The sequence below is a fragment of the Bubalus kerabau genome, chromosome 1 (assembly GCF_029407905.1).
Source record: "Bubalus kerabau isolate K-KA32 ecotype Philippines breed swamp buffalo chromosome 1, PCC_UOA_SB_1v2, whole genome shotgun sequence".
NCBI lineage: Eukaryota > Metazoa > Chordata > Mammalia > Artiodactyla > Bovidae > Bubalus > Bubalus kerabau.
Window position 1 is genome coordinate 126,749,863 of NC_073624.1, and position 72,089 is coordinate 126,821,951.

At 40.2% G+C, this 72,089-nt stretch overlaps 1 long non-coding RNA gene across 1 annotated transcript; it reads left to right on the top strand.

The window, feature by feature from the left end:
- The first annotated feature begins 2,530 nt into the window (after nucleotides 1–2,530).
- Nucleotides 2,531–46,636, top strand: LOC129641801 (uncharacterized). The gene is made up of 3 exons (XR_008709447.1): nucleotides 2,531–2,674; nucleotides 44,743–44,853; nucleotides 46,171–46,636. It is a non-coding gene; the product is annotated as an uncharacterized LOC129641801 (long non-coding RNA).
- The last annotated feature ends 25,453 nt before the right edge of the window (nucleotides 46,637–72,089 follow it).

The window sequence follows — 72,089 nt, forward strand, 5'->3', positions numbered from 1 at the left end:
GTGGGTTGCCATTCCCTCCTCCAGGGGATCTTCCTCACCCAGGGATTGAACCTGCAGCTCCTGCATCTCCTGCATTGGCAGGCAGATTCTTTACCACTGAGCCACCTGGGAAGCCAAAGGTGAATGACTGTAGGAAGGAAGAAATTAACACATCCTCTCTGGAGTCTGGCCAGAACCAGAATTTTACACTGTCCTCACTTACTATACATGAAACCTGAACTCTAACTTAGGGAAGTTAGTTCTTTGAAACATTAATTCATCATACTGTTGGTCTACTGGCTTTCCAAATAAACTCACTGTTATCTCAATTTTTTAGCCTATTATGCAGTGAGCAGAACAGGTTTGGGTTCAGTATCAATTTTAGTTATAGAGTCGAGGACTTTTTCTTCTATATTTAAGAGCAGAGGACATCATTTACCTTTTAGTAATTTTCCAGCCACCATCTTCCCTCTACTGTTTTGCGAATCCTCATTTGTTCCTATTGTGCTGTGAATGGAGTTTTACAGTGGGTATCTTTTAATCTCCATTCTTCCCATGGGGAGAAAAAAAACCAATATTTTATACTGCTTGGGTCATTCACAGGATTTTTTTTAAAGAATGGCCAGCTCTGTGCTACCCAGTCTCCACCGTTTCTTATTGTGATTTTTTTCCGGGCAAATACATACTTTTATTAATATGGTAAATTATTTTAAAAACACATGGTAGGGTTTTGACCTCAAATATTTACCAGGTCTGCTATTGAAATGAACTTACAGCTAAACAACTTATGAATCTTGAAGATATCTAGTCCCTGTCCACTTGAGGGTCCAAATAAGATAGCCCTCTCTTCTCATTATGATTTTGACCAGACCTCCTTCAGAGAAGGCTTGACTTAAGGCTGGAAAACCAACCATATCCCCAAAAGCATTTGACCTGTTCCTTGAATAAGCTCATGATCTAATACTCTTTCCAACATAAAAGTAGCAATTTAATACAGGAACATGTTTATTTTGTTTATTTGGGGAAAGTACAACTTCCTTCACAAAGCTATTTTAAATCTTGGACATTTAATAGTTTTGATATGGTCAATGAACTCACAATCATGACCCTTTCAAGATTTGTTTTCAAGTTATTGTGTGTGTGTGTGTGTGTTTACTGTCAGTAATGGATGTCCCCTTCCATGTCTCACACCCAGGGCTATGTTGTTGTTCAGTCACTAAGTTGTGTCCAACTCTTTGTGACTCCACGGACTGCAGCATGCCAGCCTCCTCTGTCCTTTGTTATCTCTTGGAGTTTGCACAAACTCATGTCCACTGAGTCAGTGATGCTATCTAACCATCTCATCCTCTGCCGTCCCTTTCTCCTTTTGCCTTCAATCTTTACCAGCATCTAGGTCTTTTCCAATGAGTCAGCTCTTCACATCAGGTGGCCAAAGAATTAGAGCTTCAGCATCAGTCCTTCCAGTGAATATTCAGGGTTTAAATCCTAAAGTCAATTCCTTTAGGATTGACTGGTTTGATCTCCTTGCTATCCCAGAGACTCTCAGGAGTCTACTCCAGCACCACAATTCCAAATCGTCAATTCTTTGGTGCTCAGCCTTCTTTAATGGGCCGACTCTCACATCTGTACATGACTACTGGAAAAACCATTGTTTGACTAGATGGACCTTGGTAGGCAAAGTGATGTCTCTGTTTTATAATATGCTGTCTAAGTTTGTCATAGCTTTTCTTCCAAGGAGTAAGTATCTTTTAATTTCTTGGCTGCACTCACCATACACAGTGATTTTAGAGGACAAGAAAATAAAATCTGTCACTGTTTCCACTTTTTCCCCATCTATTTATCATGAAGTTATGAGACTGTTTGCCATGATCTTAGTTATTTGAATTTTTGGATTTTTAGAGTTTTCAGCTAGCTTTCTCACCCTCCTCTTTCACCTTTATCAAGAGGCTCTTTAGTTTCTCTTTTCTTTCTGCCATTAGAGTGATATCCTGAGGTTGTTGATAGTTCTTCCAGCAATCTTGATTCCAACCTGTGATTCATCCAGCCCAGCATTTTGCTTGATTCTCTGCATATAAGTTAAATAAGCTGGATGACAATACACAGCCTTTTTGTACTCCTTTCCCAATTTTGAACCAGTTCATTGTTCCGTGTCTGGTTATAACTATTGTTTCTTGACCTGCATTCAGGCCTCTCAAGAGGCAGATAAGGTGGTCTGGCATTCAAACCTCTTTAATAATTTTCTACAGTTTGTTGTGATCCACAAAGACTTTCACTTAGTCAATGAAGCAGAAGTAGATATTAGTAAAAGAAAACCCAAGTTGTGGAGACAATGAATGAATAAGTACTTGATTCTCTTTTATTCTTTTCTTTCTCCAATGAATATCTGTCTCAAAATTCCATTTGGAGATTGACACTGATCCAATCAACAGCAGCCTGAGGCATATTTTGGAATCCAGTCAAGTATGGCCTTCCGATTGGATGTTTGGAAAGAGGAAAGATGTGGTTAGTAAGGTATATAAAAGCCTCAGGACCAAAGGAGGAATGTAGAATCTTCTAACGCTGAAGTCACCAGCTGTGTACTCCAAGTCAGAAGTCTGAGCTCCTGGTCAACCACTCAAGGCTGATAAGTAACAGATTTCAGCTACAGACACCCTCATGTTACTTACAGTCACAGGTCTTGAATGGTGGCAATCAGGTGGGGATGGAAGAGAGAGATTTTATTCTATCTTTTCAGATGAACAAATTTAAGGTTTTTGTTTCCCACCTAAGTGTAATTTTGTTTTAATCTCAAATTTTTGTTTTGTGCTTTAGTTTATCTCATTTTAAAACATCTGAACCAAAATGAAAAACATAGAACTGTTTAGAACTTTATTTCTTTTTTTTTCTTTTTTTTTAAATTTTATTTTATTTTTAAAGTTTACATAACTGTATTAGTTTTGCCAAATATCAAAATGAATCCGCCACAGGTATACAAGAACTTTATTTCTTTATGTATAAAGTATTTAGCATGCTCATGTGATATTCATTGTAGGACTGTCCCCTTAATCTGTACCATCCAGGGTTACAATGATAACTGAGTGGGGAACCTGTGTGGGTCTACATAACCCTCCTATACCCATGGTTTTAGAGCACTAAGTGATGGTCTGAAGATGTTTCTCATTCAAAACTGGGGTAACTTTCAGGATTATGGTACCCAGTTCTCACTAAGAAATCAAGAAAGTAATGAAGGGAAACAAATGGGCTAGTGGTTGCCTTTCCTCCTCCTTGGTACTTGAGAGATGCTGGTTCTGGAGCCAGTAGGGAAAGAATTATGACTCAGTACCCATTTGAGACTAGAGTGGAGCTGGGCAACCGTGAGGCTCTTCCACCAGTTCCAGGGCAGTTATGCTTTGGGCATTAGTTGGTCACTCTGAATGGTAGGGGGACAGAGGAAGGTGTGCTTATGCTTGGCCTGATAAAGATGCTTTGTTCCGTGGAAGATTCCATAGGGTACCTTTTGGAGCAAAGTCAAGATGAGTGTCTGGAACCCACACAGAGACATGAACCTGATGGGAACCAGACTGCTGAGGGATGAGGCCTTGGTCACTTCTGCTTTGGACAATCTACCCACTGAGCAGTTTCCACCACTGTTCAAGAAGGCTTTTTGTGGATGACAAAGGGAGACCCTGAAGGCCATGGTGCATACTTGGCCCTCTGTTTGCCTGCCTCTGGGTGACCTGATGAAGATACCTCACCAGGGAACCTTACAAGCAGTGCTGAATGGGCTTGATGTCCTGCTTTCCCAGAAAGATGCTGCCCGCCCCTCCCCCCGCCCCCCGCCGCCCAGGTGGGTCATATCTAGGTAGCAGGTTAGCATCCTAGACATCTCAGAAGATACTTCTGAGGTCAGCAAGGATGGATGGCCATGGGATGGACAAGAGGCTTCTGATGATGACAATGAAGAATGGTCTTGGTCATTGGTGAGCTCACTTTAGGAAATGCCTTTGGAAGTGTAGGAGTGCCCAAGATGCAAGGGAGACTGAAAGAGTAAGTCCCAGCCTCCTCCCTGTGATGCTTAAAGATGTAAGAAATAAAGAACCAGCAAGGATGGAAGGGGAAATGGAGCTGGAGGAAAGAGAGGAGGAAAGAGGGCAAAGGAACAGGTGATGTCAGGCTTGTGATGGAAAAGCACAGGTGGTAAATCAGAATGCTGCCTCAATTCTGAGACTCTGGTTTCATTCCATGTGGCTCCTAAATGACCAAACCCAATCTGTTGTTTCTCCACAAGTCCCAGGTGCTTGAAGATCCCATTGCACAACCTCGAAGTAACTCACTGCCAGCTGACAGAATCAGACTTGATCTTTCTGTTTCAGTGTCTGAACATCATGCAGCTACAATGCCTGAATCTGAGTGTCATTGCCCTGACCGAATTTAGTCCTGGGATCCTCCAAGTTCTACTGAAGAAAGTTGCAGCCACCCTCCAGAAACTGCACTTAGAGCAGTGTGGGGTCATGGACTCCCAATTGGAGGCCATCCTGCCTGCCATGAGCCTCTGCTCCAAGCTCAGGGCCTTCAGCCTATGTGGGAACCTCCTCTCCATGGCCATCCTGGAGAAGGTGCTGAGTCACATGGCTGGGTTGACCTGTTTAAAGGAAGAGTTTTATCCTGCCCCTCGGGAGTGTTCCAGCTCTAGTGGAGCCCTTCACTTAGGGAGATTCACCCAGTTTCGGGCTGAGCTAATTGACATTACGAGAGGCTTTGGAGGTCCTAGGGCCATTTGGCTTAGCTCCAGCCCATATCCTTGCTGTGGTGATAAGATACTCTATCATGAGGAGCCCATTCTATACCATTTCTATTTGCCAGCCTACTTGGGTGCATCTATGAAAAACATTTTTCTGAGCAGTTGAAAAGTGACATCTAGGACATAGGTGCATGGTGAAGGGAACAGAAACCCATGGGTCCAGATATCAGCTCAATGTGAATGTGAGAAAGAAAGGTGATCCAGAGGGGTGCAGAATTTCTTTGGAAAATGTTGACTAAGGGAGTTGTTGGTAATTCTGGGGACATGTATTTAGAGTTGAAATATGAATCTAAGTTTCTGGATGGAAATTTGGCCTTGAGATATGTTGCAATATTCCCTGCATCTGCTTCTGCTTCTGCTAAGTCACTTCAGTCGTGTCCAAGTCTGTGCAACCCCATAGATGGCAGCCTACCAGGCTCCTCCATCCTTGGGATTTTCCGGGCAAGAGTACTGGAGTGGGGTGTCATTGCCTTCTCAGACTCCCTGCATGGATGGTTGTAAAGAAATGGTCAGAAGTAAAGAGATCCTCTGCATAAACTGACTGCTGCCATCCGTGATATGTTATCTTGTTGTGTCAGTTTATAGTTCAGGAATCTCTAGCTACTGATTTTTTTAAAAGGCACTGAGTTGTCTGATCTGAAGCACAACCATTCCCACTGGCTTTTTGTTCTCTCTGGGGCATCTCAGCACCCTTGTTTATTTCTGTGTCTGCTCGTGGGTCAGTACACACAAGGGGAACACATTTGGTGTCCAATGAACCACTGGAATGAAGAGCACTTGGCAGGGCCCGGACTGCTGCCACGTCGTGACCATGGTTATGAGCGGTCCTCACGGTTCTCCTGGTGGGTCCCTTGGTCTCAGTTCCTGGCCTTTTGTTGCTAGGAAAGGGCTTCACTACACAAACCAAGGCCCCCAGATCTGGAAGTCATCATCTACACTGCAGATGTACACATTATCAGTCCTCACCAATTCATGTCTTTCATGAGTGTGTAGCCATCCTTCTGGTATAAAACAAGTTGTTCCCAGTAAAATCATCCAAATTCATTTTGGAAAATACTCATATCATACAAACATCTGACATTTAGTATTTCTAAGCCACATTAAAAATATCGTATCCTTTTTGGGGTAGATAATGTCATTACTTTGCCAACAAAGGTCCGTCTAGTCAAGGCTATGGTTTTTCCTGTGATCATGTATGGATGTGAGAGTTGGACTGTGAAGAAGGCTGAGCGCTGAAGAATTGATGCTTTTGAACTGTGGTGTTGGAGAAGACTCTTGAGAGTCCCTTGGACTGCAAGGAGATCCAACCAGTCCATTCTGAAGGAGATCAGCCCTGGGATTTCTTGGGAAGGAATGATGCTAAAGCTGAAACTCCAGTACTTTGGCCACCTCATGCGAAGTGTTGACTCATTGGAAAAGACTCTGATGCTGGGAGGGATTGCGGGCAGGAGGAGAAGGGGACGACAGAGGATGAGGTGGCTGGATGGTATCACTGACTCAATGGATGTGAGTCTGAGTGAACTCTGGGAGTTGGTGATGGACAGGGAGGCCTGGCGTACTGCAATTCATGGGGTTGCAAAGAGTCGGACACGACTGAGCAACTGAACTGAACTGAACTGAACTGAATGTCATTGAGAAATGGACATTTTTGTGTAAAACTTGCTCTTTCTGCTTATTGGGAAAGACTAGTATAGCATGATTTATCACCAATATATCAGGATGTATAACAAAACACCTCTTATATACCACTTAAAACTCAGACTTGTCCATATCCCATGATTCCACCATCTACAGATGGTGTGGTGCTGAATTCATTCTTAAAAAAAAATGTGCATGAAAGTGGACATGGTCAGTTCAGGAACCATCACTCTATAGACATATCTTACAAGTGATTTCTTTTTTAATTAATTTATTTTAATTGGAAGCTAATTACTTTACAATATTGTGGTGGCTTTTGCCATACACTGACATGAATCAGCCACAGGTGTACATGTGACCCCATCCCAAACCCCCCTCCCACCTCCCTCCCTTTCCCATCCCTCTGGGTTGTCCCAGTGCACCAGTTTTGAGTGCCCTGTTTCATACATCGAACTTGGACTGGTGATCTATTTCACATACAGTAATATACATGTTTCAATGCTATTCTCTCAAATAATCCCATCCTTGCCTTCTCCCACAGAGTCCAAAAGTCTATTCTTTATATCTGTGTCTCTTTGCTCTCGCATATAGGGTCGTCATTACCATCTTTTTAAATTTCATATATATATGCTAATATACTGTATTGGTGTTTTTCTTTCTGACTTACTTCCCTCTGTATAATAGGGTCCAGTTTCAACCAGCTCATTAGAACTGATTCAAATGTGTTCTTTTTAATAGATGAGTAATATTCCATTGGGTATATGTACCACAACTTTCTCATCCATTCGTCTGCCAATGGACATCTAGGTTGCTTCCATGTCCTGGCTATTGTAAACAGCACTGCGATGAACATTGGGGTACACATGTCTCTTTCAGTTCTAGTTTCCTCAGTGTGGGATTGCTGGGTCATATGGCAGTTCCATTTTCACTTTTTTAAGGAATCTCCACACTGTTCTCCATAGTACTAGTTTGCATTCCCACCAACAGTGTAAGAGGGTTCCCTTTTCTCCACACCCTCTCCAGTATTTATTGTTTATAGACTTTATGATAGCAGCCATTCTGACCAGTGTGAGATGGTACCTCATTGTGGTTTTGATTTGCATTTCTTTGATAATAAGTGATGTTGAGCACCTTTTCATGTGTTTGATAGCCATCTGTATGTCTTCTTTGGAGAAATGTATGTTTAGTTCTTTAGCCCATTTTTGATTGGATCATTTTTTGGGGGGTGTGGTATTGAGGTAAATGAGCTGCTTGTTTGAGATTAATTCTTTGTCGGTTGCTTCATTTGCTTTAATTTTCTCCCATTCTGAAGGCTGTCTTTTCACCTTGCTTATAGTTTTCTTCATTGTGCTAAAGCTTTTAATTAGGTTTAATTTAGGTTTAATTAGGTTAAACTTAGGTTTAAAAAGTTTAATTAGGTCCCATTTGTTTACTTTTGCTTTTATTTCCCATACTCATAGAGGATCTTGCTGTGATTTAAATCAGAGATTATTTTGCCTGTGTTTTCCTCTAGTTTTATAGTTTCTGGTCCTACATTTAGATCTTTAATCCATTTTTAGTTTATTTTTTGTGTATGCTGTTAGAAAGTGTTCTAGTTTCATTCTTTTACAGGCGGTTGACCAGTTTTCCCAGCACCACTTGTTAAAGAGATTATCTTCTCTTCATTGCATATTTTTGCCTCCTTTGTCAAAGAGAAGGTGTCCATAGGTGCATGGATTTATCTCTGGGCTTTCTATTTTGTTCTATTGATCTATACTTCTGTCTTTGTGCTATTACCATACTGTCTTGATGACTGTAACTTTGTAGTATACTCTGAAGTCAGGCAGGTTGATTCCTGCAATTCCATTCTTCTTTCTCAAGATGCTTTGGCTATTTGAGGTTTTTTTGTATTTCCATACAAATTGTGAAATTATTTGTTCTAGTTCTGTGAAAAATACCATTGATTTGATAGGGATTGCATTGAATCTATAGATTGCTTTGGGTAGTGTACTCATTTTCACTATATTGACTCTTTTGATCCATGAACATGGTATATTTCTCCATCTATTTGTGTCATCTTTGACTTATTTCATCCGTGTTTTATAGTTTCCTACATATAGGTCTTTTGTTTATTTAGGTAGATTTATTCCTAAGTACTTCAGAGAAGGCAATGGCACCCCACTCCAGTACTCTTGCCTGGAAAATCCCATGGATGGAGGAGCCTGGAAGGCTGTAGTCCATGGGGTCGCTGAGGGTCGGACACGACTGAGCGACTTCACTTTCACTTTTCACTTTCATGCATTGGAGAAGGAAATGGCAACCCACTCCAGTGTTCTTGCCTGGAGAATCCCAGGGACGGGGGAGCCTGGTGGGCTGCCGTCTATGGGGTCACACAGAGTTGGACACGACTGAAGTGACTTAGCAGCAGCAGCAGCAGCATTCCTAAGTACTTAATTCTTTTCATCACAATGGTGAATGGGATTGTTTCCTTAATTTCTCTCTGTTTTCTCATTGTTAGTGTATAGGAATGCAAGGGATTTCTGTGTATTAATTCTATATCCTGCAACTTTACTATATTCATTGATTAGCTCTAGTAATTTTCTGGTGGTGTCTTTAGGGTTTTCTATGTAGAGGATCTTGTCATCTGCAAACAGTGAGAGTTTTACTTCTTCTTTTCCAATCTGGATTCTTCTTATTTCTTTCACTTCTCTGATTGCTGTGGCCAACACTCTAAAACTATGTTGAATAGTAGTGGTGAGAGTGGGCACCCTTGTCTTATTCCTGACTTTAGGGAAATGCTTTCAATTTTTTTCCACTGAGGATAATGTTTGCTGTGGGTTTATCATATATGGCTTTTATTATGTTGAGGTATGTTCCTTCTATTCCTGCTTTCTGAAGAGTTTTTATCATAAATGGGTGTTGAATGTTGTCAAACGCTTTCTTTGCATCTATTGAGATAATCATATGGCTTTTGTCTTTCAATTTGTTACTGTGGTGTATCACATTGGTTGATTTGCAGATATTGAAGAATCCTTGCATCCCTGGGATAAAGCCCATCGGTCATGATGCATGATCTTTTTAATATGTTGTTGGGTTCTGTTTGCTAGGATTTGTTGAGGATTTTTGCATGTATGTCCATCAGTTATATTGGCCTATAGTTTTCTTTTTTTGGTGGCATCTTTGTCTGATTTTGGTATTAGGGTGATGGTAGCCTTATAGAATGAGTTTGGAAGTTTGCCTTCCTCTGTGATTTTCTGGAAGAGTTTGATTAGGATGGATTTTAACTCTTCTATAAATTTTTGGTAGAATTCAGCTGTGAAGCCATCTGGTCCTGGGCTTTTGTTTGTTGGAAGAGTTTTGACTACAGTTTCTAGTTCCATGCTTGTGATGGGTCTGTTAAGATTTTCTATTTCTTCCTGGTTCAGTTTTGGAAGGTTATTCTTTTCTAAAAATTTGTCCATTTCTTCCAAGTTGTCCATTTTATTGGTATATAGTTGCTGATAGTTGTCTCTCATGATCCTTTGTATTTCTGTGTGGTGTGTTGTGATTTCTCCATTTTCATTTCTAATTTTGTTATTTGATTTCTCTCCCTTTTTTTCTTGATGAATCTGGCTAATTGTTTGTCTATTTCATTTATCTTCTCAAAGAACCAGATTTCAGTTTTGTTGATTTTTGCTATGGTCTCCTTTGTTTCTTTTTCATTTATTTCTGCCCTAACTTTTATGGTTTTAATAACCCTGGGCTTCTTCATTTCTTCATTTTCTAGTTGCTTTAGGTGTAAAGTTAGGTTATTTATTTGATGTTTCTCTTATTTCTTGAGGTAAGCTTGTATTGCTATGAAGCTTCCCATTAGCACTGCTTTTACTGAATCCCATAGGTTTTGGGTTGTCATGGTTTCATTTTCATTTGTTTCTATGCATATTTTGATTTCCTTTTTATTTCTCCCATGATCTGTTTGTTATTCTGAAGTGTGTTGTTTAGCCTCCATATGTTTGTGTTTTTAAATAGTTTTTTTTTTTTACCTGTAGTTGACATCTAATCTTACTGCATTGTGATCATAAAAGATGCTTGAAATGATTTCAACTTTTTTGAATTTACCAAGGCTAGATTTATGGCCCAGGATGTGATCTATCCTGAAGAATGTTCCATGTGCACTTGAGAAAAAGGTGAAATTCATTGTTTTGGGGTGAAAAGTCCTATAGATATCAGTTAGGTCTAACTGGTCCATTGCATCATTTAAAGTTTGTGTTTCCTTGCTAATTTTCTGTTTGGTTGATCTATCCATAGGTGAGAGTGAGGTATTAAAGTTTCCCACTATTATTGTGTTACTGTTAATTTCCCCTTTCATACTTATTAGAATTTGCCTTGTGTATTGAGGTGCTTCTATGTTGGTGCATATATATTTATAATTGTTATATCTTCTTCTTGAATTGATCCTTTGATCATTATGTAGTGTCCTTCTTTATCTCTTTTCATGGCCTTTATTTCAAAGTCTATTTTATCTGATATGACTATTGCTGCTCCTGCTTTTTTGGGGTCTCTATTTTCATGAAACAAGTTTTTCCAGCCCTTCACTTTCAGTCTGTATGTGTTCCTTGGCTTGAGGTGGGGCTCTTGTAGACAGCATATATAGGAGTCTTGTTTTTTTATCCATTCAGCCAGTCTTTGTCTTTTGGTTGGGATATTCAACCCATTTACGTTTAAGTTAATTATTGATAAGTATCATCTGTTCCCATTTACTTTATTGTTTTGGGTTCCAGTTTATAAACCTTTTCTGTGTTTTCTGTCTGGAGAAGATCCTTTAGCATTTGTTGAAGAGCTGGTTTGGTGGTGCTGAATTCTCTCAGTTTTTGTTTGTCTGTAAAGCTTTTGATTTCTCCTTCATATTGGAATGAGATTCTTGCTGGGTGTAGTAATCTGGGTTGTAGGTTTTTCTCTTTAATCACTTTAAATATGTCCTGCCATTCCCTTCTGGCCTGAAGAGTTTCTGTTGAACGATCAGCTGTTATCCTTATGGGGATCGCCTTGTGTGTTATTTATTGCTTTTCCTTTGCTGATTTTAATATGTGTTCTTTATGTTTGATCTTTGTTAGTTTGATTAATATGTGTCTTGGGGTATTTTGCCTTAGGCTTATCCTGTCTGAGACTCTGGATTTCTTGGACTTGGGTGGCTATTTCCTTCCAAATTTTAGGGGAGTTTTCAACTATTAGCTCTTCAAGTATTTTCTCATACCCTTTCTTTTTGTCTTCTTCTTCTGAGACTCCTATGATTCGAATGTTGGGGTGTTTAACATTGTCCCAGAGGTCTCTGAGGTTTTCCTCATTTATTTTAATTCTTTTTTTTCCCTCTCTGCTTTATTTATTTCCACCATTATATCTTCCACCTCACTTATCCTCTCTTCTGCCTTAGCTATTCTACTGTTATTTCCCTCCAGAGTTGTTTTGATCTCAGTTATTGCATTATTCATAATTAATTGACTCTTCTTTATTTCTTCTAGGTCTTTGTTAAACATTTCTTGCATCTTCTCAATCCTTGTTTCTAGTCTGTTTATCTGTAGCTCCATTTTGTTTTCAAGATTTTGGATAATCTTTACTATTATTATTCTGAATATTTTTCAGGTAGACTCCCTATTTCCTCCTCTTCTGTTTGGTGTGGTGGGCATTTCTCATGTTCCTTTACCTGCTGAATATTCTCTGCCTTTTCATTTTGTTTAGATTGCTGTGTTTGGGGTGGCCTTTCTGTACACTGGAAGTTTGTGATTCCTCTTTATTGTGGAGGTTGCTCCCTGTGAGTGGGATTGGACTAGTGGCTTGTCAAGGTTTCCTGGTTAGGGGAGCTTGTGTCTGTGCTCTGTGGGTGGAGCTGGATCTCTTCTCTCTGGAGTGCAATGGAGTGTCCAGTAGTAAGTTTTTGGGTGTCTATGGGTTTGGTATGGCTTTGGGCAGCCTGTCTTTTAGTGCTCAGGACTGTGTTCCTGCTTTGGTGGAGAATTAGCATGGTATGTCTTGCTCTGGAACTTGTTGGCTCTTGGATGGAGCTTGGTTTCAGTGTAGGTATGGAGGCTTTTGTCTATTAATGTTCCCTGGAGTCAGGAGTTCTCTGATATTCTCAAGTCTGGCTTTCAGTCTTATTCTACAGTAGCCTCAAGACTTCTCCATCCATACAGCACAGATGATAAAACATCTAGGTTAATGGTGAAACAATTATCCACGTGAGGGACACCCAGAGAGGTTTGCAGAGTTACATGGAGAAGAGAAGAGGGAGAGGGAGATAGAGGTGACCAGGAAGAGAAGAGGGGGAGTCAAAAGGGGAGAGACCAATCTAGCCAGTAATCAATTCCCTAAGTGTTCTCCACAGCCTGGAACACCCAGAAAGATTCAGTGTGAAGTAGAGAAGGGAAAGGGTAGGGAGGAGAGCAAGGTGACCTGGGGGAGAAAAGGGAGAGTCCAGAGGGGAGAGAGCAATCAAGCCAGTGATCACACCCCTAAGTGATAATGGATACTGATGATTAGATTCTTAAAGGTACAAAATTGATAGCAAATACCAAAAAGCAAAGATTAAAAATCTAGGGTATAAGTTAGACTCTCAAAAAAACAATATTGAAAATACAAAACAAAATCAATCACAAAAATCATAAAAAATATAGACATGAAATTTTCTTTAAAAAATGGGGTCTTTTTTTGCAAGGTAATGTTAGGTTATAAAATGAAAATTAAAGGAGTAATAAAGGACTTAAATTTTAAAAAAATTAAAAAATGATAATAGTAAAAATGTATCTAGGAATTTCTCTGAAGCTGTTGTGGGCAGTGTGGGGTCAGTTCAGTTTCAGATAGTTCCTTGTTCTAGCTTGTACTTGTTCTCAAGGTCTACAGGCCCCCTCCAATGCATAGTCAATGTTAACTACAGGGTTTTAATCTGTTGCACCTGTCATTTCCAGAGTGGTTCCTTCTTCTTTTTTTATTTTGGCTTCCTCTGTAAGTCTCTTCAGTGTCTAATTTCCACCCTGATGCAAGGGGGTGAAGGTGGTCACCTATTTAGTCTCACTTATTCAGTTGTGTTATGAGGAGGGAGGAACACTGCAAACAAATATTGCTGGCATGCGTGGGGAGTGCTCACAGTGCATGGACCACACTGGGTTTGCCCCAGCTCAAGGTGGCTTGTGCTATCCGGGTCTACACAGCTCAGGCTCCAGGGTGCTCTGTAGGGTGCTGTCTCAATTGGGCCCTGCATTTTGCGCATTTCCCATGTCTAAGCTGCTCAGGTTCATGTTCTCGGGTACTCAGCAAGGGCACAGACTTGGTTGGGCATGCGTTTTGTGCCCTTCCCAGGTCCAAGCAGCTCAGGCAACCAGATGCTTGGTGTGTTCACTGCCCCAGGTGTGCCCTGTATGTCCCCTGGGGAGCTGATCTCAGGCTACAAGCCTCCTGACAGATGTCAACCATCCAGGATCTCAGGAAGGTGTGGTTAGCAACTGGGAGCCTGCTCACAGTTTGGTGGAGGATGCCAGTCTCTGGGGCTAAGATTGGGGTAGCCCCTTGCCTTCTGGCTCTGGCTGTCCCACGCCTGCCTCTCTGCCTCCAGCAGTGGGGAGGGGCCTGTACGCAGCCGGCCAGCTCTCCTTTGGTATTCTCTCAATCCTTTGTTCTGTGAGCGGGCCAGGCTGCGAGTTAGAGCCTTTTGTGGGAAAGTTCTCTCTCTCTCTCTCTCTCTCTCTTTTTTCCTCTCTGGCAATCCCACAGTTTGGGTGGCTGTCTCAGGTTATCTCCCTCAGATTGTCCTCAGGGCATTCAGGCTGGGTCCTTACCCTAAGGACCAAAGATGCAGTCCATGCCTCCCTGTCCATCCCCCGCTCACTGGTGGTGGATGCGAGCGTCTGGGCTACTTCTCCACTGGCAGTTGCGGTTAGGCGTCTATTCTGTGGGGCTTTTTTTTTTTTTTTTCCCCTCCCAGTTATGTTGCCCTCTGAGATTCCAAAACTCCCCACAAACCCGCGTGTGAGAGGATTTCATACGGTTTGGAAACTTCTCCTCCTTCACAACTCCTTCCCCAGGACGGGTCTCCATCCCTAACTCTTTTATCTCTCTTTTTGTCTTTTATATTTTGTCCTACCTCCTTTCAAATGGACTGCCTTTCTGGGTGCCTGGTGTCCTCTGCCAGCATTCAGAAGTTGTTTTGTGAAAGTTGCTCAGCATTCAAATGGTCTTTTGATCAAACTGTTGGGGAGAAAGTGGTCTCCCCATCCTATTCCTCCACAATCTTGGGAATGCCCCCCAGAAGTGATTTCTTGTGAGAATGAGCTTACATAGTTACAGATGCTGAAGAGTCCCACAGTCTGTTCCCTGTAAGCTAGAAAAAAAGTAAGTCCACTTTTATAACCAGGGGATTTAATAATGCAATCCATTTCTGAGATCAAATGCCTCAGAATCAGGTGACTACTGGTGAAAGTCCCAGAGTTTCAAGTCTCATGAGCCAGAAGCTGCTATGTCCATGGGCAAAAAGAGAAAGAGGGAGAAAATATGCAGTCTTGGTCTATCAGGCCCTCAAAGAATTGGATGATGCCCACAAACATTGATGACTGCATATCCCTTCACTCAGTTGATGAATTCAATTCTGATTTCTTCCAGAAACATCATCTCAGAAACACCCAGAATCAATGCCACATAAATTACATCACAGGGACCATAAACAAATGGTACCCAAGTAAGGTCCCCTGCTGAGGGTCAGGGGTTGGTGTATTTAGCTCAGGGAATGCAGTGAATATTGGGCTGGAGAGATCTTAGGCAAGAGGCACAGCTTCCTCAGAAAATGTTTGTAATGGTGCACATACAGCATATGGGGTTCCTGTAGGATTAATGAGATGATGCATGTTGAGATCTTGGCACTAGACCTAGCTTACAGAAGGAGCTCTATAAATGAGTCATTTAATTATCTTTCCCTGCTAACAGACACCTCCAGGATTCTTCATTCTTCAAGCTTACCCTCTATTTCTATAACAGGAAAGAAAGAAGAAAGTACTCAGAATTTACAAAGACCAGCGATGAATCACAATTCACCCAAGCTGCTTTAGCCATCAGCACAGGGACAGGCAGGGGAATGTAATAAGAAAGATTCCATTACTCTCCAGGGATAGACATTCTGAGCCTCAGGACTCCTAGGCCACCTGCTGATAGATGAGACCAGATGATAAAAAATAGTGTTGCAAGCAGGTCTCTGGTGTTCAGCATTCTAAACACAACCATTTTAAAAGCTCATCCAGAGGATCTTGCTGTGATTTATGTCGGAGAGTGTTTTGCCTATGTTGTCCTCTAGGAGTTTTATAGTTTCTGGTCTTACGTTTAGATCTTTTGAGTTTATTTTTGTGTATGGTGTTAGAAAGTGTTCTAGTTTCATTCTTTTACAAGTGGTTGACCAGTTTTCCCAGCACCACTTGTTAAAGAGATTGTCTTTTCTCCATTGTGTATTCTTGCCTCCTTTGTCAAAGAGAAGGTGTCCATAGGTGCATGGATTTATCTCTGGGCTTTCTATTTTGTTCCATTGATCTATATTTCTGTCTTTGTGCCAGTACCATACTGTCTTGATGACTGTGGCTTTGTAGTAGAGCCTGAAGTCAGGCAGGTTGATTCCTCCAGTTCCATTCTTCTTTCTCAAGATTGCTTTGGCTATTCGAGGTTTTTTGTATTTCCATACAAATTGTGAAATTATTTGTTCTAGCTTTGTGAAAAATACCGTTGGTAGCTTGATAGGGATTACATTGAATCTATAGATTGCTTTGGGTAGTATACTCATTTTCACTATATTGATTCTCCTGATCCATGAACATGGTATATTTCTCCATCTATTAGTGTCCTCTTTAATTTCTTTCACCAGTGTTTTATAGTTTTCTATATATAGGCCTTTTGTTTCTTTAGGTAGATATATTCCTAAGTATTTTATTCTTTTCATTGCAATGGTGAATGGAATTGTTTCCTTAATTTCTCTTTTTGTTTTCTCATTGTTAGCATATAGGTATGAAAGGGATTTCTGTGTGTTAATATTATATCCTGCAACTTTACTATATTCATTGATTAGCTCTAGTAATTTTCTGGTGGATTCTTTAGGGTTTTTTATGTAGAGGATCATGTCATCAGCAAACAGTGAGAATTTTACTTCTTCTTTTCTATTTAGATTCCTTTTTATTTCTTTTTATGCTCTGATTGCTGTGGCCAAAACTTCCAAAACTATGTACCTGTTAGAATATTCGAAATAAAAGCAAAAATAAACAAATGGGACCTAATTAAACTTAAAGGCTTTTGCACAACAAAAGAAACTATAAACAAGGTGAAAAGACAGCCTTCAGAATGGGAGAAAATAATAGCAAATGAAACAACTGGCAAAGAATTAATCTCAAAAATATATGAGCAACTCCTGCAGCTCAATTCCAGAAAAATAAACTACCCAATCAAAAAATGGGCCAAAGAACTAAACAGACATTTCTCCAAAGAAGACATACAGATGGCTAACAAATATGAAAAGATGCTCAACATCACTCATTATCAGAGAAATGCAAATCAAAACCACAATGAGGTCCCATTTCATGCCAGCCAGAATGGCTGTGATCCAAAAGTCTACAAGCAATAAATGCTGGAGAGGATGTGGAGAAAAGGGAACCCTCTTACACTGTTTTGGGGAATGCAATCTAGTACCGCCACTATGGAGAACAGTGTGGAGATTCCTTAAAAAACTGAAAATAGAACTGCCATACGACCCAGCAATCCCACTGCTGGGCATACACACCAAGGAAACCAGAATTGAATGAAACACATGTACCCCAATGTTCATTGCAGCACTGTTTATAATAGCCAGGACATGGAAGCAACCTAGATGTCTATCAGCAGACGAATGGATAAGAAAGCTGTGGTACATATACACGATGGAGTATTACTTAGCCATTAAAAAGAATACATTTGGATCAGTTCTAATGAGGTGGATGAAACTGGAGCCTATTATACAGAGTGAAGTAAGCCAGAAAGAAAAACACCAATACAGTATGCTAATGCATATATATGGAATTTAGAATGATGGTAACAATAACCCTGTATGTGAGATAGCAAAAGAGACACAGATGTATAAAACAGTCTTTTGGACTCTATAGGAGAGGGAGAGGGTGGGATGATTTGGGAAAATGGCATTGAAACATGTATATTATCATATGTGAAACGGATTGCCAGTCCAGGTTTGATGCATGATACAGGATGCTCGGGGCTGGTGCACTGGGATGACCCAGAGGGACGGTATGGGAAGGGAGGTGGGGGTGGGGGGGTGGTTCAGAATGGGGAACACAAGTACACCCGTGGTGGATTCATGTCGATGTATGGCAAAACCAATACAATATTGTAAAGTAATTAGCGCCAATTAAAATAAATTTATATTAAAAAAATAAAAGCTCGTCTAGTATAAATATTTGTGCTGTGATTTATATAAATACAGAAGACATAAATTGTCCTTTAAAATTATAAAGACAATTTTGTACTTTTAAATAATGCATGTGGATATTTTGTGGGGGGAATGTTTATCTTGATTTGGAGCCTCAAAAGAAAAGTGTCTTTAAAACTGATTTGGGGGACTTCCCCGGTGGTCTAGTGGTGAAGAATCCGCCAGCCAATGCAGGGGACAGAGGTTTGATTCCTGGTCTGGGAAGATCTCACATGTCTCAGAGCAGCTAAGCTGGTGGGCTGTAACTACTGAGCTTATGCTCTAGAGCCCAGGAACCTCAACTACTGAGCCTGTGCGTTGCAACTACTGAAGGCCCAGCACCTTGAGCCTGTGCTGCACAACAAGAGAAGCCACCACAGCAAGGAGTCCACGCAGCACAACAAAGAGTAGCCCCTACTCATTGCAACTACAGAAAGCCTACCCAGCAATGAAGACCCAGCACAGTCAAAAATAAATATTTCTTTTAAAGAACTGATTTGGGGACTTCCCTGGAGTTACAATAGATAAGAATGCGCCTGCCAATGCAGGGTACACAGGTTCTATCCCTGGTCCATGAAGATTCCACACGCTGTGGAGCAACTATTCCTATGTACCAAGACTCCTGAAGCTTGCATGCCCTAGAGCCCATACTCCCCAATAAGAGAAGCCCCTACTAAGAGATGCCTGTGCACTGCAATGAAGAGTTGCCTCCACTGGCGCAACTAAAGAAAGCCTGTGTGCAGCAATGAAGAACTAGTGCAGCTAAAAATTAAATAAATCAGTTATTTTCAAAAAGAAAATGAGGCTCAATTTAAAAAATGATTTTGAAGGTCATTAAAAAGGGTAATTTCTTCTTTAAAAAATATTTAGAATAATAAAATTTTAGAGCAGGAAGGATTGCAGTAAAGTAGACTTTTTATTTAGTAGACTTTTTATTTTAATGTAAAGTAGACTTTATATTTTAATGAAGTTTTCTGTTCTAAGGAAAACTGAGCACAAGGTAAGAGAGTTTCCATGTAAATCCTGCCCCCACCACAGATGGGGCTTCCCTCATAGCTCAGTCGGTAAAGGATCTGCCTGCAATGCAGCAGAACCAGGTTCAACTCCTGGGTCAAGAAGAGCCCCTGGAAGAGGAAATGGCAACCCACTCCAGCATTCTTGCCTGGAGAATCCCATGGACAGAAGAGCCTGGCAGACTACAGTCCATGGGGTTGAAAGAGTGGGAAATGACCTAGAGACTAAACCACCACCACCCACCACATGTACAGCCTCCCCAACTATCAATATTTCCCACAGGATTGGTATGTTTGTTATAATTGATGAACCTACACTGAGACATCATTATCACCCAAAGTAGATAGTTTATATTGGTGTTATGCATTCTATGAGTTTTGGCAAATGTATAACATCTGGGGCTTCACTTGTGGCACTAATGGTAAAGAACCTACCTGCCAGTGCAAGATATAAAGATATTCCATCCCTGGGTTGGGAAGATCTCCTGGAGGAGGCCATGGCAACCCACTCCAGTATTCTTGCCTGGAGAATCCCATGGACAGAGGAGCCTGGTGGGCCACAGTCCATAGGGTCACAAAGTGTTAGACACAACTGAAGCGACTTAGAATTCACGCATACATAGTAACATGAGTTCACCATTGCAGCATCACAGAGTATTTTCATTGCCCCAAAAATCCTCTTCACTCTGCCTGTTTATCCCTCTTCCACTTCAATCCCTGGGAAAAACTGATTTTTGCACTGTTCTCAGAATTCGCCTTTTCCAAAATGTTATAGAGTTGGACTCAGATCGGTTCTTTATCTCAATAATAAACACTAAGGTTTCCTCTAAAATGTTTTAGTTGTTTGATAGCATTCCAATTTATTGATTCTTTCACATACTGATGGAAATCTTTGCAGCTTCCAAGTTTTAGCAATGATACACAAAGATGCTATAAGCTTCCATGTGCATGTTTTTTATACAGACATAATGTTTCAATTCATTTGGATAGATACAAGAAAGTGAGAGTGCTATTCATTCCCTGAATGAGCCACCAAAAAAAGCAAAAACAAACAAAAACAAACAAACAAGAAGTGAGAGTGCTGGATTTTAGGATAATAGTATATACTAAAATTATTTTTTTCTTGACAATCTCCCCGTTAGACAAATATTGTCCCATAAAGGACAGGAATGATGTTTCCATCACCCTGTGGTCACATAACTCTCCTGGAGCTTGACATGGCAGTAAACAATTATGACTAATGGTCCATGGAAAACTTTATCATCAATTTATAATCAAATATTATTTTTCACTAAAATGCCAATTTGGGGAAAATCAATGTTATATTATTGGCTGCCAATAATATAAATATGTAAGATATAGAAGAAATAGCACTTGTGGTCAATACATATGTCCATATAAAGTATCTGTGAAAGAAACTTTGTTTTCCATGGTTTGGTTGGTTTTGCCTAAGTAATAAAGCACAGTATTCTCAGTGTAAAATATTCTGGTAATACAAATAGAAGGGGCATCTCATCTAAAGTTCCTCTTCCTATGTGTGTGTATAGGACCATCCCCATGGAAAAGAAATGCAAAAAAGCAAAATGGCTGTCTGGGGAGGCCTTACAAATAGCTGTGAAAAGAAGAGAAGCAAAAAGCAAAGGAGAAAAGGAAAGATATACCCATCTGAATGCAGAGTTCCAAAGAATAGCAAGAAGAGAGAAGAAAGCCTTCAGCAATCAATGCAAAGAAATAGAGGAAAACAACAGAATGGGAAAGACTAGGGATCTCTTCAAGAAAATCAGAGATACCAAAGGAACATTTCATGCAAAGATGGGCTCGATAAAGGACAGAAATGGTATGGACCTAACAGAAGCAGAAGATATTAAGAAGAGATGGCAAGAATACACAGAAGAACTGTACAAAAAAGATCTTCATGACCCAGATAATCACGATGGTGTGATCACTGACCTAGAGTTAGACATCCTGGAATGTGAAGCCAAATGGGCCTTAGAAAGCATCACTACAAACAAAGCTAGTGGAGGTGATAGAATTCCAGTTGAGCTATTCCAAATCCTGAAAGATGATGCTGTGAAAGTGCTTCACTCAATATGCCAGCAAATTTGGAAAACTCAGCAGTGGTCACAGGACTGGAAAAGGTCAGTTTTCATTCCAATCCCAAAGAAAGGCAATGCCAAAGAATGCTCAAAGTACCGCACAATTGCACTCATCTCACATGCTAGTAAAGTAATGCTCAAAATTCTCCAAGCCAGGCTTCAGCAATATGTGAACCGTGAACTTCCTGATGTTCAAGCTGGTTTTAGAAAAGGCAGAGGAACCAGAGATCAAACTGCCAACATCCGCTGGATCATGGAAAAAGCAAGAGAGTTCCAGAAAAGCATCTATTTCTGCTTTATTGATTATGCCAAAGCCTTTGACTGTGTGGATCACAATAAACTGTGGAAAATTCTGAAAGAGATGGGAATACCAGACCACCTGATCTGCCTCTTGAGAAATCTGTATGCAGGTCAGGAAGCAATAGTTAGAACTGGACATGGAACAACAGACTGGTTCCAAATAGGAAAAGGAGTACATCAAGGCTGTATATTGTCACCCTGTTTATTTAACTTCTATGCAGAGTACATCATGAGAAACGCTGGACTGGAAGAAACACAAGCTGGAATCAACATTGCCGGGAGAAATATCAATAACCTCAGATATGCAGATGACACCACCCTTATGGCAGAAAGTGAAGAGGAACTAAAAAGCCTCTTGAGGAAAGTGAAAGTGGAGAGTGAAAAAGTTGGCTTAAAGCTCAACATTCAGAAAATGAAGATCATGGCATCTGGTCCCATCACTTCATGGGAAATAGATGGGGAAACAGTGGAAACAGTGTCAGACTTTATTTTTCTGGGCTCCAAAATCACTACAGATGGTGACTGCAGCCATGAAATTAAAAGACGCTTCCTCCTTGGAAGGAAAGTTATGACCAACCTAGATAGCATATTCAAAAACAGAGACATTACTTTGCCAACAAAGGTTCATCTAGTCAAGGTTATGGTTTTTCCTGTGGTCATGTATGGATGTGAGAGTTGGACTGTGAAGAAAGCTGAGAACCGAAGAATTGATGCTTTTGAACTGTGGTGTTGGAGAAGACTCTTGAGAGTCTCTTGGACTGCAAGGAGATCCAACCAGTCCATTCTGAAGATCAGCCCTGGGATTTCTTTGGAGGGAATGATGCTAAAACTGAAACTCCAGTACTTTGGCCACCTCATGTGAAGATTGACTCATTGGAAAAGACTCTGATGCTGGGAGGGATTTGGGGCAGGAGGAGAAGGGGACGACAGAGGAAGAGATGGCTGGATGGCATCACTGACTCGATGGACGTGAGTTTGAGTGAACTCCGGGAGTTGGTGATGGACAGGGAGGCCTGGCATGCTGCGATTCATGGGGTAGCAAAGAATCGGACACGACTGAGTGACTGATCTGATCTGATCTAATCTGATGTGTGTGCATGTATATTCATATATTATCATGCCATGAAAAGTAGGATATCTTACCATATTCCAGAAAATTGAGTCATAAAATCAATAGAAGTCCTTTTGAAATCACAAAGTAAATTATTTAAATTTAGGTAAATTATTTAGGTAATTTAAGTAAATTATTTAAATTAGGGAATACAAAGAGCAATACACACTGCTATGTTTTAAAATAAAATGTCTCTCCATGAAAAAGAAAAATGAATCAATTAATTTAAAAAATGAAATGACCCCACCACAATAGAAATTTAGCCTTGTTTTAACTATGAATCAAAAAATAGAATTAATTATTCATCTACATTACAAAGCTGCCAATAAAAAAAGAAAAAGAAAGACGAAAATAAAGCTTTTCTCTTCTTCTTAAAGAATTATTGCTCTTTGTATTATTTGAAACGATTATTTTTCAAGAGAACTATAAGGCCTCTACATTACTGGAACATCTCACTTTTTTTAGTGTCCGGACAAAAGAAGTGAGAGTCAAGTGCATTGGGCTTCTGTGACTGTCTTAAAGAGTGAGAGATTGTGAGTTCCAAAAGAGGGAGATCTAAGATTTAAGACTAATAACAGTGCTTTCAGGCAAGGCATTTGAAGGGTCTCTACAAATTTTGCGAATTATTTCTTAATACTGCTGTTAGTGTATTCAACTAAAGCAGAAAGCCCAGTGAATATATTGTAAAATATGCACTTGTTGAAGAACCTGACCAGTGAAATGAGTTTCTCTATCCCTTTGACATCTGAAAGGAGCTTCCTGGGTTGGGATAATTTTTTCCAAAAGAAGCAGTGCGTGTGTGCTAAGTTGCTTCAGTTGTGTCCAACTCTTTGAGACTGTAAGGACTGTAGCCTGCCAGGCTCCTCTGTCCATAGGATTTTCCAGGAAAGAATACTGGAGGGGTAGCCCTTTCCTCCTCCAGGGGATTTTCACAACCCAGGGATCAAACCCACATCTCCTGTGGCTCCTGCACTGCAGGTGGGTTCTTTACCACTGAGCCACCTGGGAAGGTGTGAAAATATACAGACCATCACTAAAACACTTTTATATCCATGAGGTAGAGGAAATAGTGTAAAATTCATTTGCCAGACTTCAAGTGGTCCATTAGGCCATTCACAATGTTTGGGAGCTTTATAAACAGGTTTCCTTGGATTGTATTTTGGAGAAGTGTCACAAATTAGACAATGAAATTTTTGCAGCCTTACTAAATGTTCTCCCACCAATACCGAATCATGAATGCTATCATTTCATCTGTAGACCAATGGTTTCATGGATGTTCAGTGGTGAGGAGTGGGAATTATAAAGTCTTCAGTTAAGATTGGGTGTTTTGGTCTAAACCAGAATTTTCTTTTCTTCTGAAAAAAATAATTGTTGAATTTCAAGTTTTGGTTTTCCTTTTCAGAAGTGAAATAATGGGCTTCTCTTGCCAGATTTCCTAAATTGTCATTTGGGTAAATATCCCTTTGTATTACAACAGAGGATAGGCTATTGTGATTCCCCCATTAAGGACAGTCTTCCTTGTGGAAATATCAGCAATGCATTGTCCCTTAGCTTCCAGAGAATCCAGGTTAAAGTGCCCTAGGGAATCTTAATGGCAAATATTACTAACGCATTGCACATAGTAATTTCTGAACATCAGTTCAGTTCAGTCACTCAGTCATGTCTGACTCTTTGTGTACCCCCATGGACTGCAGCACCCCAGCCTTCCGCATGATGTACTCTGCATTTAAGTTAAATAAGCAGGGTGACAATATACAGCCTTGACATACTCCTTTCCCAATTTGGAACCAATCTGTCCATCACCAACTCCTGGAGCTTATTCAAACTCATGTACAAGTCAGTGATGCCATCCAACCATCTCATCCTCTGTCATCCCCTTCTCCTCTGCCTTCAATCTTTTCCAACATCAGGGTCTTTTCTAGTGAGACAGTTCATCATATCAGATGGCCAAATTGCTTCAGCATCATTCCTTCCAAAGAAATCCCAGTGCTGATCTCCTTCAGAAAAGACTGGTTGGATCTCCTTGCAGTCCAAGGGACTCTCAAGAGTCTTCTCCAATACCACAGTTCAAAAACATCAATTCTGTGCCGCTCAGCTTTCTTTATACTCCAACTCTCACATTCGTACATGACTACTGGAAAAACCATAGTTCTGACTAGATGGACCTTTGTTGGCAAAGTAATGTCTCTGCTTTTGAATATGCTGTCTAGGTTGATCGTAGCTTTTCTTCCAAGGAGCAAGCATCTTTTAATTTCATGACTGCAGTCATCATCTGCAGTGATTTTGGAGCCCAAGAAAATAGTCTGCCACTGTTTCCATTGTTTACTCACCTATTTGCCATGAAGTGATGGGACAGGATGCCATCATCTTAGTTTTCTGAATGTTAAGTTTTAAGAAAACGTTTTCACTCTTCTCTTTCACTTTCATCAAGAGGCTCTTTAGTTCCTCTTCACTTTCTGCCATCAGGGTGGTGTCATCTGCATATCTGAGGTTATTGATATTTCTCCCGGCAATCTTGATTCCAGGTTGTGCTTCATTCAGCCCAGCATTTCACATGATGTATTCCGCATATAAGTTATATAAGCAGGGTGACAATATACAGCCTTGATGTACTCCTTTCCCAATTTGGAACCAATCTGTTGTTCCATGTCCAGTTCTAACTGTTCTTTCTTGACCTGCATATAGATTTCTCAGGAGGCAGGTCAGGTGGTCTGGTATTCCCATCTCTTTAAGAATTTTCCACAGTTTATTGTGATCCACACAGTCAAAGGCTTTTGCATAGTTGATAAAGCAGAAGCAGATTTTTTTCTGGAACTCTCTTGCTTTTTCGATGGTCCAGTGGATGTTGGCAATTTGATCTCTGATTCTTCTGTCTTTTCTAAATCCAGCTTGAACATCTGAAAGTTCACAGTTCATGTACTGTTGATGTCTGGCTTGGAGAATTTTGAGCATTACTTTGCTAGCATGTGAGATGGGTGCAATTGTGTGGTAGTTTGAATATTCTTTGGCATTGCCTTTCTTTGGGATCAGAATGAAAACTGACTTTTTCCAGTCCTGTGGCCACTGCCAAGTTTTCCAAATATGCTGGCATAGTGACTGCAGCACTTTCACAGCATCATCTTTTAGGAGTTGAAAGAGCTCAATTGGAATTCCATCCCCTCCACTAGCTTTGTTTGTAGTGATGCTCCCTCCCTAAGGCCCACTTGACTTTGCATTCCAGGTTGTCTGGCTCTAGGTGAGTGATCCCACCATCGTGGTCATCTGGGTCATGAAGATCTTTTCTGTATAGTTCTTCTGTGTATTCTTGCCACCTCTTCTTAATATCTTCTGCTTCTGTTAAGTCCATACCATTTCTGTCCTTTATTGTGCCCATCTTTGCATGAAATATTCCCTTGGTATCTTTAATTTTCTTGAAGAAATCTCAAGTCTTTCCCATTCTATTGTTTTCCTCTATTTCTTTGCACTGATCACTGAGGAAGACTTTCTTATCTCTCCTTGCTAGTTTTTGGAACTTTGCATTCAGATGGGTATATCTTTCCTTTTCTCCTTTGCCTTTAGCTTCTCTTCTTTTCTCTATTTGTAAGGCCTCCTCAGACAACCATTTTGCCTTTTTGCATTTCTTTTTCTTGGGGATGGTTTTGGTCACTGCTTCCTGTACAATGCCATGAACCTCCATTCATAGTTCTTCAGGCACTCTGTCTATCAGATCTAATCCCTTGAATCTGGTTGTCACTTCCACTGTATAATGGTAAGGGATTTGATTTAGGTCATACCTGAATGGCCTGGTGGTTTTTCCTACTTTCTTTGGTTTAAGTCTGAATTTGGCAATAAGGAGTTCATGATCTGAGCCACAGTCAGCTCCCGGTCTTGTTTTTGCTAACCGTATAGAGCTTCTCCATCTTTGGCTGCAAAGAATATAATCAATCTGATTTTGGTGTTGACCATCTGGTGATGTCCATGTGTAGAGTCTTCTCTTGTGTTGTTGGAAGAGGGTTTTTTAATGACCCGTGTGTTCTTTTGGCAAAACTCTGTTAGCCTTTGACCTGCTTCCTTTTGTATTTAAGGCCAAATTTGCTTGTTACTCCAGGTATCTCTTGATTTCCTATTTTGGTATTCCAGTTCCCTATAATGAAAAGGGCATCTTTTGGGGGTGTTAATTCTAGAAGGTTTTGTAGGTCTTCATAGAACCATTCAAACATAGCTTCGTCAGCATTGCTGGTTGGGCATAGACTTGGATTACTGTGATGTTGAACAGTTTGCCTTGGAAACAAGCAGAGATTATTTTGTCATTTTGGGGACTGCATCTAAGCACCGCTTTTCAGCCTCTTTTGTTGCCTCTGATGGCTAGTCCATTTCTTCTAAGGGATTCTTGCCCAGAGTAGTAGATATAATGGTCATCTGAGTTAAATTCACCCATTCCAGTCCATTTTAGTTCATTGATTCCTAAAATATTGATGTTCACTCTTGCCATCTCCTTTTGACCACTTCCAATTTGCCTTGATTCATGAACCTAACATTCCAGGTTCCTATGCAATAATTATCTTTACAGCATCAAACTTTACTTCCATCATCAGTCACATCCACAACTGGGTGTTACTTTTGCTTTGGCTCTGTCTCTTCATTCTTTCTGGAGTTATTTCTCCACCCATCTCCAGTAGCATATTGAGCACTTACCGATGTGGGGAGTTCATATTTCAGTGTCCTATCTTTTTGCCTTTTCATATTGTTCATGGGGTCCTCAAGGCAAGAATACTGAAGTGGTTTGCCATTCCCTTCTCCTGTGGACCAGGTTTTGTCAGAACTCTCCATCATGACCCATCCATCTTGGGTGGCCCTACATGGAAAGTGAAGTCGCTCAGTAGTGTCCGACTCTTTGCGACCCCATGGACTGTAGCCTATCAGGCTCCTCCGTCTATGGGGTTTTCCAGGCAAGACTGCCTGGAAAAAAAAAAGAGTGGATTGCCATTTCCTTCTCCAGGGGATCTTTCCGACCCAGGAATCGAAACCGGGTCTCCCGCATTGTAGACAGACGCTTTACCGTCTGAGCCACCAGGGAAGCCCTTATGACATGGCATTTAATTTTATGTCTGCTGTAAATAACGAAAACATATTGTTTCCACAACATTCCAAAATCCTAAGCTCCTCTAAAATCATAACTCTTGGTATTGTTTGGTTGCTCAGTCATGTCTGACTCTTTGCAACCCCAAGGACTGTAGCTTGCCAGGTTCCTCTGTCCATGGGATTTCCCAGGCAAGAATACTGGAGTGGATTGCCATTTCCTCCTCCAGGGGATCTTCCCAAACCTGAGATCTAACCCACATATCTTATGTCTCCTTGTTGGCAGGTGGATTTTTTACCACTAGAGCCACCTGGGAAGCCCCAAATCATAACTACTATCAGTATAAGTATTGGCTGTTTCACTTTTGGCTTAAGATTAACCTGTGTAACAGTGTATAATTCAGCTTGTTTGACTGAATTAGCTATGGACAATGATGCATAGCCTCAACAATATCAAATGAGTTGTAACAACATTCCTAGTACAATACTGTTGCCATCAAATAAGAACCATTCAGTGAACCATGAGAAAACGCAGAATAGCTTCTTGTAGATCTCCATGAGGAGTCAGAAGTTTATCTGTCATGGTTACACAGCTGTAGGGATTTCCTCAGTGACGGGGGGAGAAGAGTATGAGGGTTAGGTTACTACAGCTTGAGAGTTGCATAAGGATTGGTCATCAGAGGGACTTCATGGGAGGTGAAGTGGCTGATTGAGGAATGGCAACTCTGGAAAGCTTCTACTGTGTGAGGTACAAAAATGGTTAAATGGGATCCCACAATGATTTTCTTTGTGGTCCTAACCAAAAGGTCAATGTTGTACTGGCTCTAAGGCCAGATACCAGGGTCCCATTGCTAACTATAGTACCCTAGGCATCATGGTGATTTCATGTTTGGGGATGAGTACCCCAAGGTCATTTTCTTTATTTCATACAGAGAAATTTTTTTCTGTTCTTTTTTAAATATAAATTTATTTATTTTAATTGGAGGTTAATTACTTTAGAGGAATTTTTAAATGAATCCGAATATTGGGATATCCAAGACAAGATGGTTCATCAAAATTTCCTTGAAGGCCTTAAAAGTTATGTTGCCTGTTTTCCCATGAAATTGGGATGGAATTATTATTCTTTGTAAAACATACAAATATCTGGCCATAACAGAGTAATTGAGAATTCAGTTTCAACAATAACCAAGTAGCTCAACAAAACCTCAAATTGGTGCTTAGGTGTTTTGTTTTGTTTTTTTATTTTGGTAAGGGTGGTGGGACACCATGAAGGTTGACCAGATCTAGGTAGCCCTCTTGCTTTTATATCAGATACTCTAATTATTGAAACTGGGATTGGGTACACTGCAATTTTTTGGGCTATTTTATGTCCCTTTCATACTAAAATTTTAGCAAATGGAAACTTCTTCCTGTGAGGTGTTTTGAGGAGAGTAAGGAACAGAGTCATCCCCATATTGTTACAACATAGCATCCCTAGGGAACTTTATGTCATTGAGGTCAGTCTTCAGGATTTGTGACAAATAAGGACATTCATTAGAACCTGAGACATTGCTGTCCAAGTGTATTGTTGTCTATGTCAGGTGAAGGCAAGCAGGTATTGACTAACCACATTGACTGGAATAGAAAAGAATGTATTGCATAAATCCTTTACAGTAAAGACTTTATTCCCAGTGTGAATGGATGTCAGTAGTGTTGGGGAGGTAAGAAAGGCCGTGTTTTGAGGGATAATAATGTGTTTTAGAAAAATCCAAGAAAAACCTCCTTCCTTTGTCCTTAGTTTTCTCACTAGCAAACAGAAATACTACAAGGAATAGTGAAAGAGATGATGCCTAGAGAGTTGTAATCAATAATGGATGTTAAAATTTGAAGGGTTCCTTACTTATTGGGTATTGGATTAATTCTGGAAAGAGGTTCGAAGGTTATCTATTTTAATTTTCTTGAATATGTGCTATGCATTGTGCCAAAATCAGTTGGAGATTTTGCCTTTAAGAAAGGATGTATTAATAACTGATTCATTGGGGACAAATGAGCAGTATTTCCAGAAGCAGTTCCAGTACTGGTAGAGACAGAGTAATTTAAAAGATGTCAAAGGGTCACTTAATTCATCTGGTTGGCTGCTTTGATGACTACTGTTAAATTCTAGCTTTTTTATTCTTTTGGGGAGAAGGAAATGCAGGCATGATCCTTCTCTAAAATCTTGACCTCATAAAAAGAAAGTGGTAGAAGAACTAAGGAGTGTGTATCTCTCAAAGGGCCTAACCAAGAGGATATTGTTTCAGTGACTGGAACGTCTTTAGGTTTATCAGAGATCTCCACTATTCAAACTGTTTTAGTACTCAGGGTAGGAATTCTGTAGTGGGGTTGAGCACTGATGTGTAGCCCCTTTGTGAGTTAGGACAACAAGAGATTCATTACTAGAAATGTTCTCAGAAGCTGAGACTTGGTAGATGAAGTCGACCTGGGGAACATGAGGATAGACCTCTGAAGACTCATGCTGCCTGATGAAAAAGCTCAGAAGATGAGGAAGAAGAAAGAAACAGAGTCAGGAATGGCTTTTTCTCAGGCACAGTTGACCTTCAAGGATGTGTTCATAGATTTCACTCCTGAGGAGTGGGGATGCCTGAACCCTGCTCAGAGGACCTTGTACAGGGACACAATGGTGGAGACCCTCAGGAACCTGCTCTCTGTGGGGAATTCCTTGACAGTCCAGTGAATATGATTCAGCACATATCTGAGATATGTCTCATATATGTATGATCAAGAAATTACAGGCATAAGGAAACAGTGATGAAGGAGAAGTTTTTCCAAGAGTGATGTATGAAAGAGCCAAAACCCATGAAATCAAGGATTATTTCCTCAGGGAAATAAATCCAGGAAAGTATGCATGATTCTGAGTGTTGATGGACAGATGATGAAAGAAATGACAAAGGAATGTCTATAACCCATAACAAAAATCTCACTGATGGAAGAGCTCATCATAGTGGAAGTGATACAGAAAATAAGCCTCTTGAAGGGCGTGGATCAAGCCCTCATGATGAATTGCACATACTTCAATCTGAAGGGACAATTTTTTAATATAGTCAAGTTGTGACAAATATCAACAGTAGTGCCTCAGGTTTATCACCTCAGAGAACTCCTAGTGTCTGTAAAGGCATTTCTCATAAACATGAGCGTGTTCTTATGCATCCATCAGAACTGGCACCAGACCAGGAAGCACACAAGAAAAAACCTTACAAATGTAATGAGTGTGACATAACCTTTCTTCAGGACTCAGAACTCACCAGATGTCAAAGAATCCACACAGGAAGGAAAACATATAAAGGTGATGTATCAGGCAAGGCCTTTAATGCTAATTAAAGTTCATTGGAGAAAGCATGCTGGAGAGAAACTATATAAATGTAATGTATGTGATCACTGCTTCAAAAAAAAATACAACCTTTCAAATTCATCAGAGAACTTGTACTAGAGAGAAGCCATATAAATGTGATGTGTGTGGAAAGGCCTTTAGTTGAAATGGAAACTGTTCAGTTCATCAGAGAATTCACACTGGAAACAAACCTCATAAATGTGATGTATGTGGCTGATGCTTTGCTCAAAACACACAGCTTAGAATTCATCAGAGAATTCATACTGGAGAGAAACTTTACAAATGTAACAATTGTGACAAATATTTTCAAGCACAGCAATCCTTAATTCACCATCAGGGAATTCATAAAGGAGAGAAAGCATATAAATTTGATATATGTGGCTGGTGATTTATTCAAAATGACTACCTTTTAGAAAACATCAGATAATTCATACTGGAGAGGAAAGTTACAAATATAACAATTGTGAGAAACATTTTAGTGTAAATATAATGAATGTAGCAAAACTTTTAGTCAGAGTTCAGGCCTTATAATTCATCAGAGAATTCAGACTGTATAGAAACCATACAAGTGAAATGAATGTGGCAAATTTTCTAGTGAATGTTCAACCTTAGCAGACCATTAGGCAGTTCATACAGGAGAGAAACCACATATGGCGAAGTCTTCATGGGAAATAGATGGGGAAACAGTGGAAACAGTGTCAGACTTTATTTTTGGGGGCTCCAAAATCACTGCAGATGGTGACTGCAGCCATGAAATTAAAAGACGCTTACTCCTTGGAAGGAAAGTTATGACCAACCTAGACAGCATATTGAAAAGCAGAGACATTACTTTGCCAACAAAGGTCCATCTAGTCAAGGCTATGGTTTTTCCTGTGGTCATGTATGGATGTGAGAGTTGGACTGTGAAGAAGGCTGAGCAGTGAAGAATTGATGCTTTTGAACTGTGGTGTTGGAGAAGACTCTTGAGAGTCCCTTGGACTGCAAGGAGATCCAACCAGTCCATTCTGAAGGAGATCAGCCCTGGGATTTCTTTGGAAGGACTGATGCTACAGCTGAAACTCCAGTACTTTGGCCACCTCATGTGAAGTGTTGACTCATTGGAAAATATTCTGATGCTGGGAGGGATTGAGGGCAGGAGAAGAAGGGGACGACAGAGGATAAGATGGTTGGATGGCATCACTGACTCGATGGACGTGAGTCTCAGTGAGCTCCGGGAGTTGGTGATGGACAGGGAGGCCTGGTGTGCTGCGATTCATAGGGTCACAAACAGTCGGACACGACTGAGCGACTGAACTGAACTGAACTGATTAGGCAGTTCATACAGGAGAGAAACTACATATGGCAAAGTCTTCAGTCATAAGTAATGACTTTATGGCGAAGTCTTCAGTCATAAGGAATGACTTTGCAGCAAAGTCTTCAGTCAAGGAATGACTTTGCAGATCATCTGAGAATCCATACTGTAGTGAAAAGTTACAAATACAGTGAATGCAATAAAGTATATAAACTTTTTAACCCTCAGCAAAGTCAAACTCCAGGAAAACCACACAAATGTGGTAGATGTGGCAAAGCTTTGATTCTGTGCTCAGACCTAACTAACCATCAGGAAATTCATTCTGAATTGAAATCTTACATAGTGAATGTGGTAAGTGTTTTACAAAACATGAGAAAATTCATACTGGCGAGAAGCCATGCGTCTAGAGCACAGTCAGTCCCTCCAGTCTTAAGATTAAGATTGGATGGAATCATATAACTATGTGTGTGGCCAGGGCTTCAATAATGGGTGTCATCATTCACATCATCAGAGAATTCATAATACAGAGATGCCTTACAAATATAAGAGTGTGGCAAATCCTTCAGATGGCATTCAGGCCTAAAAAGACACCAGGTCATCCATATTCAAGAACCCTTCCAAATGTAATCAGTGTGGCCAGCTTTTGTCAGGTGTTTACACCTTAGGCTTCTTGAGAATATTCATGCTGAATAGAAACTATAACACTGTAATGAGAGCATCAGGGTTTTTAGAGGACAATCGGAAGTCAGGATTCAGTAAAGAAGTCATTCTGGAGAGAAAGCTTACAAGTGACATGAGTGTGTAAAAGCTTTACTTAGGGCTCACATCTCACCAACCATCAGATGATCCATACTAGAGAGAACCTTGCCAGTGTACAGAATGTGGCAAGGCTTTTAGGTACTGCTTCAAACTCAGGGTTCACCAAATACTTTATGCTTAGAAATGCAATGACTATGGCAGTTTTCACAATTACTGCTCACTCTTTAGGTGTGTAAGAATATATATCCTGGAGTTAAAACATACAAATATAATTTTTGTGGAAATGATTTTCCCCAAACATCAAAGTTGGGGAACATTCTGGAGCAATGCTTTATAAATGCAAGGAGAGTGGGAAAGTTTCAGCTTGAGTTGAAGTATTAGACAACAAGAGTCCATAGTGAAGAGGAGTCTTGGAAATGGATGGAGAAGTGCTTTCTGGAAGCTTCTGAGTGCACTAGACTTCAGAATATATGTCTTTCAGAGACACCACACAAAAGCAATGAGCACAGAGAAGCTTTAACCCAAGATCAAAACTGTGCAACATGAAAGGATTTATGTGGAGAGCAAACTTGCACAGTTAATGAATATTGGACAGTTTTTTATATCAAATATTCACATCTTGGGCATAATGAGGTGATTCATGCAGGCCAGAAACTGTACAAATATACCGAATGTGGAAACACATTAAATAAAACCATATTTCCTCAAGATTCCCCCCAAAATTCTTAGTGGGCAGAATCCTTACAATTATAATGAATTTGGTAAAATTTTGGAACAGTTCTTACCATAGATCACAAAAGATAATTCATAGAAATAAATAAATCTTTAGGTCTCCAACATTCATCTTTGGTATTACTGCAGAATAATTATGTTAAGTATATTGAAACTTAATGACATGAGTGAAAATGACCCATTATTTTTAGTGTGTATTTAATTACATGAGTTTTCTTGAGACATTTCAGCAAAGTTTGAAAACTTTTATAGCTTTCTTACAGACTTTCTTTATGGTCTCTTCAAAGAAATCATGTAGAGGGGCTGACTTCATTAGATGCGGTTCATTTATATCCATCTTTCATGGGTAAACAGGGACACTAAAATATCAAATTCAATGGTGTGTGAATTAGGATCAGAAAGGGACAGAGAACCATGTAAAACCATGACATAACTCAGTATGCTCATTATGTTCAGGGTGCCCTTCCATACATAGGCCACCGGGGCTTTAGGACTGAATGCTGTTACCATCAAACCCTGAAAAGAGCAGGCTGGACATTAAGGGACTTAGGCTTTTCATGGGAGGTGAGTTGACAGGTTACTGGGGACTGCTTATGTGGCAGAAATTGTACATTGGAAATGCTGGCCATTTTCTCCCTTAACTGGCAGTTGCTGTTGCATATAAATGATTAATGGAAACTTATTTTTGAAAATTGAAGAGAGCAATTTTCTTAAAGAAAATTTAACCAAACATAAAAGTATGTGCATGTTTGTGATACATAATTAATTGCTGCTGTTTATGAGTGCATTTCATTCAGAATGTATCCTAAGTCTTGTGCTCTGATAAAATTTTAATTAATTTTTCCATTAAAAAAAAAGAAAGAAATGTTCTTCAGGCTGAATAAGATGTTGGACTGGAAAAAGCCCCTGTAGTTCCTCAGAGTCCCACTATTAGAAGCAGGAGGACATTGGGTAAGTTTTGTTAGAAGGCTGAAATTGCCAGAAGCACTTAAATTGGTAACAATGTCTTTTCCAATGTCTTGACTGTTTGCAATAATAGCAGAAACTAGGAGGAGTTTCTTTGCAATAATAGCAGAAACTAGGAGGGGTTTGGGTTTATGTAGGTGACTTAGCAGCAGCAGCAGCAGCAGCAGGGACTTTCATTTGCTGGAGTTGAAGATTAAGAATTCTGTTGGTCTTCCTTTCAGTTGAGTCATCTAAAGTGAGAGAGAGTGGGTAATCAAGTAAATCTGGAGTGGACAGTTTCTCTTTCTGTTCTGGCCCTTTTCGCCAGAGAGAAAAGCCCCATTTCAGATCAATAATAAATATATGGTTAGTTTCTATCCAGTTAGTATCAGCATCTGAAGGAAGATCTGACTTTTCTTTAAAAATTATCTTAGTTGACAGTTATGGTCATGGACAGGGACATCAGATTTTTGTGAGGAATAGTAAATTTGGTTCCAACCCACAGGCTTTGGAAAAGTCATAGGAATCACACTGTGAATTTCCCCAGTGATTGCCTAAGCCTAATAGAGGATGAGATGGCTGGACGGCATCACCGACTCGATGGACATGAGTTTGGGTCAACTCCGGGAGTTGATGATGGACAGGGAGGCCTGGTGTGCTGCAATTCACGGGGTCATAAAGAGTCGGACACGACTGAGTGACTGAACTGAACTGAATTGAACTGAATAATATAAGTTAGTAACCTAGTCTTTTGATTGTAGTTCTAGACCTTCCAGGATGTTTGCATTAGTGGTTTTCATCCAATGGTTGGCCTGGTCTTCCCTGACAAGTATAGAAGCTGGATAATATAAGTCAGAGAAACCAGGTTGATAAGTTTGAATAATTATATTAAATTCCCCAGTGCATCTGTTAGAATCTTTGGTTACTTTGGAAAGTCTTATACTATGGATACAGTTTAGCTTGACTCCTGGAAGCATAAGGGTTCAGCCTCTGGATTCTTTGAAATCTTCATTTTAAATGGCAGGCTTGGATAAATTCAGTGGAATTGGGAGTGGGAAGAATTTCAGATAAGAATTGAAGTTTCGGAAGTGAGTAAGGGAAAACTGAAGGTATAGAGGAGGTTTGGGCAACACAGAAAAAAAGATGGTGTCAGAGATGGATCCTGAGACAAAGAAGCCAGGGAAATAGAGCCTAAGGCTTCAGAAACCATTTATTTTCATTTATTTTTCTTTAATTGTGAGTTTCTCTCAGGTATCTTAAAATTTTACTTTGCAGAGAGGCAAGTTTGGAATTTTCAAAATATCAACCTAAATAGGTATTCCATTCTGTTTTAGAAATTTTCGAACTATGATAGTCCAACTTAATTTTAAGAAAATAATTTTAGGGTATTTGGAATGTTCCCCATAATGGCTGCTGCCTTTGTTAGATTGGTCCATTTAGTTGGAAATGTTGATGTGAAAGGTGGTGGTCATTAAACATGAAATTTCCTAGAGTATCTGTGGAGGTTATTTAGATAACTGTGATCCCATTATTCAGATTTTTTTTCCAGAGCAAGAGAATAATTTTGAAACAGCTTAAACAACTCAAATAGGCAAAACAGCTCACAACTCCAAAAGCTCAAATACTTTAAATAACCGAAGACTTAAGTGCAATCAGTTCTAAGGGAACAACTTGTCGTGGAGTAAGCCTGGTTGTCATAGACCAGTCCCTATTCTAAAGGGATGTACCTAAGGCTGAACAAGCACAGTTCCAACAAAACAGCCCCTGCTCCCAGTGGAATGGGTCAAAGCCTAGCTTTTCTAGTGAGTCTGTTTGATTTCAAGATCAGATCAATGTGCCAATCAACTCCCATACAGAATTAGACAACATCTTAAAATAGGAACATGCCAGTTTGAAAACACAAAAAGGTCAGAAGCTAGAGTCCAAGAGAAAGACAAATCCTCCAACTCTAGAGTTTGTGAGAAAAGCAGAGTAACAGTGGGCTTAATGTGGGTACCTCACCAGTTTATCCAGAAGCTCTGGATTGGTCAAAGGTCTTCCCTGAATTCTTTACCAGCCACAAAAATATGAACTGAAAAATGAATCGGTTGCCAGTCATTTCTTCAGCAAAAGTAGTTTTATTCAGTATCAGCAAAGAAGTGCAATGTAAAGTCTGCAACCAGACCAATTATGAGCAACATCTTCACACAGAAAGTAAGGGAGAAGTCTTTCACAGAAGGGAGAGGGAAGCTGGTAAAGCTATAGTAAGTAAATCCATGGTTTTTCATTGCCTGTGTTGTTGCTAGGAAAGAGAAATTGTCTTTTTTCCCCTTCTATTGGGCTCTGCTATCCTCTCAGGGAATGAGGGCTCCCCCTTCTGGTCTCTTGCTTTCGGTTCAGTTCAGTCAGTCGCTCAGTCGTATCCGACTCTTTTCGACCCCGTGGATTGCAGCAGCCAGGCCTCCCCGTCCATCATCAACTCCCAGAATTTACTCCAACTCATGTCCATTGAGTTGGTGATGCCATCCAACCATCTCATCCTCTGTTGTCCCCTTCTCCTCCTCCCCTTAATCTTTCCCAGCATCAGGGTCTTTTCCAGTGAGTAAACTCTTCGCATGAGGTGGCCAAAGTATTGGAGTTTCAGCTTCAACATCAGTCCCTCCAATGAACACCCAGGACTGATCTCCTTTAGGATGGACTGGTTGGATCTCCTCGCAGTCCAAGGGACTCTTGAGAGTCTTCTCCAACACCACAGTTCAAAAGCATCAATTCTTTGGCACTCAGCTTTCTTTATAGTCCAACTCTCACATCCATACATGAGGACTAGGAAAACTATAGCCTTGACTAGATGGAGATTTGTTGATAAAATAATGTCTCTGCTTTTTAATATGTTGTATAGGTTTGTCATAACTTTTCTTCCAAGGAGCAAGCGTCTTTTAATTTCATGGCTGCAGTCACCATCTGCAGTGATTTTGGAGCCCCCCAAAATAAAAATCCACCACTGTTTCCACTGTTTCTCCATCTATTGGCCATGAAGTGATGGGACTGGATGCCATGACCTTAGTTTTCTGAATGTTGAGTTTTAAGCCAACTTTTTCACTCTCCTCTTTCACTTTCATCAAGAGGCTCTTTAGTTCTTCACTTTCTGCCATAAGGGTGGTGTCATTTGCATATCTGAGGTCTCTTGCTTTAGATCCAGCCTGAAAATGGTGCAGCTTTCCCCTGAATATTGCTAGGTGCTGCAAACTCCAAAGGCACCACCAGGGCAGTAACTGGTGTTAGTCCTCTCCAGGGTACTAATTAGGGTATGCAGTTCATCTCATGCAGACCTCCCAGCATCCACAGGTTTATTCACGGAAGAACTCCGTGTGCTACATGTATCTCTTTTTGTTGCTCAGAAACTGCAGGTAAATATGCTACGGGTCAACGTTAAAACTGGGGCCTATCATTTTGTCCTCTTTATGCCCTAGCCCTGCAATTAGCCATAGTTCCAAAGATCCCTAGTACCTTTTAGTGAAGAAACTATTTAGTGAATAAGATGTGGGTCCTTGGTTTGCTACTGGGGTGTCATGGCCTTTAGGCTCTTTTGGCAGACACAGCCACATCAGTGTACTTGCATATATATTTGAAGGTCTCTGTGTGTGCAAAAATCTTAAATTCCAATCCAACATCACCGATTTGGAGAAAACTGGCTTACATTCCTGACAATACATTTATAAAGTTCATCAATCTTTAAGAGAAACAAAGTAATTTCAGAACTACAAGTCCATAACACCTTTACAAACAAACCTACTAATGAAAGTAACAATATATTTGTTTACAACTATTTTTTTCTTATTAGCCTGAGGATGTATGGTCAAATACTGAGTGCAAAAGTTGCTTGGAGAGCTGGCTTCACCATCAGTGTGGTTTAGTATCTATTTGAAATACAGCTAGACTCACTGTTTCTGTATTTTCCACATTGGGTCCTGATGCTTTTTCTCTCCCCCCCCCCTTTTTTTTTTTTGAGTTGTGAAATATCAACATGATTATAAATGTCAAAGAAACACAGAAAGTCACACTCAGAGAAATTCTACTTGTTATCCTTCTGACCCATTCTCATCCTCCCATTCTTTCAACTCTGGTCCCAACCACCCCCATAGGTAACCAATCTCATTAGATTCTAGTTTACCCTTCCAATGTTTCTTTTTTGCTAAAATACACAGATACATATATACATTTTAATTTCACCTCCTTTATTAAACAACAGTAACATACTAAAAATGTTCTTTTGTTTTTACATCTTTGCTTAGGTATATTTTTTGTATCATAAAATTCACCCTCTGCAGGTGTAGGATCTGGTAAGTTTTAATAAAAGTATGTAATGTGCAACCGTCACCACCATCCAATTTTATAACACTTCTGCGCCCCTAATCAAACCCTGTTCCCACCACTCTAGAAGATAGTTCAGTTCAGTTCATTCGCTCGGTTGTGTCCGACTCTTTGCAACCCCATGAATTGCAGCACGCCAGGCCTCCCTGTCCATCACCAACTCCCGGAGTTCACCCAGACTCATGTCCATCAAGTCGGTGATGCCATCCAGCCATCTCATCCTCTGTCGTCCCCTTCTCCTCCTGCCCCCAATCCCTGCCAGCATCAGAGTCTTTTCCAATGAGTCAACTCTTCGCATGAGGTGGCCAAAGTACTGGAGTTTCAGCTTTAGCATCAGTCCATCCAAAGAACACCCAGGACTGATCTCCTTTAGAATGGATTGGTTCTTCTGCCCTCTAATTGTCATTTTTATATCTTAGAAGTCATCATTTGTCACTTCATGGTCATTCCCCTCGTTTGTTGTAGTTGTGTAATATACTCCATTGACTGTATTTACCAGTGGTCACTCAACCAGTCCACACCAAGTTTTGGAATTAGGTTACTTCCAGCATTTTGCAACTACAAATAATTCTGGAATGAATAATCCTGTGCAGGAGTATTTTCATACTTTTAAGGTATACCTTCAGGGTTAATTCTTATCAGTGGAATCTGGTCAAAATGAAAACACACAGGTAGTTGTGATAAATATCACCAAATTTCCCCTCAAAACAGTTGTACCTACTTGCATTCCCAACAGCAATGTACATGAATGGCCAATAGGCTGAGTTATCAAGCTTAGTCAATTCTGCCAAATGACAGGTGAAACATGTTATCTCAGAGTCATTTTAATTTGCTTTTCTCTAATTAAGACTGACACTGAACATGTTTTCATATGTTTAAAACCCATTTGTTTATCTTACAGGTGAATTATCTTTTCATTTCTTCTGCCTATTTTTCTATGTGGTTTCCTTCTCCTCCAATTTCAATAATGCTTTATATATTAAGGATGCAAGCTCAGTCCCTTCAGTCATGTCTGACTCTTTGTGACCCTGTGGACTGTAGCTCACCAGGGTCCTCTGTCCATGGGATTTTCTGGGCAAGAACACTGGAGTGGGTTGCCATTTCCTCCTCCGGGGGATCTTCCTGACCCAGGGATCGAACCCAGGTCTCCTGCATTGCAGACAGATTCTTTATTGATGAGCCACTGGGAAAGCCCATATATTCAGGATGTTAATCCTTTATTTCTGAAGTATTTTGCAAATGTTTTCTCCCACTTTGTCATTTGTGTTTTGATTATGCTTAAGCTGGGGTCTTTTGTGGGTCTATTTGTTTGCCATGCCAACAGTGTTCGTGTAAAAGTAATTAGTTTTATGTAATCAAAGGTATCAATCTTTTCTTTTACCACATCCGGATTTTGAGCCACAGTTAGAAAACTTTTCCTCACACCTATGTTGCTGGAAAATTCATCCATGTTTTCCTCTAGTATTTTTATGATGTCATTTTTTTATAGTTAGGTCTCAGATTCATTTGGAGTTTATTCTTGTGCGGGTGAAGATGTACATCTAATTTCATCTTTTTTCAAAGGGCTACCTAGTTATTCCAACACAATATATTAAAAAGTTTATCTCTGCTCCCATGATATGAGATGCCACCTTTGTTGTTGTTGTTTAGTTGTAAGTTGTGTCCACCTCTTTGCAACCCCATGGACTGTAGCCGGCCAGGCCTCTCTGTCCATGGGATTTCCCAGACAAGAACACTGGAATGGGTGGCCATTTATCATACACTAAATTCCACATGTAATTGGCTCTGCTTCTGGAATTTGCATTCATTCCATTGCTATTTTGTTTCTTCATGCACCAATAACACACTAGTTTAATTACAGAGGGTTTATCCTTCATTTTAAAGTCTGGTAGGGCTGTTTCCCCTTGTAACTTTTATTTCTCATGATTTTAATGGTTATTTTATGTCTGATTTTTCATATGGACTGATGTATCACTTGTCTCACTCCATAAAAAAGCTTATTTGTATTTTCACTGGGATCATGTTAAAGTCATAGATTAACTTTGGAGAAACTGGCTTTTTTTATGATGTTAAGTTAACCCATCCAAGATCAAGGGATGTCTTTCTATTTGCTTGAGACTACTTCTGTGTCTTGCAGAAGTGTTTTAAAGTTTTCTTCAGGTAGGATTTGCCTGTTTCTTGCTAAGTTTATTTCTAAGTATTTTATCTTCTTTGTTGCTGTTGTTCCCTCTAACTGGTTTTTATTTATGTAGAAGAAAGCTATTGATTTCTGTACATCAAGTTTTTACCCTGCTATCTTAAAATTTCTTTTCTTGTTTGATTTACTATTATCATTGGTTTTCTATGGTTTTCCTATTTTATTATCATATCATGTGCAAATTGAGATGGTTTTGATTCTCTTTCTCTATAACTTATGCTTCTAATTGATTTCTCTAGTTGCTGATACCTCTAGTACAACTCTGGAACAGTAATGAGGATAGTGGTCATCTTGCCTTTGTGGAAATGCCTCTAGTGTTTTCCCATCACCTAAGATGTTGACTTTAGGATTCAAGCATACAAAATATTTTATCATAAGGAGAAGTAACCATCCACTCTTGTTTTCTTAACTGATATATCAGGCATGGGTGTTGATTTCTATGAAAGGTCTTTCAGAATCTGTGGAGATACTTACATGATTTTTTCCTTAAGTGTATTGTTATACCAGTGGATTTCCTCATGTTGAACTAAGCTTGCATTTCTGGAAAAAATATCATTTGTTTAAGGTGCATTGGTTTATTAACGTTGCATTTGATTCAGTGTATGAATAATCTGTTTAGTACTTTTGCATCAATATTTATAAGTGATATTGTTCTATAATTTCATTTTTGTACTTTGTCAGGTTGAGGATTCAATGTTATACTTACTTTCAAAAAACAATTAATATGTTCTCCTTTATTTTCAATGCTCTGAAATGATTAATAAAGACTAAAAGGGTGCTGCAGTTGTGTCCGACTCTGTGCGACCCCATGGACTGCAGCCTACCAGGGTCCTCCATCCATGGGATTTTCCAGGCAAGAGTACTGGAGTGGGTTGCCATTTCCTTCTCCACCGGGAAAAGACTAGAGGATAGCTAAAAATAAATAAATAAATAAATAAAATTGGGACCTAATGGCAAGGGCAGTCAATCAAACCAATCAATCCTAAAGGAAATCAGTCCTGAATATTCATTGGAAGAACTGATGCTGAAGCTGAAGCTCCAGTATTTTGGCCACCCGATGTGAAGAACTGATTCATTGGAAAAGACCCTGATGCTGGGAAAGATTGAAGGCAGGAGGAGAAGGGGCAACAGAGGATGAGATGGTTGGATGGCATTACCGACTCTATGGACATGAGTTTGAGCAAGCTCCAGGAGTTGCTGATGGACAGGGAAGCCTGGTGTGCTGTAAAGTCCATGGGGTCACAAAGAGTCGGACATGACTGAGCAACTGAACTGAACTGAACTGAATGGCAGAAGAAGCATTTTCCTCACTTGAAAGGTAGAGAGTTGGGATCTCAAAGCCTCCTGGAAATCACTGTTCTTGCCTGGATTCTCTTCAGTACAGGAATGCCTCTGCGAATACAAGTGACTTTTCCCCAAAGAAACGGTGCTTCCAACTCCTTGTTAGGAGCTCATCCCACAGAACTCTGTATCTAAACATTACAAGAAGCCTCATAGTAAGGTCCAGATTTTCCAGACAACAGAGTTATTCATAAAGTAGTTTCCAAGAAGCCTTACTCAATTTCGTGCAATAACTCTAGTATTCCTTTCAGGAATCCTAGGACTCTTGCATCTGCAATGTTTTCCCTGAAAGAACACTGTGCACCAAAAGTATTTTTTCTTAGCTCCTGAGCAGCATCAAGTGCCAGAGGTAATTGGGATCAACACTTTGTGAGTGGAGAGAAGGGCAAAGCATTTTTTTCCCTTGGATTCTTAGATTTCCAAAGCTTCCAAACAGTCCCAGGACCACACATCCAGCTGTGGTCTGTTGCACATCTCATGTGTAATGCCATTTTGCCTCAGTGAGTAAAGCCGAACTGCACCAGAAAAACAAAAACAAAAACAAAAACAAAAAACCTCTGTGCTTACAATTCATTCTGGGAACTCACACAGGATGCCTATCTATCTCAAGCAGAAAACAGATTTTAGAAGCAGCCTGGAAACAGTGCAGGATTTCCCTGAACATTCCTAGGCCTTTGGAAGATCTGAAGGCAGCCAGGCCTAACCAGGGCAGTAACTAGGATATGCAGTTCACCACATGCAAACCTCCCTACCTCCACAAGTTTATTCATGTCAGGGTTCCATGTGTCCCAGATGTCACGTTTCGCTGGTCAGAAACTGCAGGTAGATATGCTGTGTGTCAACTTTGAAATTGGGGTCTGATGACAAAAACACAATTTTCCGCACTTGAAAGCTAGAGAGCTGTGGTTTTAAAGCTGCCTGGAAATCACTATTGTTGCTGTCTTCTCTTCAGTGCAGGAATGCCTCTGGGATAACAAGTGAGTTTTCTCCTAAGAAACAGAGTTTACAATTCCTTGCTAGGAGCTCATCCCACAGCACTCTCTAGCTAAAGGGCAAACTGAACATGACCACCTCAAAATAAGGTCTGGTTTCTATCATCAAAAAAGGTATTTATGCAACAGTTTCCAAGAAGCCTTTCTCAATCTATTGCAATAACTGTAGTATGCCTTTCGAGATGTTTAGGACTTTCACATCTGCACCATCTTCCCTGGAAGAACACTGAGCACTGAAAGTCTCTTCTGTTAGCTCCTGAGCAGTATCAAGTCTGAGAGGTCATTGGGATCAACTCTTTGTGTGCAAACTGAAGAGCAAAGCACTTCTTTCTTCCTTGGATAGCTAGATTAGCAAAGTTCTCAAACAGCCTCAGGAACACAGCTCTAGCTGCTCTTATGTGCAATGCTGGTCTGTCTCAGTGAGTAAACCTGAGCTACACTGAAAAAAGACCTTGTGTCTAAAACTCATTCTGGGAACTCCTGTCTGATGCTAATTTATCTCACACAGAAACAAATTAGATCCAGCTTCAAAACGGTGACGGTTTTCCCTGAACATTCCTATGTATGTGTTAGTCCTTCAGTCATGTCCAACTCTTTGCAAGTCCATGGACTATAGCTCACCAGGCTCCTCTGTCCATGGGATTTCCCAGGCAAGATTACTGGAGTGGGTTGCCATTTCCTCCTCCAGGGGATCTTCCCAACCCAGGGATTGAACCTGGGTCTCTTACATTGCAGGCAGATTCTTTACCATCAGAGCCCCCAGGAAAGCCCATTTCTAGGCCTTACCAGGGTAGTAACTATGGTCTGAAGTTCATTCCACTGCATTTCCTAGCTAAAGGGCAAACTGTCTATACATGAACACTAGTCTCAAATTAAGGTCCAGTTTTTCCCTTCAACCATGTTAGGTGAATAGCAGTTTCCATGAAGCCTTACTGAATCTAGTGCAATAATTCTAGTATCCCTTTCAGGACATCTAAGACTCTCAAATCTGCGCTGTTTTTCCTAGAAGAACACTGTATACACAGTCTCTTCTATGGCTCTTGAGAATCATTAAGTGGCAATGGAGCAAATAAATGCGACTCATCCAAGTATGCTGTCAGAATGGTTGTGCCCAGTGTTCATTCAATGATGGAAGTCAACCCATATGGATGGCATGCTTAGGGTTTCTGCCAGGGCCTTTGGACCTCAGTCTTCTCTAGGTTACTTTTATTCTTTCTTGGAGAAAGGAACCTCTCTGAGAATTAAGTAATGGCCTCGTGTGCGTGAACCCAAATGTCAGGAAGCCATTTCCTTCTTCAGGGGATATTCCCAACCCATCTAAATATGTCTCTTTTATCTTCTCCATTGTCTCTTTACCACTAGCACCACCTTGGAAACCTCAGAAGAATCAACTTATTTTGCATTCCATGTTATCAGCACCAAGCACTTCAGTCTTCTGTCTGGGAAGTGATGTTATCACTTGACTTGATATAGGTAAGGTTTTTTTCCCCTAGATTTGAACACCAGTCTTCATTACTATGTGATATTGAGTTTAGGGAATCATGATCCTTGTGGTCAGAAGTGACAGACTTTCAGACGACCTGGGTAAAGAACGATGCTGCTCCCATTACACGTGTGCATGCATGCATGCTAAGTCACTTCAATTGTGTCCAACTCTGTGATGCTATGGACTGTAGCCTACCAGGCTCCCCTGTCCATGGGATTCTCCAGGCAAGAATACTGGGGTGGGTTGTCATGGCCTCCTCCAGGGGATCTTCCCAACCAAGGGATCGAACCCATGTCTCCTATGTCTTCTGCATTCAGTTCAATTCAGTTCAGTCACTCAGTTGTGTCTGACTCTTTGCAATCCCATGAATTGCAGCACATCAAGCTTCCCTGTCCATCACCAACACCCAGAGCTTGCTCAAACTCATGTCCATTGAGTCAGTGATGCCATCCAACCATATCATCCCCTGTCATCCCCTTCTCCTCCTGCCTTCAGTCTTTCCCAGAATCAGGGTCTTTTCCAATGAGTCAAATCTTCACATCAGGTGGCCAAAGTGGGAGCTTCAGCTTTAGTATCAGTCCTTCCAATGACTATTCAGAACTGATTTCCTTTATGATTGTCTGGTTTGATCTCCTTGCAGTCCAAGGGACTCTCAAGAGTCTTCTCCAACACCACAGTTCAAAAGCATCAATTCTTTGGCACTCAGCTTTCTTTATATTCCAACTCTCACATCCATACATGACTACTGGAAAAACTATAGCTTTGACTAGACAGACCTTTGACAGCAAAGTAATACCTCTGCTTTTTAATATGCTCTCCAGGTTTGTCATAGCTTTTCTTGAAGTATGCACTGGCATGCAGGTTTTGTTACCATTAGTGCCACCTGGGAAGCCCAATTACATGTGTAGCCAGTGGTTTCTTGCCCTGGGAAAAAAATTCCCAGGTCCCTGCTCTTTAACAGAGTGGAAGCCGGCCTGGAAGTGTAGGCCACTCTTCTGTTGTCTAAGCACTGTGTCATACTGCTCTTTGGAGAGTTTCATTAAGGCTGTGTTAAGTTTTGTGTTCTTTCAGACAAGCTGGAGGGAATCCCTTTCACGCCACAGGAAAGGGCTACTTTCTAGTCTGACAATGTACGTGTTGCTGGCAAGTTAGATGAACAAGCTATTACACACTTAATTCCTTCCAAGTACGAAACCCGTGCCAGTAACTTGGTGCACCTCCTGAATTATATGACAGACATGCAAACCATCCCTGTCTAATGTTCCAGGGCAAGCTCACACGCAAGCCTTGATGTTCCTCCACAGAGTAGGAGAGAAAGCGTTTAAAGAAGCAGAAAAGACCTTGGTGAACTCTTGAGTGAAGAAACGTGTGTCTCTCAAGCCATATGTCAGAATGGTTGCGCCCAGTAGCTGTCGGAGCACGGAAGTGAACCTGGGTGCCTGACACCGGAAGGGTTTCTTTCGCTATCTTGGGATCACCGTGCTTCTCTAGGCTACTTGGTGTAGACAGGTACCTGACCAGGAACTTGGGAAGAGCTGTGTGCATCTGATTATCACGAGAAGTTTCTCAGAAGAACCAAAGATTCTGTTTCCAAAGCCACCGGTATCCTTGGTTTCCATCAGTGTTCTAACTGAGATGGGACAGAATCCCCTCTGTAGGATACGGGTAAGGATTTTGTGCCTCAACCTGAAAATGGAACATTCAACATTTTGACATAATGATGAGCTCAAAGAAAAGTGCTCAGTGTGATTGGAACACAAAGCTTTTAAAATGGACAGCTTGAATAAAGATGTTTTTGCCCTGGGGCCTGTGACAGCTGCTTTCTGCATTTGAAAAGAACTATTCGGACCCTGTTGTTTCACGGAGCAGAAGCCAATCCGAATGGGCGATGCTCTGTAAGCTACTGTTTGAGAGATGTGTCATTGCAGTCTTTTGCAAGGTTCATGAAGGCTGTGCTAAGCTCATCCATCCAGTAAAAGTGAAATTCTTTCAGGCCACAGGATGGGGTTAGTTTCCCTTTGGATAAAATACTTGTTACTGGGAAGTGACATGAAGGACCTCTATCACACTGGGTTCCTTCACAATAGAGAACCTGAAAATAATTAACCATCTGAAGACCTGTCCTGACAGTTTTTTTCCTGACCACAGAATGCCTCATTTCTGCTCTCCACCCTGAACTACTTTCAGGGGGTGTTGGAGGTCAGCAGCTGCAGCAGCACATGATTTAATCCCTATAGAGGCAGATGGCAAGCACCCATGGCAAGTGCCAATTTGTGGTTGACAAGGGGATTCCCAGCTTGTTCTCATAATGGAGGAATATTAAGGAGAAGGCACTCAAATCTGAACATCATCCTGCGGGATCCTCATGTTAGATTCACCATCTGGAGAACTTCAAAATACTAAAGCTAGGCCTTTATCCCAGATGGATTTTAACTTTTATCCTTGAAATTTTTGCTCATACACCTAAATATAAAGAATAGTAACCGATCCCCATGTGCCTTCCACTAGTGCCTCTCAAACACTGCCCCATGGTGATCCTGGGAGAGCTTCCAAACCTATTAGTGCTCCTTCTTTGTAAAATCACTGCCCTGAGATGGTTGATGCCAGCACCTGTGTCTTACAGTTTCAGGCATCACCAGCAATTCCTCCCCCAACTTTTCCCACTACCTCCCATTATTCTTCAAAGCACAACTCAGTGCACAAACCCTGGCTTCCATGTAGCCTCGATCACTCTACTCAAACATCCTCTACAGGACAATGTTTTTGTAAATGTGTCTGTGGCTTGAGATGACAAGGAAAAGGTGTGAGGTCATAATTAAGCATTTTCTACGACAAAGACATGTTTATTATTGGGGAGAACATCAAGGAATTCTGGACATTTAGTGGTAAGAGTAGAACAACATGAAGATCTCTACCTCCTCCAAGAGCTGGTAACTAAGACAGCCTCTGTCCAATTCAGACAGTCTTTGTGTCCAAAGCTTTTGGATCAGAAAAGCCAAATGTAATGCAATTTCTTCTGTGGGAGCCCAGATGCAGGTGAAATTTGATCTCTTGCACCTCCCTCATGATGAGGGAGGACAGAGTGAAGCTTTGCTGTTACTCCCCAACACTGAACTGGAAAATCTCACCAAATTGAAATAATGGAAATATCATGACAAGATGTTGGTTCAATAAATAATATGTCTCACTTTCTTTTTTTAAAAAACTCTTTATTGAATTTGTTACAATATTGCTTCTGTTTTATGTTTTTTTTTTGTTTTTTTTTTTTTTTCTGGCCATGAGACATGTGGGATTTTAGCTCCCTGACCAGAGACTGAATCTGCACCCTCTGCATTGGAAGGCAAAGTTTTAACTGCTGAACCATCAGGGAAGTCCCCCAGGTCTTATTTTCTTATTAATCCATTCATGGCAGATGAAGTGGAATGAAGAGGCATGCAGAGAAGAAAGGAGGCAGAGTGGTTGGGATGAAGATCCAGTTAGAATGGAGAACCCTTCATCAGAACTCTATCCCTGGTTAAAGAGGCCAAGGCAACATATCTTCTCCCTCATCTACAACCCTTCTCTCAGTCACCCAGCAACGAATGGTGGAGAAGAGTGTTACATAATAATCATGGTTTCCAGTTTCTGTACTTGATATTTGACATCTTGAGGTCTTGCTGACCCTGGAGGATTTGCCCCTCCCAAGGCTACTTAATTCTTAGGGGTAGTGAATAATTCAGCTTAGAGTGTGCCTTTCACATGCAAACTGACCAATCCAGAGCCTACACCCCAACTACCTCCTTTATCAAGCTCCCACACTCTAGGCTATTCACCCTCCCTAATCACCCCACTGCCAGATACAACAACCAGGAACAGACTTCTGCCCTAGACCCAGCTGCAGTTATTCAAACTAGTCAATCTTAAGCCTGCTTACCCTTCCTCACTTATTCCTTCCCACAGAAACCACAATAAAAATTCTCACCACATTTTTTTCTCCACTCCTTCTGCCTCATGACTGATCCCAATGCTTCCCCATATGACCCTGCATGGCTTAGTGAACCCCACTCTTCTTGGGATCTGTGAGTATAACAAGTTATCATTTCAATGGCAATTGATAAGTTCAATTTGCAGGAAGAAATTAAGAGCACTGGAAATAGTATCTGGGGTCAAGAAGTAACAGAACCAGACATGGAACAATGGAAAGAAATACATCAAGGATGCATAATGTCACCCTGCTTATTTAAGTTATATAAGTAGAGTACATCATGCAAAATGCAGGGCTGGATGAATCACAAGCTGGAATCAAGATTGCCAGGAGAAATATCAACAATCTCATATATGCAGATGATACTACTCTAATGGAAGAAAGTGAAGAGGAACTAAAGAGCCTCTTGATGAATGTGAAAAAAGGAAAGTGAAAAATCTGGCTTAAAATTCAACATTCAAAAAATTAAGATCATGGCATCTGGTCCCATCACTTCAGGCAAATAGATGGGGGAAAAATGGAAACAGTGGCAGATTTCAGTTTTGGGGGCTCCAAAATAACTTCAGACAGTTACTGCAGGCTTGAAATTAAAAGACACTTGCTCCTTGGAAGAAAAGCCATGACAAACCTAGACAGCATATTAGAAAGCAGAGACCTCACTTTGCTGACAAAGGTCTGTCTGGTCAAAGCTACGGTTTTTCAAGCAGTCATGTATGGATGTGAGAGTTGGACCATAAAGAAGGTTGAGCACCAAGGAATTGATGCTTTTGAACTGTGGTGCTGGAGAAAACTCTTGAGAGTCCCTTGGACAGAAAGGAGATCAAACCAGTCAATCCTAAAGGAAATAAGTCCTGAGTATTCACTGGAAGGACTGATGCTGAAGCTGAAGCTCCAATACTTTGGCCACCTGATGTGAAGAGCTGACTTATTGGAAAAGACCCTGATGCTGGGAGGGATTGAGAGCATAAGAAGAAGGGGGCAACAGAGGCTGAAATGGTTGGATGGCATCACCATGAGTTTGAGCAAACTCAGGGAAATAGTGAAGGACAGGGAAGTCTGGTGTGCTGCAGTCCCTGGGATCACAAAGAGTTGGACAGGACTTAGTGACTGAACAACAACAAATATAAAAGGTTGTGTAAATGTACTTTTTCTCTTTTCTCCTAATTTTGTTAAAAGACATAAGATTATGTAAAGTAATAATTATAGCAATATATGTTTGGATTAATAACATACATAGAAGTATATGATGATAATAGGACAAAGAAGAAGGGAAGAAATGAAGACATATTAGAGCACTATTGCTGTATTTTATGAGAATTAAGTCAGTATTAACCTGAAAAAGATGGTATAAGTTAGCATGCTTATTGTAATTTGTAGAGCCATCACTGAGAAAATAACTAAAAGCTACAATAAAGCAACAGTTACCCTAAAAAAAATTGTTTAGCACAAAAGCAGTAAATGGAGAACAGATTTTTAAAAGTGAGATGTAGAAAACAAAGTGGCAACCTAAATCCAACCACATCAATAATTATATTAAAGATAAATGGACTAAACACTATAATCAAAGGCAGTTAGACTGAATTTTTAAAAGCAAGATTCAATGAATACTGTTTGTAAGAGATGTATTTCACACACACACACACACACACACACACAAATGGGTTGGAAGTAAAATGATGAAAAGGGTATACCATGCAAATGGTAGAAATAAGAGATCCAGAGGTGACATACACTTACTATCAGACAAAATAGACCTTAAGAATTTAAAAGGATTATAAGTGAGCACTATGAACAACTTTATACCGACAAATTAGACAACTTAAATGAAATCAAAAATTTTCTAGAAAGAAATTGCCAAAACTGACTTAAGGGGAAACTAGAAGTCCTGAATGGGCTTCCCAGGTGGCTCAATGATAAAGAATCCATCTTCCAATGCAGGAGATGCAGGAGACATAGGTTCAGTCACTGGGTTGGGAAGATTCCTTGGAGTAGGAAATGGCAACCCACTCCTGTCCTCTTGCCTGGAAAGTTTCATGGACAGAGGAGCCTGATGGGCTACAGTCCATGGGGTCACAAAGAGCAGACACAACTGATCACAGAGCACACACAAAAGTCCTGAACAGATCTGTAACAAGTTATGAAATTAAAATAATAACTTTAAAATCTTCTTGTAAAGAAAATCCCAGGCTTTTCTATCAGAATTCACTGGTAAATTCTATCTAATATTTAAAGAAGCAATAATACCAATCTTATACAACTCTTTTAGAGTACAGAGGAAGAGGGACAATTTCCCAACTCACTCTATAAGGCTGATATTACCAGAAAAAAAGGCCAAAACAAAGACATCAAAGAAAAGAAAACTACAGACCAACATTCATATTGCAATACATCCAGTAGCCTATAAAAAGAGTTTAAACACCATGACCATGTAGGATTTATCCTAGAAGTTCAAGGTTGACTTAACATTAAAAAATCAATCCATGTGTTACATAATTCTAACAGAATAAAGGACAAAACCTCATGATCACCTCAATAGATGCAAAAAAAATTCCAGCAATATCCAACACCATTCATGATTAAAATTCTTTAAAAACTAAGGATAAAAGAAACTTTCTTAACTTTATAAAAAGCATCTATAAATACCCTACAACTAATATACTTTATAGTAAAAGACTAAATCCTTTCTCCCAAAGATCAGGAATGAGGTAAAGATTTCAGTACCCACCACTTCTATTCAACTTCATACTGGAGATTCTACCAAGTGAGATAGAGGCAAGCAAAAAGCAATTGAACACATACTAAGTGGAAACAAAGAGCTAAACCTGTTCACAGATGACATGAATCTGCATGCAGAAAATCCTGACGATTCTACATAAAATCCACAGAAAGCACAAAATAAGACTACTTATGCCACTTGATTTCAAAACTTACTTTAAAGCTATTGTAAACAAGAGAATGTGATTTTAGCTTAAGGGGAAAACATACAGATATACTGAATGGAAGAAAAATCCAGAAATGGACTCTTACATTTATGGTCAAACAATTTTTTACAAAGGTGCCAAGTCAACTCAGTGGAGGAAAGGATGACCTTTTCAACAAATGATACATAAAGGATTAGATATCCATATGTGGTGGTAGTCCCTCAGTTATATCCGACTCTTTGCAACCCCATGGACTGCAGCCCACTAGGCTCCTCTGTCCATGGAATTCTCCAGGCAAGAATATTGAAGTGAGTTGCCATTCCTTTCTCCAAAGGATCTTCCCAACCCAGGGATTGAATCTGGGTCTCCTGCATTGCAGTCAGATTCTTCGCTGTTTGAGCCACCAGGGGATAACCATATATAAAATAAAAATAAAAGCAAACAGGTTGGTATCTCACACTACATTAAAAAAAATCAGCTCAAAATAGATCACACTTGAAATGTAAGAACTAAACCTGTCAGTCTTCTAGAATAAAATATGAGAGTAAGTCTTTGTGACCTTGGATTAGGCAAAGATTTCTGATATGACACCCAAAGTGCAACTCATTAAAAAAAAAAAAAACCTTTGGTAAATTAAACTTCATTGAAATTAAAATATTTGCTTTTCAGAAAGCAATGGCTCAGATCATGAACTCCTTATTGCCAAATTCAGATTGAAATTGAAGAAAGTAGAAAGAAGAAACCATTATATTAAGCCACAAACTGGAAGGAAATATTTGCAAATTGTATGCCTGATGAATGATTTGTATCCAGAATATATGAAGAAGTTTTACAACTCAATAAGGAAACACTCAGTTTTTAAAATGGGCAATATTTCAATAGACATTTCTCCAAAGAGGATACAACAAATGGCTACTAAGCATGTGAAAAGATGTTCAACATCATTAGTCATTAGAGAAATGCACACACCTACCCATTAAGGCCACAATGAAAGACCGCACATACAATGGTGTTCATGAAAAAACCAAACTGGTATTATTAAGTATTTCTGAAGATGTACAAAAACTAAGCTTTCATCCCTTGGTTATAGGAATGGAAAATAGTATTGCCACTTTGAAAAACAGTTTGGTAGCTTCTTGAAAAGTTAAATATACTCTTACCATATAAAGAAACAATTCCAGTCCTAGGTATCTTCCAAAGCAAAATGAAAATATATGATGTATACAAAAAGGCTTCTGTGTGACCATTCATAAAACTATTATTTATAAAACCAAAAAATGAAAACAAGCCATGAATGGACAAGCAAAATTCTCTACAGTGGAATTTTTATAAATATTATAAAATAAACTGCTGAAAAATGCTTATTCCATTCCAATTTCTATAAAGTCAAATCTATAGAGACAAAAAGCAGACCGGCAGTTGCCTGGGGCTGGAAGTGGGAGTGGAAATTAACTGCAGACAGCATAAAGAAATTTTCTGGGGTGATAGAAATGTTCTATGGATTGTAAGAATGGTTGCACAGCTCTGTAAATTTAAAAAGGATTTGCTTGTATACTTATAATGGATGTATTTTGTGGTATGTAAATACACTTCAGTAAAGTTGGTAATAAAAAGTACATGGTCCATGAAATGAGAGACATAAACAGAGATGTAAGAGAGAAATTACGTCCAAGGTCAGGAGTGGCAGCTGAGAGGAGCTACCCCACACCCAAGGTAAGAGAAACCAAAGTAAATGGTAGGTGCTGAGCGAGGCCATAAGAGGGCAGACAGACTGAAACCACAGTCACAGACAACTAGCCAATCTGATCACATGGGCCACAGCCTTGTCTAACTCAATGAAACTAAGTCAGGCCCTGTGGGGCCACCCAAGACGGACAGGTCATGGTGGAGAGGTCTGACAGAGTGTGCTTCACTGGAGAAGGGAATGGCAATCCACTCCAGTATTCTTGCCTTGAGAACCCCATGAACAGTATGAAAAAGCAAAAAGATAGGACACTGGAAGATGAACTCCCCAGGTCGGTAGGTGCCCAATATGCTACTGGAGATCAGTGGAGAAATAACGCCAGAAAGAATGAAGGGATGGAGCCAAACAAAAACAACACCCAGTTGTGGATGGGACTGGTGATAGAAGCAAGGCCTGATGCTATAAAGAGCAATATTGCATAGGAACCTGGAATGTTAGGTCCATAAATCAAGGCAAATTGAAAGTGGTCAAACAGATGGCAAGAGTGAACATTGACATTCTAGGAATCAGCGAACTAAGATGGACTGGAATGGGTGAATTTAATTCAGATGACCATTATATTTACTACTGTGGGCAAGAATCCCTTAGAAGAAATGGAGTAGCCATTATAGTCAACAAAAGAATCTGAAATGCAGTACTTGGATGCAGTCTCAAAAACGACAGAATGATCTCCATTCGTTTCCAAGGCAAACCATTCAATATCATGGTAATCCAAGTCTATGCCCCGACCAGTAACGCTGAAGAAGCTGAAGTTGAACGGTTCTATGAAAACCTAGAAGACCTCTTAGAACTAACACTCAAAAAAGATGTCCTTTTCATTATAGGGAACTGGAATGCAAAAGTAGGAAGTCAAGAAACACCTGGAGTAACAGGCAAATTTGGCCTGGAGTACAGAATGAAGCAGCTCAAAGGCTAATAGAGTTTTGCCAACAGAACGCACTGGTCATAGCAAACAACCACTTCCATCAACACAAGAGAAGACTACACATGGACATCACCAGATGGTCAACACTGAAATCAGATTGATTATATTCTTTGCAGCCAAAGATGGAGAAGCTGTACAAAGTCAGCAAAAACAAGACTGGGAGCTGACTGTGGCTCAGATCATGAACTCCTTATTGCCAAATTCAGACTGAAATTGAAGAAAGTAGGGAAAACCACTAGACCATTCAGGTGTGACCTAAATCAAATCCTTTATGATTATTACAGTGGAAGTGAGAAATAGATTTAAGGGACTAGATCTGATAGAGTGCCTGATGAACTATGGACGGAGGTTCATGGCATTGTACAGAAGGCAGGGGGCAGGACCATCCCCAAGAAAAAAGAAATGCAACAAAGCAAAATGGCTGCCTGAGGAGGCCTTACGAATAGCTGTGAAAAGAAGAGAAGCCAAAAGCAAAGGAGAAAAGGAAAGATATACCCATTTGAATGCAAAGTTCCAAAGAATAGCAAGGAGAGATAAGAAAACAATCCTCAGTGATCAATGGAAAGAAATAGAGGAAAACAATAGAATGGGAAAGACTAGAGATCTCTTCAAGAAAATTAGAGATACCAAGGGAACATTTCATGCAAAGATGGGCTCGATAAAGGACAGAAATGGTATGGACCTAACAGAAGCAAAAGATATTAAGAAAAGGTGGCAAGAATACACAGAAGAACTGTATAAAAAGATCTTCATGACCCAGATAATCATGATGGTGTGATCACTCACCTAGAGCCAGACATCCTGGAATGTGAAATCAAGTGGGCCTTAGGAAGCATTACTATGAACAAAGCTAGTGGAGGTGATGGAATTCTGGTTAAGCTATTTCAACTCCTAAAAGATGATGCTATGAAAGTGCTGCACTCAATATGCCAGCAATTTGAAAAACTCAGCAGTGGCCATAGGACTGGAAAAGGTCAGTTTTCATTCCAATCCCAAAGAAAGGCAATGCCAAAGAATACTCAAACTACTGCACAATTGCACTCATCTCACACACTAGTAAAGTAATGCTCAAAATTCTCCAAGCCAGACTTCAGCAATATGTGAACCGTGAACTTCCTGATGTTCAAGCTGGTTTTAGAAAAGGCAGAGGAACCAGAGATCAAATTGCCAATATCAGCTGGATCATGGAAAAAGCAAGAGAGTTCCAGAAAAACATCTATTTCTGCTTTATTGACTATGCCAAAGCCTTTGACTGTGTGAATCAAAATAAACTGTGGAAAATTATGTAAGAGAAGGGAATACCAGACCACCTGACCTGCCTCTTGAGAAACTTGTATGCAGGTCAAGAAGCAACAGTTAGAACTGGACATGGAACAGTAGGCTGGTTCCAAATAGGAAAAGGAGTACATCAAGGCTGTATATTGTCACCCTGCTTATTTAACTTATATGCAGAGTACATCATGAGAAACGCTGGGCTGGAGGAAGCACAAGCTGGAATCAAGATTGCCGAGAGAAATATCAATAACCTCAGATATGCAGATGACACCACCCTTATGGCAGAAAGTGAAGAAGAACTAAAGAGCCTCTTGATGAAAGTGAAAGAGGAGTGAAAAAGTTGGCTTAAAGCTCAACATTCAGAAAACTAAGATCATGGCATCTGGTCCCATCACTTCATGGCAAATAGATGGGGAAACAGTGGAAACAGCAGCTGACTTTATTTTTCTGGGCTCCGAAATCACTGCAGATGGTGACTGCAGCCATGAAACTAAAAGATGTTTACTCCTTGGAAGGAAAGTTATGACCAACCTAGACAGCATATTAAAAAGCAGAAACATTACTTTGTCAACAAAGGTCCATCTAGTCAAGGCTATGGTTTTTCCAGTAGTCATGTATGGATGTGAGAGTTGGACTATAAAGAAAGTTGAGAGCCAAAGCAGTGATGCTTTTGAACTGTGGTGTTGGAGAAGACTCTTGAGAGTCCTTTGGACTTCAAGGAGACCCAACCTGTCCATCCTAAAGGAAATTAGTCCTGGGTGTTCATTGGAAGGATTGACTTTGAAGCTGAAACTCCAATATTTTGGCCACCTGATGTGAAGAGCTGACTCATTTGAAAAGACCATGATGCTGGGAAAGATTGAGGGCAGGAGGAGAAGGGAATGACAGAGGATGAGATGATTAGATGGCATCACCGACTCAATGGACGTGAGTTTGGGTAAACTCCGGGAGTTGGTGATGGACAGGGAGGCCTGGCATGTTGCGGTTCATGGGGTTGCAAAGAGTCAGACACGACTGAGTGATTGAAATGAACTGAACTGAAGAGAGAAATTAGGTAAGTAAATAGTATTGAATTAATGTCTAGCTCAGCCACTGGTCTTTGTTAAATGAGTCACATGATAATACATGTTTCTGTTTTGTCTTAGCTTCAAGAATAATTGTTGTTTTCATTCATCTTTTATGGGACAAGAAATCCTATTTAGGGTAGTGATGATCAGTTCAACAAGACACATTTGGAGCTGATATTGATCACATCTAATAGGTTAACCTATTAATTTTAAAATTTTTAATAATAGAAGCTTCAGCTTGGTTGAGTGAAATATGTATATATCTAGATAAGTTGCAGCTCTTTCCTTCAATGTAGGATGATATTGGGGTGATATTCAGGATATTTGGGGCTTCTCTGGTGGCTCAGATGGTAAAAAAGAATCTGCCTGCAATGCAGGAGACCTGGATTCAATCCTTGTGTCAGGAAGATCCCCTGGAGAAGGTATGGCTACCCACTCCATTATCCTTGCCTGGAGAATTCCATGGATGGAGGAGCCTGGTGGGCTACAGTCCATGGAATCTCAAACAGTCAGACATGACTGAGTGACTAATAATTTCACTTTTTTCAAAGTATTTGTGTGCATGTTAGTCGCTCAGTCATGTCTGACTCTTTGCAACCCCATGAACTGTAACATGCCAGACTCCTCTGTCTGTGGGATTCTCCAGGCAAGAATACTGGAGTGGGTTGCTATTTCCTTCTCCAGGAGATCTTCCCAATCCAGGGATCAAACCCGGGTCACCTGCATTGCAGGCAAATTCTTTACCATCTGAGCCACTAGGGAAGTTTCTTTCTCTTTCAAAATATTTAACCACCACCTAAAACCTTTGATCAGACTACTGAGTCAGTGGATTCAGCCTCAATTGCGCATACAGACCTTGGTTGAAACATTTTGAAGTACTGACTTGAGACTGTGTTTCTTGATTTCCAGTGACCATGGGCCTGTCTGTTACCTTGGGAAGGGCAGTGAAGGCCTAAGGCCTGTCCATCTTCTCACCCAAGGCCTTGTCAATGAATTACAGAGAAAGGAACTGAGGTTGCTTCCTGAGTTCATCCTTACTTGTTCAAATTACAGTTATACTTTCTCATTAGCTCCGTTAATATTCAGACAACTTTCAAGTTTGATTTTCTCATTCCCATAAAACAGATTTTAAAGCAACCCAAAGTAAGGCTCAGAGGGGCTCAGGGAGCAGCCGAGAATCACTTTGAACTCCAAGATGACTGATTCTGATTCCAACAGAAGTTGAACAAAGAGCTTTGGCTGGAGGAAATGGTGTCCTTCTCAATGTTGAAATTCATACATGTTGAAATCATAGCGTTCATCACAATGCTATAAAATAACCTGAGAATCACTCTTATAATAGTATCAGTGACTAATGACACTTTAAAAAAACTCTTCTCCTACTTACATGTTGAAGGGTGATGAAAGCTTTAAGCTTTTAAGGAATACATTTCCTCAGTGGGATTTCAGGTCCAGAGACGAAGGTAGATGTTATTTTGCCTATTACCAGAGCCAGCTTTGTGCCCAATAGATGGATCATGACTGTCTATATATCTTAACTTTCTTGTGATCTATTAATAACTTTCCTGAATGCAAACTGTACAGTGGATGATACATGGAAATTCAGCTGTGTGATAGCCATACACCGTAATACTGTAAGTCCTCAGTAAAGAACAACAAAAAGGGAAAAATTCTCTAAACAAAGACCTCCATGGGCCCTGTAATAAAATGGCAGGAGATGCATCCTGGGGGCCACTCCTGAAGGCCCATTCCCTGAGGCCACAGAAATGACAGAACGCCCTGCCTTTCCCCTCTGTCTCCCCAGAGGGCTTGTCCCTAGATCTGAAGTCAATGGCAGTGCTGTGTCACATCTGAAGAGTCCACACCCAACCCAGGGAGTGGAAAATCTTTCCCTGAAAATCCTTAGACCAAATTCCTCAGACCCTACCAGGACTGTCACAGGCTATATGTGCCTCGATCTGAAATCTGGAGCCCACCCAGCTCCTCTCCATCATGTCCTAACGGAGCCACACAGTGCCTCCAAGGGCCTGGCTACACAACGTACCAGAGCATGTGACCCGGCTGGCAGAGCGCAGAGGTCATTGGTGCCAGCTCAGTTCAGTGCCCTGAATCATCTGCGATAACAAAGCGCCATTCTACCGAGAGCCAAGTACCAGTGTGAAGGCTGTGTCGGCACCACAGCTGTGAATCAACAGTAGCCTGTGCTGCAACTGATGCCACCTGGGGAATTTTCCCAGCCCCACAGCTCCACTGTGCCTTTCTGAAAGGCGGAAGAGGTCAGGGCAAAGAAAGGTGGGGGAGGGGCAGAGGGACATCATCAGAGAGGGAGGGAGAAAAAGAGATGGAATTCAGCCCCAGCTAGCTGTGTGACTTTAATCATATCACTTAACCTCTCTGGGCTGTCTTGCACTGTGCAATTATATGATTCCATCTCCAACTCTAGGACCTTGAAGATGAGTCAGATATGGCTCAGTCCAGGTCCAGCAGATGAAGAGAAAGTCAGGTAGGAGGCAGCAGAGGGGGCCTGGCAAACCTGAGAATACATTCATCTTATTCACTGACAGGGCCTGGGAAGAAGACCAGAGCAGTCTCTCCTGGCCTCATCAGGACCTGGCTTCTAGATAGTACTCTGTACTCTTCCTTCCTTTCAACATCTCAACAAGCTCAGCCCCTCCCTCCTCTAAACTCTTTCTTTCTTGTCTCTCAGTTTGCCTTCTGGGTCCTAAACAGACAGCTGGTCTCCTCTGTGGCCACTTCTCAACACTCTGCTGGAACTGGCTTCCTCACCATGTTGCTGACACCTCTTTTGGGACACTGCCAGCTCGCGGGACACCCATCAGTCTGCATCCTATGTGAGGTCTCTGCAGTTCTGGGCATCTGGCCACACCCTTCAGTGTGAAGGACCCCTTCGCTCTGGGCCTTGTTGCCTCTGGCTCCCCCTGCCTTCCTGGCCAGTCTCATTTCCATGCTCTCCTCACTGTTTAGGCTTATGCACTGGTATCCTTTGCAAATTAACCTTCAGCTCCTCTTTATCTCACTGTATACCTCCTATGTTTTGTGTACTCATTGCTTCAATCACCATTTCCCTGCCACTTGCTCCCAAATCCGAGTTTCCCTCCTCCCCTCTTGGGCTCCCAGGGTGAAGTGTATCCTCATTTGCCTCTCTGTGAGGCTTTCTACATTCTGCATTCTGCCAGCACTGTGATGGGTACTATGTCATCCTAACTGCTTAAAATATGGTCATTCCTCCTCACTACCCTTAGGAGAATACCCTGGGGTCTAGCATAGCATAGCCAGGCTGCTTACATCTTACTTGTTTTCTGGGAATCAGCCCAGTGCTGGCCGCCTATCCTCCTATTTGGACCAGGCCCTTGGCCTCGCTGGATACCAGCATTGCCTCTAATGTGCTCTCACTCCTGCCCACCTCAGTGACCCCTATAGATAAGGAGCAAATTGACGGCCTAAACAGGGTCAAGTCATACCCACCTCTGTGTCCCAAGAGCCCATGTTAATGGTTGGGCCCTCTCTCTTCCTGGGTCCCAGGTGGCTCAGATGGTAAACAGTCTGCCTGCAATGCGGGAGATCCAGGTTTGATCCCTGTGTCAGAAGGATCACCTGGAAATGGAATGGCTACCCACCCCAGTATTATTGCCTGGAGAATTTCATGAACAGAGGAGCCTAGCAGGGAAGGAGGAGAAGGGGGCAACAGAAGATGGGATTGTTGAATGGCATCACCAACTCAATGGACATGAGTCTGAGCAAGTTCTGAGAGATTGTGAAGGGCAGGGAAGCCTGGCGTGCTACAGGGGTCTCAAAGAGTAGGACACAACTTAGCAACTGAGCAACAACTATCTCTTTCTTCTGCTCAGTTAATGTTTGAAAACCACAAGCGTAGAGGAAGTAAAATTGGATCCAGCATATGCATTCCTCTGCTCTTTGATCCATTTGAAGAGCCAGGATAGGCTTGGCTTTGTGGGTATTGGAAGGGCTGCTCACTGAACGATTTTTCTGGCCTGTGACACCACCTCAGCTACAGCTAAAGACCTCTGGGGTGGTAGGATCCAGAGACAGCATCACGCCCTGCACATACTAGAGACTGCAAGCATGCTCGGCACTGAAGCAATGAGCACTGTGGTAAAAACCTTTGACAGAAAACAGGTGCAAGTCCCTTTCCCAAAACCAAAGAATCATGGTGCTGTTCACAGAAAATGCCTGAGTATTCAATACTTACAATTTTTCAGTTCAGTTCAGTTGCTCAGTCGTGTCCAACTCTTTGCGACCCCATGGACTCCAGCATGCCTGGCTTCCCTGTCCATCACCAACTCTGGAGCTTGCTCAAACTCATGTCCATGGAATCGGTGATGCCATCCAACCGTCTCATCCTCTGTCATCCCCATCTCCTCCTGCCTTCAATCTTTCCCAGCATCAGGGTCTTTTCCAGTGAGTCAGTTCTTTGCAGCAGGTGGCCAAAGTATTAGAGCTTCAGCTTCAGCGTCAGTCCTTCCAATGAATATTCAGAACTGATTTCCTTTAGGATTGACTGGTTTGATCTCCTTGCAGTCCAAGGGGCAATCAAGAGTCTTCTCCAACACCACAGTTCAAAAGCATCAATTCTTCGGCACTCAGCTTTCTTTATAGTCCAACACTCACATCCATGCATGACTACTGGAAAAACCATAGCTTTGACTAGATACACCTTTGTTGGCAAAGTAATTTTGAATATTTATTTATTCATTTATTTTTGGCTGTGCTGGGTCTTTGTTGCTGGGCATGGGCTTTCTCCAGCTGTGGTATGCAGGCTTCTCATTGCATGGAGCATGGGCTCTAGGGTGCTTAGGCATTTATTAGTGGCAGATCACACACTCCAGAGTGTGGATTATTCATTAGTTGTGGCTCATGGGCTCAGTTGCCCCACAGGATGAGGGATCTTCAGAGACCAGGAATCAAATCTGGTGTCCCCTGCATTGCAAGGCAGATTCTCAACCACTGGACCACCTGTGAAGCCCCAATAATTACAGTTAAAAAAAAAAGTCATCCTATCCAAGCAGCATTCAGTTGGCCAAAATTCCCTGGAAAAGTCAGAGAACGTGGGATTCAGAGTCCCACAGAAATCCTACATCAATGTTTACCTTATCTATTACTGTATTTATTGGAGAAAGAAATGGCAACCCACTCCAGTGTTCTTGCCTGGAGAATCCCAGGGATGGGGGAGCCTGGTGGGCTGCCATCTCTGGGGTCACAGAGAGTCGGACACGACTGAAGTGACTTAGCAGCAGCAGCAGCATTACTGTATTTAGTAGAAATATATACAAACCTGTTCATTTCTTTGCAATCTGTCACTGTATCTACAGAAACAGAGGCTTCCTTAGCTGAAATCACAGAGGTGTATAGGATAGGCGTATGGGGTCATATCACAGGCCACACACACAATAATAATTCAGGGCGTGTTGGAGAACACCTTCCAAGTCTGTTATAAGCCTGATATTTCTAAAAACAATCCAAACATTTTATATTTTTCTTATTATATATTCTGCAAAGAGTTGAAGTGATAAAAAATATGAGGAATGAAACTTATGTCAGTATCACATTGTTTGATTACAGTAGCTTTGTAGTTTTTTTGAAATCAGGAAGTGTGAGTCCTATAACTTCATTGTTCTTTCTCAGGATTGTTTTAACTATTGCCCTTGAGATTCCATATAAATTTTAGGATGAGTTTTTCTATTTTTGCAAAAAATGCCATTGGGATTTTAATAGTGATTGTGTTGAATCTGTAGATTGCTTTGGATAGTGTTGACATCTCAATTATATCTTCTAATTAATAAACATGAAATACTTTTCCAGTTATGACTTCTTTCATTTCTTTCAGCAATGTTTTATAGTTTTCAGTGTACAAGTTTTTGCCTCTGTTAAATTTATTCCTAAGTATTTTATTTTTTTAACACCATTATAAATGGAATTGTTTTCATTTCCTTTTGGGACCATTCATAGCTAGTGTATAGAGATGCAACAGAATTTTGTGTGTTGATTTTTATTGTTTCTTGCAGTTTTGGCAATTTATCTTATTAGTTTAACAGGGTTTTATGGAATCTTTGTTTCCTATGCACAAGATCATGGCATCTACAAACAGAAGTAGTTTTACTTTATTGTTTTTATTCAGTCACTCTGTTGTGTCTGACTCTTTGCGAGCCCATGGACTGCAGTGTGCCAGGCTTCCCTGTCCGTCACTATCTCCCAGAGTTTGCTCAAACTCATGCCCTTTGAGTCAGTGATGCCATGCAACCATCTCATTCTCTGTCACCCAGTTCTCATCCTGCCCTCAATATTTCCCAGCCATCAGGGTCTTTTCCAATGATATGGTTCTTAACATCAGGTCATCAAGTGGCCAAAGTATTGGAGCTTCAGCATCAGTCCTTCCAATGAATATTCAGGGTTGATTTCCTTTAGGATTGACCAGTTTGATCTCCTTGATATCCAAGGGATTCTCAAGAGTCTTCTCTAGCAGCACAGTTTGAAAGCATCAATTCTTCAGTGCTCAGCCTTCTTTATGGTCCAATTCTCACTTACATGACTATTGGAAAAACCATGGCTTTGACTATATGCACCTTTGTTGGCAAAGTGATGTCTCTGTTTTTTAATATGCTGTCTAGATTTCTCATAGCTTTTCTTCCAAGGAGCAAGCATCTTTAATCTCATGGCTGCAGTCACCAACTGCAATGATTTTGGAGCCCAAGAAAATAAAATCTGCCACTGTTTCCATTTTCCCCCATCCATTTGCCATGAAGTGTTGGGACCAGACACCATGATCTTTGTTTTTTGAATGTGAAGTTTTAAGCCAGCTTTTACACTCTCCTCTTTTACCTTCATCAACAGGCTGTCTAATTTCTCTTCACTTTCTGCCGTCAGGGTGGTGTCATCTGCATATCTGAGGTTGTTGATATTTCTCCTGGCAATCTTGATTCCAGCTTGTGATTCATCCAGCCCTGCATTTTGCATGATATACTCTGCATATAAGTTAAATAAGCAGGGTGACAATATATAGCCCTGATATACTCCTTTCCCAATTTATATCTTTCGATTTTGAATGCCTTTTATTTCTTTTTCTTATTTAATTGCTCTGGCTAGAACTTCTAGCACTATATTGAATAGAGTTAATGAAAATAGGTATTTTGTAATTTTCCTGATCTTAAGGAAAAAGCTCAGTATTTCACTACTGAATATGATGTTACCAGTGGATTTTTCATATATGGTTTTATCCTATTGAGGATGTTCCCTTCTATTCCTAGCATATTGAATATTTTATCATGAAATTGTGCTGACTATTGTCAAATGCTTTTTCTGCAACTAAGATTATCATGTGGGGTTTTTCCCTTCTTTCTTTCTTTTCTTTTTTTTTTTTTTTTGCCATACAGTGTGGCTTGTGGGATCTCAGTTCCCCGACCAGGAACAGAAACCAGGTCATGGCAGTGAAAGCTCTGTCGTGTTAAATAATTCTTTTTATATGCTGTTGAATCCAGTTTGCTAGTATTCTGTTGAAGATTTTTGCATCAGTAGCCATCTGGGATATTGGTTTGTCATTTTCCTTTTTTATATTGTCTTCTTATAATGTATTTGTCTGGCTTTTGTATCCGGTTATGCTGGTCTCATAGAATTATCTGAAAGTGTTTCCTCCCTTCAATTTTTTAGAAGAGTTTGAGAAGGATTAGAACATTCTTTAAATGTTGGTAGAATTTACCGATGAAGCCATCTACTCCTGGGCTTTCCTTTTGGTGAGATTTTTTATTACTGATTCAATTTCCCTTACTAATTAAAGTTCTCTTTAGATGTTCTATTTCTTCATGAGTCAGCTTTGATAGCTAGTATATTTCCAGGAATTTGCTTATTTCGCATAGGTTATTCAATTTGTTGCCATTCATTGTATTCCACTTAGTCTTTTTTATTTTTATGAGATTGGTTTTAATGTCTCTGCTTTCATTTCTGATTCTAGTAAGTTGAGTTTTGCAATATTTCTGATGGGGAAGCTGCTGTCATCTTTATTTTTGTCCTTTGGATATAATGTGTCCTTTTCTTTTTCTGGCTTAAAAAATTTTTTTTTTCTCTTTCTTACTGCTACCAAGCAGTGTGATTATGACCAATCTGCCTTTTTAGCTTCTTTGTGTTTCTTGTACTTAGTGTCCACTGAGCCTTTTTTTTTCCCCTCTAATCAGTGACTTTATCACTTTTTTAAATTTGGAGAGTTTTCAGTCATTGTTTAAAAATATTTTTTGTTTCCCCATCTACTTTCTGTGTCGAATACTTCCAGGCCACTTGAAGTTACTCCATAGCTTTGTCTATTCTATTTCAATGTTTTTTCTCTGTGGTTCATTGGGATAATTCCTTTAGGTACATCTTCAAGTTTACTATTTTTTCTTAAATGTCTACTCTGATGTTCATCCCATCTTGTGTATTTTTTTAGTCGAAGCCACTGTGGCTTTCATCTCTAGAGGTTCAATTTGAGTTTTTTAAATACCTTTCATGACTCTGCTTGACATTAACAATTTTTCTTCTAGCTTCTTCTTTTTTTAATTAATTTATTTTTTTGAAGAATAATTTCTTTACAGAATTTTGCTGTTTTCTGTCAAACCTCCACCTGAATCAGACATAGAAATGCATATATCCCCTCTCTTTTGAAACACCCTTCCATCTCCCTCCCCATACCACCCCTCTAGTTTGATACAGACTCCTTCTTTGAGTTTCCTGAGCCATAAAGCAAATTCCCGTTGGCTATCTAATTTACATATGGTAATGTAAGTTTCCATGTTACTCTTTACATACATCTTACCCTCTCTTCCCCTCTCCCCATGTCCATAAGCCTGTTCTCTATGTCTGTTTCTCCATTGTTGTCCTGTAAATAAATTCTTCAGTACCACTTTTCTAAATTCTGTATATATGCATTAGGATATGGTATTTATCCTTCTCTTTCTGACTCACTTCACTCTGTATAATAGGTTCTAGGTTCATCCACCTCTTTAGAACTGATTCAAATGTGTTCTTTTTTGTGGATGAGTAATATTCCCCCCCCCCCTTTTCATTATGGGGACTGGAATGCAAAAGTAGGAAGTCAAGAAACACCTGGAGTAACAGGCAAATTTGGCCTTGAAATATGGAATGAAGCAGGGCAAAGACTAATAGATTTTTGCCAAGAAAATGCACTGGTCATAACAAACACCCTCTTCCAACAACACAAGAGAAGACTCTACACATGGACATCACTAGGTGGTCAACACCTAAATCAGATTGATTATATTCTTTGCAGCCAAAGATGGAGAAGTTCTATACAGTCAGCAGAAACAAGACCAGGAGCTGACTGTGGCTCAGACCATGAACTCCTTATTGCCAAATTCAGACTGAAATTGAAGAAAGTAGGGAAAACCACTAGACCATTCAGGTATGACCTAAATCAAATCCCTTATAATTACACAGTGGAAGTGAGAAATAGATTTAAGGGCCTAGATCTGATAGAGTGCCTGATGAACTATGGAATGAGGTTTGTGACATTGTCCAGGAGACAGGGATCAAGACCATCCCCATGGAAAAGAAATGCAAAAAAGCAAAATGGCTGTCTGGGGAGGCCTTACAAATAGCTGTGAAAAGAAGAGAAGTGAAAAGCAAAGGAGAAAAGGAAAGATATAAACATCGGAATGCAGAGTTCCAAAGAATAGCAAAAAGAGATAAGAAAGCTTTCTTCAGCGATCAATGCAAAGCAATAGAGGAAAACAACAGAATGGGAAAGACTAGGGATCTCTTCAAGAAAATCAGAGATACCAAAGGAACATTTCATGCAAAGATGAGCTCGATAAAGGACAGAAATGGTATGGACCTAACAGAAGCAGAAGATATTAAGAAGAGATGGCAAGAATACACAGAAGAACTGTACAAAAAAGATCTTCAAGACCCAGATAATCACGATGGTGTGATCACTGACCAAGAGCCAGACATCCTGGAATGTGAAGTCAAGTGGGCCTTAGAAAGTATCACTACGAACAAAGCTAGTGGAGGTGATGGAATTCCAGTTGAGCTATTCCAAATCCTGAAAGATGATGCTGTGAAAGTGCTTCACTCAATATGCCAGCAAATTTGGAAAACTCAGCAGTGGCCACAGGACTGGAAAAGGTCAGTTTTCATTCCAATCCCAAAGAAAGGCAATGCCAAAGAATGCTCAAACTACCGCACAATTGCACTCATCTCACACGCTAGTAAAGTAATGCTCAAAATTCTCCAAGCCAGGCTTCAGCAATATGTGAACTGTGAACTTCCTGATGTTCAAGCTGGTTTTAGAAGAGGCAGAGGAACCAGAGATCAAATTGCCAACATCTTCTGGATCATGGAAAAAGCAAGAGAGTTCCAGAAAAACATTTATTTCTGCTTTATTGACTATGCCAAAGCCTTTGACTGTGTGGATCACAATCAACTGTGGAAAATTCTGAAAGAGACGGGAATACCAGACCACCTGATCTGCCTCTTGAGAAATTTGTATGCAGGTCAGGAAGCAACAGTTCGAACTGGTTCCAAATAGGAAAAGGGGTTCGTCAAGGCTGTATATTGTCACCCTGTTTATTTAACTTCTATGCAGAGTACATCATGAGAAACGCTGGACTGGAAGAAACACAAGCTGGAATCAAGATTGCCAGGAGAAATATCAATAATCTCAGATATGCAGATGACACCACCCTTATGGCAGAAAGTGAAGAGGAACTCAAAAGCCTCTTGATGAAAGTGAAAGTGGAGAGTGAAAAAGTTGGCTTAAAGCTCAACATTCAGAAAACAAAGATCATGGCATCTGATCCCATCACTTCATGGGAAATAGATGGGGAAACAGTGGAAACAGTGTCAGACTTTATTTTTCTGGACTCCAAAATCACTACAGATGGTGACTGCAGCCATGAAATTAAAAGACGCTTACTCCTTGGAAGGAAAGTTATGACCAACCTAGATAGCATGTTCAAAAGCAGAGACATTACTTTGCCAACAAAGGTCCGTCTAGTCAAGGCTATGGTTTTTCCTGTGGTCGTGTATGGATGTGAGAGTTGGACTGTGAAGAAGGCTGAGCACCGAAGAATTGATGCTTTTGAACTGTGGTGTTGGAGAAGACTCTTGAGAGTCCCTTGGACTGCAAGGAGATCCAACCAGTCCATTCTGAAGGAGATCAGCCCTGGGATTTCTTTGGAAGGAATGATGCTAAAGCTGAAACTCCAGTACTTTGGCCACCTCATGCGAAGTGTTGACTCATTGGAAAAGACTCTGATGCTGGGAGGGATTGGGGGCAGGAGGAGAAGGGGACGACAGAGGCTGAATTGGCTGGATGGCATCACTGACTCGATGGACGTGAGTCTGAGTGAACTCCGGTAGTTGGTGATGGACAGGGAGGCCTGGCGTGCTGCGATTCATGAGGTCGCAAAGAGTGGGACACGACTGAGCGACTGATCTGATCTGATCTGAATATTCCCTTGTGTATATGTATCACAGCTTCTTTCTCCATTCATCTATCAATGGACATGTAGGTTGCTTCCATGTTCTAGCTATTGTAAAAAGTGCTCTAGTGAACAATGGGATACATGTGTCCCTTTCAATTTTGGTTTCCTCAGGGTATATGCCTAGGAGTGGGATTGCTGGGTCATGTGGTGATTTTATTCCTAGTTTTTAAAGGAATCTTCATACCATCTCTCATAGTGGCTATATCAGTTTACATTCCCACCAACAGTGCAAGACCATTCCCTTTTCTCCACACCCTCTCCAGCATTTATTGTTTGTAGATATTTGATGATGGCCATTCTGAACAGTTTGAGGTAATATCTCATTGTGGTTTTGATTTGCATTTCTCTAATAATGAGCGATGTTGAGCATCTTTTCATGTGTTTACTAGCTATCTGTATGTCTTCTTTGGAGAAATGTCTGTTTAGGTCTTTTTCCCACTTTTTCATTGGGTTGTTTTTCTGGTATTGAGTTGTATGAGATGATTGTATATTTTGGAAATTAACCCTTTGTCAGTTATTTCATTTGCTATTATTTTCTCCCATTCTGAGGGTTGTCTTTTCACCTCGCTTATAGTTTCCTTTGCTGTGCAAAAGATTTTAAGTTTAATCAGGTCCCTCTTGTTTAATTGTGTTGCTATTTCCATTACTCTAGGAGGTGGGTCATAGAGGATCTTGCTTTAATTTATGTCATCGAGTGTTCTGCCTATGTTTTCCTCTAAGTTTTATAGTTTCTGCTCTTATGTTTAGGTCTTTAATCTATTTTCAGTTTATTTTTGTGTATAGTGTTAGGAAGTGTTCTAATTTCACTCTTTTACATGTAGCTTTCCAGGTTTCCCAGCACCATTTATTGAAGAGGCTGTCTTTGCCCCATTGTATATTCTTGCCTCCTTTGTCAAAAATAAGGTACCCATAGGTGCATGGGTTTATTTCTGGGCTTTGTATCTTGTTCCATTGGTCTATATTTCTGTTTCTATGCCAGTTCCATACTGTCTTGATGACTGTAGCTTTGTAGTAAAATCTGAAGTCAGGAAAGTTGATTCACCCAGCTCCATTCTTCTTTCACGAGATTGGCTATTCGGGGTCTTTTTTGTTTCCCTATGAATTGTGAAAATTTTTGTTCCAGTTCTGTGAAAAATGCCATTGGTAATTTTATAGGGATCTCATGGAATCTGTAGATTGCATTTGGTAGTATAGTCATTTTCACAATATTCATTCTTCCTACCCAGGAACATAGAATATCTCTCCATCTGTTTATGTTGCCTTTGATTTCTTTCATCAGTGTCTTACAATTTTCTTTGTATAGTTCTTTTGTCTCCTTAGGTAAGTTTATTCCTAGATATTTAATTCTTTTTGTTGCAATGGTGAATGGAATTGATTCCTTAATTTTTCTTTCTGATTTTTCATTGTTAGTATAGAAATGCAAGTGATTTCTGTGTATTGATTTTGTATCCTGAAACTTTGCTAAATTCACTAATTAGCTCTAATAATTTTCTGATACCATCTTTAGGGTTTTCTATGTACAGTATCATGTCATCTGCAAACAGTGAGAGCTTTAATTCTTCTTTTCTGATGTGGATTCCTTTTATTTCTTTTTCTTCTATGATTGCTGTAGCAAGGACTTCCAGAACTATGTTGAATAATAGTGGCAAAAGTGGATACCCTTGTCTTGTTCCTGATCTTAGGGGGAATGCTTTCAGTTTTTCACCATTGAGAATAATGTTTGCTGTAAGCTTATCATATAAGATCTTTACTCTGTTGAGGTGAGTTCCTTCTATGCCCATTGTTTTTGAAGAGTTTTAATCATAAATGGGTGCTGAATTTTGTCAAAGGTTTTTTCTCCGTCTATTGAGATTATCATATGGCTTTTATCTTTCAATTTTTTAATATGGTGTATCACATTAATTGATTTGCATATATTGAAGAATCCTTGCATCCCTAGAATAAACCCTACTTGATCATGGTGTATGAGATTTTTGATGTGTTGCTGAATTCTGTTTGCTAAAATTTTTTTGAGTATTTTTGGATCTATGTTCGTCTGTGGTATTGGCCTGTAGTTTTCTTTTTGTGTGTTGTCTTTGTCTGGTTTTGGTGTCAGAGTGATGGTGGCCTCATAGAATGAATTTGGAAGTGTTCCTTCCTCTGCAATTTTTTGAAAGAGTTTTAGAAGGATAGGCATTAGCTCTTCTCTAAACGTTTGATAGAATTCTCCTGTGAAGCCATCTGGCTCTGGACTTTTGTTTTTTTGGAGATTTTTGATTACAGCTTCAATTTCAGTGCTTGTAATGGGATTGTTCATAATTTCTATTTCTTCGTGGTTCAGTCTTGGAAGATTGAACTTTTCTAAGCATCTGTCCATTTTTTCCAGGTTATCCATTTTATTGCCATCATAGTTGTTCATAATAGTCTCTTATAATCCTTTGTATTTCTGCATTGTCTGTTGTAACCTCTTTTTCATTTCTAATTTTGTTGATCTGATTCTTCTCTTTTTTTCTTGATGAGTCTGGCTAAAGGTTTGTCAATTTTGTTTATCTCCTCAAACAACCAGCTTTTAGTTTTATTAATCTTTACTATTGTTTCTTTCCTTTCTTTTTCATTTATTTCTGCCCGAATCTTTATGATTTCTTTCCTTCTACTAATTTTTTTTCTTGTTTTTCCAGTTGTTTTAGGTGTAAAGTTAAGTTGTGTATTCGATGTTTTTCTTGTTTCTTGAGGTAGGATTGTATTGCTATAAACTTCCCTCTTAGAATTGCTTTTGCTGCATCCCACAGGTTTTGAGTGGTCGTGCTTTCATTGTCATTTGTTTATAGAAATTTTTTTATTTCCCTATTGATTTCTTCAGTAACCTGTCGGTTATTTAGAAACGTGTTTTTAGTCTCCATGTGTTTTTGTTTCTTACAGTTTTTTTCTTGTAATTGATATCTAGTCTTGTAGCATTGTGGTCGGAGAAGATGCTTGATATGATTTCAATTTTCTTAAATTTACTGAGGTTTGATTTGTGCCGAGATGTGGTCTATCCTGGAGAAAGTTCCATGTGCACTAGAGAAGAAGGTGTATTCTTCTGCATTTGGATGGAATGTTCTGAAGATATCAATGAGATTCATCTCATCTAATGTACCATTTAAGACTTGTGTTCCTATATTAATTTTCTGTTTTGATGATCTGTCCAGTGGTGTGAGTAGGGTATTAAAATCTCCTACTATTATTGTGTTACTGTCAATTTCTCCTTTTATGTCTGTTAGTGTTTGTCTTATGTATTGAGGTGCTCCTATGTTGGATGCATAGATATTTACAATTGTTATGTCTTCCTCTTGGATTGTTCCCTTGATCATTATGTAGTGTCCTTCCTTATCTCTCGTAATATTCTTTATTTTAAGGTCTATTTTGTCTGATATGAGGATTGCTACTCCAGCTTTCTTTTGCTTCCCATTTACATGGAATTTATTTTTCCATCCTCTCACTTTCAGTCTATATGTGTCTTGAGGTCTGAAGTGGGTTTCTTGTAGACAGCATATATATGGGGCTTGTTTTTGTATCCATTCAGCCAGTCTGTGCCTTTTGGTTGGAGCATTTAATCCATTTACATTTAAAGTAATTATTGATATGTATGTTCCTATTGCCCTTTTATTAATTGTTTGGGTTGATTTTGTAGATCTTTTTTCTTCTCTCGTATTTATTAACTAGATAAGTCCCTTTAACATTTGTTGTAAAGCTGGTTTGGTGGTACTGAAATCTCTTAGCTTTTGCTTGTCCGAAAAGCTTTTAATTTCTCCATCAATTTTGAATGAGATCTTTGCCAGGTACAGTAATCTTGGTTGTA